Source organism: Delphinus delphis, chromosome 15, assembly GCF_949987515.2.
Source record: "Delphinus delphis chromosome 15, mDelDel1.2, whole genome shotgun sequence".
In the NCBI taxonomy this organism is placed as follows: domain Eukaryota; kingdom Metazoa; phylum Chordata; class Mammalia; order Artiodactyla; family Delphinidae; genus Delphinus; species Delphinus delphis.
Window position 1 is genome coordinate 8,393,018 of NC_082697.1, and position 71,865 is coordinate 8,464,882.

A 71,865-nucleotide genomic window follows, 5' to 3' on the forward strand; every position below is an offset into this window, starting at 1 on the left:
TCAAGAGGTTGGAGCAGGAACGTTTGAGCCCAAGATTGGACTATTGGAGAGAAGACCTTCCAACACCTTGTCAGAGGGCCTCCCCCCAGAGAGCCCAGAGTTTAAACCTCTCAGGGGGAATAGAAGCTGATTTCCTGAAAGACTGGAGAGATAGAACTAGGCAAAGGGAAACACAGGGCTGGATCCTCTGGGTCAGAGAGAAGGCCTTGTGGCTGGAGCTTAGAGCTCTAAGCAGAGGGCTTGCCAAGACTTGAGGCTGGAGACTTAGGCAGGGGCCAGATCTACAGGGTTGGCAGGCAGGCTCTGGAGTTTGTTCTTTTTCCTGAGGCAATAGGAAGCCATTAAGCAGGGTGGTGACACGATCTGATTTACACTGTAAAAGATCTCTTGGGCTATGGGTGAAGAACATAACTAAGGCAAACCTAGAAAGGAAGAAGCTTGGAGACACCTTGGTATATTTGGAGGAGTGAGAGATCGTGGTCCTGTGCAGTAGCCTTGTGTTAGAGATTTGAGATATATTAGGATAGAAATTATAGGCCCTGCTGATGGATTAAAGGTGTGTGTGTGTGTGTGTGTGTGTGTGTGTGTGTGTGTGTGTGTGGGAGAGAGAGAGAGAGAGAGAGAGAGAGAGAGAGAGAGAGAGACACGGGAGGTGGGGCTGGAGATGAAATATCATAGTTTGACTTCCAGGTTTTGGCTTACGTGGGTGGCTGGAAGATGGTTCCATTTATTGAGATGATGATGAAAATTGCATTTCAATAGATGTTAGTTACTTTCCTCTTCCCTCACCTCCCGCTCAGCCCACAGCTCCCCATTTGGAATATTAGATGAGTACAAAAGCTTTAAAGAGGTGCTCCAAAAGTTACATGACCCCTGTAATTTATTTTTCTTCTAGTTTTACTGCGATATATTCAACATATGCCATTGCGTAAGGTTAGGGCGTACGGCGTAATGGTTGACTTTTCACAATCACGAAATGATGACCATAATAAGTTTAGTGAACATCCATCATCTCATATAGACACACACACAAAAAAAGAATAACTTTTTCTCCTTGTGATGAGTACTCAGGATTTACTCTCTTAGCTTTCATATATAACATACAGCGGTGTTGATTATACTAATCATGTTGCATATTGCATCCCTAGTACTTTATATATATATATATTTTTTTAATTGAGGTATAGTTGATGTACAGTGTTATATAAGTTTCAGGTGTACAACATAGTGATTCAAAAAATTTAAAGGTCCATTTACAGTTACTATAAAATACTGGCTCTATTCCCTGTGTTTACAATATATCCTTGTAGCTTATTTATTTTATACATAGTAGTTTGTATCTCTTAATGCCCTCCCCTTTTCTTGCCCCTCCCCCTCTTCCCTTTGCCTACTGGTAACCACTAGTTTAGTTTGTTCTCTATATCTGAGTGTTTCTTTTTTGTTATATTCTCTAGTTTATTTGTGACCCGTGTAATTTTTAAAGGAAGTTTACAGTGACAGTTTGAGTGGAGTCAGCCTTGGAAAACCATCCAGGATATTAGAGAAGATGCATAGAAGTTGTGCTTGTAAAGTGGGGCGGGGTACTCAACAAATTTGCCAATGGGACAGACACAGCCATGATTGGTTAGTCAAGCTGGGATTGCATCTAAACCTCTATTTATACTGAGCCTTATTCTTGGCCCCTCCCTTTTTTGGTTTGCTTATAAAAACCAGCAATCACATCTCTTCCAGTATTGTTCCGAGTCAGGTGGACCGGCCAACTCAGGGAGAGAAAGCCTCCTGGTTCCAGACCCTGCCTCCACTTCTGCAAGGTAATTTCTGCTATTTATTTTTATCATGTATTATTATGATGTTTTGTAGGGCGTTTAAAATTGTGAGATGACTTGAATGGGATGAATAAACTTAACAGGAAAGAGAGAAGTTTGGTGTTCCCTGGAGTCGCTGGTGATCTCTACTTCATTTAGTGCATTCTGTCCTGTTAAAAGAGCTGCCCTTCTTCATTTCCTTCTCAAATGTCCCTTGTAGTTTGCAGAGCTGGCAGGTTTGCCTAACTTTTTCATTTTCTTTTCCTGCTAACTCCTCACTGCAGTTTTTCAGGTTTTCCTGCTCTGAACACTGAATTCTTTTAAGTCTGTGTTGGCTCCGTTTCAGCTCCAGGGATTTACATACAGTTTCCAAATCGTTTCTCTATAATAGTTCCACAGTAAAATAAATACTTGCGAAAATAAGATCATAACGGCATCCTCCTCTGCTAATGAAGGCTAACTCTCAAAAGATGATTCCAATGAATGTTAAATATAGCAAATTAGAAGGGTTTTTTGTTGTTAGATCTGAGAATGCGGTGGCAGGCAGGAGCTGGAGAGAAAATCAGAAGTTAACTAAAGCCAGAGGGCTCCTATCACTGGGATTAGATCAGAGATAATGGTGCGATTTTATAAGCATACACTGGGAAATAGATCTTAAGGGGGGCTGGTCTGTTTGGATAATTGTGAAAAATGAGGTGTAGGTGATGTGCGTCGCATTAAAAAGAGGTGAAGTGGGGTCTTTCGCTCTCTCCCCGAATAACGTGTGCCGAGCATCAGCTCACATTTGAAGGGACATTTCTGGTTCCATTGTTTGTGTCGCCTGCGTCTCTGCAGCACCTGACTCCTTTAGAGATAGTCTAGCTGGGGTGGGGGGGGCGGGGGGGCGAAACAGGATTATGTGTGGGCGGAGCTAAGTATATGGAGACCAACGTTCGATTTTCGATTTTCATTTCATACGATAATAATGAGTTCCTGGCTTTACTACAAAACCGAATGTTCCTGGCGTCCTCCTGTTGCTTTTGGAGTTTTCATTCTTAATTGTTTTAACTATACACGCTTTCCAAGTAAATCTTAAGTGTGAGTCTCCACCTTCTAAGGGGCCGGAATGTGTCCCACAGACGCCCTTACAGCGCATTCAGATCACTCTATGTCCATTTAAAAACACAGTATGTGTTTGCAACCCAGCACTCAGCCATTGGCAGAATTTTTCAACGACTTCCCAGTTTTGTTGGCACGTCTCCAGGAATAAGGTTCTTTGTAATTCTTTGCTCAAACGTAAGATCGCCTATAAAACGCTTAGCGGATAGATCAGTTAATAAAATTACTTTCAATTTGAAAATCTACAATATGGTTTTTTTGTTGTTGTTCTATTTTTTATTTTTTGCCGGGCCGGGGTGGGGGGGGGAGGGAGGAGAGAGAAACAGTAACTAACAAACCATATGATGCTATTATGCTCACAAAGTGGTAGTTTTGCGAGGGCATAGGGAAAAGTACCATTTTTTGCTCAGAAAATAATTCAGTAGCAACAAGGTCTGAGGGCCAGGAGCCTCATTGTTCTTAGTGAAACGATTATTTGTCAAAACATTTGATTGTTTCCCTATTCCTACTGAAAAGTTTGGACTTTTATTTTGCTCAATTTTGACACTAGGATTTTTAACTATCAGTGCTATTGTGTTTACAGCTTTCAAGGTTTCAGAGTTCAAAGGTTATCTATTAACATGTAGAGTGAGGCTACACTTATGTGAAGACTCAATTTGGTTTCACTTGTTCATAGTTTCTTTGTTTTGTAGCAGTGCCCGAAGTCATTTGTTTTGGTAAGTTAAATGAAGTTTCTTGTTTAGGAAGAGTGTGTCTATGGACTGTATTTTGGTATGTGACTATAAGACTAAAAAATATTTTAAAGAAAGATATTCATCTTCCCTGAGAAAAGGAACTCTAGTACTAGAAGTGATCAATATCAGTGTACTTGAGTGAGGGAAAAAAAAAAGAGTTCTGGCTTAAGAATCTACTTCTGGAACTGCTAATTAATTAAGTGTGAGTAATTGGTTCACTTCCTTTTTAAAAAAGACTAACCAGACCATATGTGGGGTTAGTAGTTATATATAAAATGACAGCAAAACATCACACTTGGCAAATTCTTCCCCTTTGCTGAGAAACTGTCTCTCAAGTTCCATTTCCTACTTATTAAGGATTGCACTGCTCACCAGCGGAGCATTTATGTAGGGCTTTTTTTGTCCTGATTTATTAAAAATATACTTCAAGGGCCTTTCTTGATATGTTTTAAGTTTTTCCATTTTGGACACACCAAAGGCCAATAAAAAAAACACAACAAAACAAACTTGGCTATTTTGTGGTGACTTAACATAGCACCCTTTACTTTTGCATTCGTTTGCATCTTGGGGCAGAGAACTTGGTGGATATGATTGTTGCTTCTTTGGTTCCTCCTTGGGGCTTACTTAAAATGGGGGAATATCACTGGCCTTCGGAATCATAACCTTTTCTTTTTTAGTGAGCAAATAAAAAGAATAGCTGCGAAACGCTTTCAATTAAGGGTAGGGGGAAGGCTAGTTTTTTTTTTTTCCCCTCCAGTTTTAAGCCTGGTTTCATCCACGTGGATTTCTATCAAAGCCAAGTGGATTCTTGGCATCTAGGCCAAGTTTAGAAACCTCAAGTTATAGCAGCGCAAGCTCAGCCCTTTCAGAAAAATAGGAACAACTAAAAGTAGCTTTACGGAGATACTAATTTAAAAAATATTTTAATCATCTTATCGACCTTTCTCATGCTTGAAGAAAATTTGAAAAAATGTTGTTTGTGCACAGTTGCCTTCTAACCTACCCAAATGGGGGTAAAGGCTTTTCGTTTGTTGGTAATGCAGGATGACCCAGGAGTTCGGATGACCAGCCCCTCCCCTCGCCTGGGCACACCTTGCATGGGAGGGGGAAGCGGCGAGGCAGAGGCCTGGAACTGCGCTTGCGCACTGCCCTCGTGGCCCCCTCCCCGCGTACCTGTCACTGGAACCGCCGGGGCGCGCGCGGGCCACGTGAAGCCGGATGGCGGGAGGCGGGGGGTGTGGGGGTGGTGGAAGGCGCGCGCGTGCGCGGGAGTGGCAGGGCGAGAACAGTGAGTGCGCGCGCTCGGCCGCTCGCTCGCGTCCGGGAGGCGGAGGTCCGTGGCGGTGGGCGGGGCAGGGGCGCGCCTGCGCAGATCACGTGGATGTGGGGGCGTGGCAGAGGGCGTGGCCGGGCGGCCGGTGAAGGCAGGAGGCGGGGCGTCTCCGAGCGGCCGGGCCGAGGGAGGGCGCAACAGCTGCTCCTTGAGCACTTTCTGACCGAACAGTCCCCCTGCGCCTGACGCGCCGCGCCCCGGCGGCTCTAGGGACCCCCCGCGCCTGCACTGTCCTCGCGCAGACGAGTAGGGGGCGCCCGCGCCTTTGACCCCCGTGAGCACCCCCGCCCCGCTCACCTTAGCCCCGCGCCTGAGGTGAGCCCGGCCCCCAAATCCTCCAGGCGGGGGTGGGGGTGGGGGACGCTCCTTTTGGGGGGGACTTCAAGGCGCGAAGCCCCGAGGCGCCCTGGGGGATGGCCTCGCCTCTCGCGCAGTGGCCCCAAGTCTCTTTTGGGGGGCCGGTGCGGGCGCGGAATCCGGGAGGTGTCCGCACAAAAGGCCGAGAGAAACTCCCCGTCGCCTCCCCTCCCTCTTGCCTTCCCCGCCCCCTCCCCTCCTCGCCTGCTCCCTCCTCATTCAAACCTCGGCTCGCTCGTGTGGTGTCAGTTCAGTCCCGGCCGCCGCAGAGCGAGGAAATGGCCGAGGAGCCGGAGCCGCAGGTAAAGGGGGCGCGACCCCCGCCCCCGCGGGGCCCCAGGGGGCTCCTCGTCTCGCCCCTCCGGCGTCCCCGGAGCCCGCCCTCGAGTTTCCCGTGCTCGTTATCTCGTCCCCTCCCCGGACGGTTCCCCCGCCCCGCCGGCCCCCCCCCCCCACACCGTTCCTACTCTCTATTTCGCTCCTCTAGGGCGCCCCCTCCCCTCCTGGCTTCTGAGCGATTCCACTGGCGAGAAGGTGTCGGGCGAGCCCCCGGTGTGCACAGACTGTGTTTGACCATCACACTTACTCTGGGAAACAGTCTAGATGGCTTGGGGGCGGAGAAGTGCCCCCTTCCCTGGGTCGGGAGCCAGGGGCCCGCCGGAGGGAGCTCGGGGGCTGCGTGGGGGGCTGTTTCTGAAAAGTTGGGTGGCTCCGCCGGGCAGGTCTCCCCGTTTGCCAACTCTGCCGTGGGGCGCGGGCGGAGGGGAGCGGGCCGGCGCGGGGTCCCCTGCTATGGCCCGAGAGGGGCCGGGGCAAGTTGGAAACAGCCAAAACAATGCGTCCTAACAGGCATCCCCCGCAAACAATGGCCGGGACCGTCCGCACGGGCCGGGCGGAGGGCGCGTCTACAGGGGCCAAGGGAGGGGCTTGGCGTCGCCGCGGACCCGGCCGCGCACCCCAGCCAGCCCTCCGGGCGCCCCCAAATCCGTCCCCGGGAGTCCCGGTCCTCTGCCCACCCCTGAGCAGGCGGTGCACCGGGCTGCGTTTCCTGGATGTGTGATGAGGGGTTTTTTTTCCCCCCTTTAATTTTAAAATATTTTTTTAACTTTTTTTTTAATAACCCTTAAATGCTTTAAGAATATATCACTCAATTCTAGTGGGAGACGCAAAGCCAGCTGGAAGCAGAACTAGGAACTCTAAAGGGCAGGAGGGATTGAAATGTTAGCCTAAAAGTGTTTCTTTTTTTTTTTTAAAAGGGAAGTTTCTGCCAGGAGGCGCTGAGTGGCGAGACCGCTCAGTTTCAGATGTAGAGCCCTCTTCACTCTTGATTTGGCCCCAAAATGCGAGCCGCACGGGATGGGAGGGAGAGGGGGAGGAGGGCGCTGCTGGGGGCCCTGGGAGGCTGGATTTGGGATGGCCCGGGCGGTGTTGCTCCGAGGGGGCCAGACCAGGCCTGTGGGGTGCGCAGGCCGCGGTACCTGCGCCCCGGGGATCGGAATAGAAGTTCAAGTCCCGGGTTGGAGCCCACATTTTAGGATTCAGGGTAGGGCCACCGAGGACGGGAAGCCGCATTCTTGGGCGGGTGGGTGGGGGTGGGGTGGGTGGGGGGAGGCAGTTTCCCCCCAGGGCTTATTAAAGAGAGCAGGAGAGGGCCACCAGTGGCCACTTCTGGGACCCCAAGCAGCTTGTTCACACTTGGAGCAGTGTAAACTTTTCTCTCATTTTGTTGCTTTTTCCAAGAAAAGGATAGTCACTTCAGAGTTTGAGGCTTTGCTGTGTTGTTCCCCTTTGAAATTCCTTGAGCCTCAATTTATCTTTCTGGATCAGCCTATAGGGCTTGGAGCGTTAAGCTTGAACATTCCTTCACGTGTATTAAAGACAGGCGGGTGCAGTGGTTCTTTGGTCGGTCTGGGGTCCTATGTTATTGACCGCCGTGCAAACGAGCAGGTTTCCTAGTTTTCTAGATCGTTTGGAATCATTAAGGTGTATGTTTTAAGAAGCCTAGGTCTGATTTAGTTCAGGTTGATTCAATTATGTCTTCATCGCTTTTGAGTTGGTTGAATGAGTTGACATGAGATTAAGCCCAACAAAAGAAAAGGCAGCTGCCAGCCAGGCCTGGCCACTAGGTAGGGGTCCTTAGGGGGCCTGTACCTTCTCTTTTGTATGTGTCAAGAAGTACATTTAAAATGTTTTCGACTGTACTTTTTCCCCCCTGGAATGGATGGACCGTCTTGATTGATAGCAAATAAGACTTAAAATAGTGAATTTTGTAATACTTTGAGAATGAGTAATAGATCTAGATTTTCTAAAAAGTCTTTAGCGCAGTAGTGACAAGTGTAGAGCAATAACCTAATTGCTTTTTGTCTGAAAAGTGTAACAGTCAAACCACTAGTTTGTGCTTGCTTAGTTAATGTGTGCTAAGAACTTTTAAGGTGTGTCCTTAATGGTAGATGACTTTTTCTGAGAAGTCCTGTTTATTTTAGATACTGTTTTGTTTAGTATTCTAAAGACTGTAGTAGTGCGTGTGCGTGTGCGTGTGTGTGTGTGTGTGTGTGTGTGTGTGTGTGTGTGTGTGTAATCCTGGTGTTTTAGTGGAAGTCGACCCCCACCCCACATTGCTGCCATTTTAAATCAGTTATATAAATCCTGAATTCCAGAGGTAGGGACTTATTTAAAAATTCAGTTGTCAATAGCTACAGGCCAAATTTATCATTTATTTGGCTTGTTTGGTAGAATAGGGTTAATAATCCGATTGTTTGGAATTTTAATTATTTGGCGAGACGAGGGAGGCTGCTCCTTTAGAATTGCACATTGATTTTGCATGCTGGAGGAGGGAGTAGGGGAAGATTATGACTTTTCTAGGTAAAGGACACAGACTTTTTTCTTTCGTGTCCAACTTCTTTCAGTCCTTTTATCTTCACAACACCGTCGAACACTGCTGTTTGACCTTTGCTGTGTGTTTTTAATAACTTGTGAGATCGAAGTTTAGTAGTTGTCTTGGTTTCATATTATTCCCTTTCACTTCTTAATCAAAAAAAGGAACTAATACACCACTCAGATAAAACTTGTAGAAAATGTTTTGCTCCTTTGTCCTGAAGAATCGATTTAGATAACAGCTTGGTTGTTTTTTTTTTTTTTTCCAAGTAGGGGAGGAAGAGGGAGGGGTGAAGGTTTTGACTTTCCCATTAAAGGTTTAAGGTGGAGGTCGGTCTGCGTTCTCTTAATAATCCTCCATTTTTGGCAGTGGAACTTCAGGGAGAAATAGCAGCCCCTGTTTTAATAAAAACCCCTTCCAGTGGTCCTTTTCAAGAGGAAATCTGGAAATAAGACTCAGTCATCAAGTCACTTACAAACTGATGAAATAATTAAGGAATATAATGGCCTGGCAAGGACAGAGTCCCTCTGTCTCCTCATTTCAGATAAATGCTAATCACTTCTCTCTCTTTTAACAACATTTATGATGAAATGGCCTGTTTTTGCCACAGCAGGGTTGCTTTGCCAACCCAGAGCACTCTTAATTCTGATACGCTTGATTAGAGCCTCAGGGGTCCCAAAAGATGTGCTGTTTTCCCACTTTGTAAAATTACATTCTTTTCTCACAGTTGTCGCAAACATGATATTGGTTGATAAGAACTTTTGAGTAGTTTTAATGATTCTTTACTGCTTACAGTCTACTACTTTAAAAAAAAGATAGACTTTTATCTCTCTTAAGACTATAAATGATTGGACCTTTTTTACATTTTACATGAAGCTTTGTTTCCATTTGCTCAAAAAAGAAAAGTCAATTCAGATCATTCCAGCTCACAGATGCCACTATGGCCTGTAAGCGTTTTCTAGCTTGCTGGGTATGACTTGTTTTAAATGGTTCATTTCTAATTTCAGTTTAATTGTGTAATAGTGTGTTTAATAGATGAATTGGAAAGGTGAAGTCAAAGAACTGAACAATGGCTATGTATTTTCAAGCTTCAGAATTACACAGTAAGAATGAAACACATGAGACAGTTGGATAAACTGAGTATTCATTCCTGTAGAATAAAATAAATGTAAGGAGATTTTAAGTTAAATGACTTTATTTGGAATATACTGAGTAGTTTTCAAATTGCTGAGGTGTGCTGCAGAATAAAAAAAAAACTGGAAGGTATTTACAGAACAGCCACTGAAGTGGAATTAGAGGAATCCAATCATATTAAATACTCTAAATAGTGAAGAGTTTAGTTACAGCATGTAAATGAAAGTCGTGACAGTGGAAGAGTCTTGATTTGTATGCCTCATCTTCAGATCTTTGGGGGAGGGGTGCTGACTAGTTTAAATGCACGTGGAAGAAAGAATGAGTTACACAAAGACAGCAGGAAATTTCTTAAATCTGCGGGAGGGAAGCTTGATCATCATAGCTGAATGGCCTCATTTGGGGCAGTATAAAACCTTCTGAAATGTTGGTGAAATGTTGACTTTTGGCAGTAAGGTGATCTGGATTATTTTTCTCCAACTGATACTATGGTTAGGCAAATTTGCAGTGGTATGTAGGGCAAAGGATTGGGAATTGAGACCATGAGGGCAGATAGAAATCTGACTTTGAGGAAGTGGGAGGACAGGGACCATCCTTTCCTAAAATCGGCAGCTATTGATAAGTAAGCTCAATTCTTGTATAAATCTATCTTCCCAGTAAATAGAGGGGCAGCCCCTGTCAGCCAGGTGCCACCACACGTTGCTCATTTACGCTTCGGGCTGGAATGCTCATTAGAACACTTTATATTTGAACATTTGTTGACGGACTCTTCTGAACATCCCCATAACTTCCTGCCCAGGGTAACAACATAACTGAGTTACTGGAAATTTGGGGCCAGTTTGGTAATTTTGTGATAAAGTTGAGAAATAAAATTACTAAACCCGAAAAGACAGCTTAATAAGTTGTATGAGAGAATTAGTTTAATTCTTTACCCTTTGTCCTCGAGCTTTACCAGAGTTGCTCTTGGCCTGTACGGCCCTCCACTTGCTATGGGAGAGCAATCGTGGAGTGAGCTGCTAGTTTTTTAACGGGTTCGTGTAATGTTTTGTGTGTTGGTGTTCATTAGTTTCTAGTGTGTCGGGGAACCTTCTGAATTTAAAATATAGTTCTATGGACTGGAAATTGAGAGTCCACATATGTATTGTTCCTGAGTCAGCATTAGGAAGAACACTTGTTTTTATATTTCCTACCTGTAACAAATCAGGATAACCTCAGAACAGTTCAGTTATACCAGAAGAAGTGTTTTTGTGTTTTTTAAATTAGTGGATAAGTTCTTTTCAGTTCAGTATATAAGTCTACTGAGCAGTGATTGTATTAATTGAAGGGAGACTTTTTTTTCTTATTTTTGAGAGCAAATAGGTGATTTGAAAGAGCCAGACATACAGCTTTAGTATTTACTCAACAGAGATGGGGAGGGGAATATTTAAATGTGGCTAAAGAAAGATCTCATGCCTTAAAAGGCATTGCCCTTGTTTACATATAATCTGAAGTTGGTTAAATTGGCTATAATTAAGAACATTCACCATTAGGCACTGTGGAAAAAGAGGTGTAGTTGTGTAGGGTAATGGGTGATATGATGGTTATAGTGATTTGTATATCTGTGTGTGTTATATACACACAGATATACATATACACACTTGTGTGTGTGTGTGTGTGTGTGTGTGTGCAGTGTTTTCTTTGTAGAGAGTTAAAGAATACAGGTAGTTTTTGTTTTTTTTTTTTTAGTTTGTTGAAATCTCTCTGAAGTTAGTCCTGTCCAAAATCTTTGCAAAATACTTAAGGTAGTACTGGTTAAGTGGTAATAATAGAAACTCACGATAGCAGTGTGCTTAATCTTGCTTAAGTAAAAATTAAAACAATTAATTTCCCTTATAATTCTTTTTTTCACGTCAAGATGGAATTTTTAAAAGCCAGTTTACAGGCCACAGTATCTGTTAATACTGATAATACTAAAACTAAAAATATGTGGTGTTTTAAGTTCATATTAAGATCGTTTATCAAGCTTAATTAATTTAGGAGGAATCAGGCAGAGTTCTTAATCATGACGCTGAAATATGCTAGTAGGAATATATTTTTATCCTACTTCGATCTCTAATCCCATGTAGCACCGAGCACCTACACAGAATTTCAAGAAAATGAGCCTTTATCCCATCGGATCTTCGCAAGCCTTGTCTTTGAACAATCATTTGCTTTCGAATAGATTATAATGTTGAATGTAAACTTCGAATATTTTAGTCTTTCTCTCTCGCTTAACTTTTAAACATCTTTCCACAGCTATGTTGGGGAAGTTGGGTTGGCCATCTGTTCAGTGGGTGTGACCTTGGTGATTTCCTTGCAATAGTGTTGAAGGATTTAAAGTTGTAGGTTTTGATTGCTACTGTAGATTACTTTGTAGAGTTCTCTTCACTTGTCAGATTAAGGAAAAAATAGTATGTGCAAAATAGAGAAGGGAAACCTATAGAAAAACCGGCAGTTTCCTAACCACATCTTGGAGATAATTTTGAAGTTTAAAGGATACAAATGAATTGGCCGGAGACTAGTAGTTTGTTTAGACTGAATGTTTTAGTGATCATTTATTTGGACGCTTAGGTAACTTGGGTGGTGGTAGGGGGAGTAGATTTGTAGGAATACTGCAAATTACTTGACTATAAATAGAATTTTTAAGTGTGTTTGACAGGTTTTGAGGGCCTTGAATACCTTATTGCTCCATAATATGGTAATAAATATTCCATGCCAAGACATGTCAGATAACCTGTTCAGCCGAGGTAGGGATGTTGGGTCTCTAAAGGCGACAGTTTGAGTACAGCTGTACATTAAGAACAGTATTTCCAAATTAACATTGTCAGCAAGGTGGCATTCACCTCTGATTTACTGTGCTTAAGCACAAATTATGGTGCTTTTCATTAAGCATTGTATACTGGGTAGTATCAATATTTGCTAATTTCAAGGTCGGTAGGTATTGGCAGAATTCGTAGTAAATTTACTCACAGATGAATATCTGCTTTAAAAAGAGATAAATGACCTAAAGAACACCAGACTTATATTTCAGGTGGTTGTAGCAGTTATGGCTTCTATTCTTTTCAAAGCTTATGTTGTGGTGAATTAGAAAAAAGTATCTACTTAAGTGATCACAATATAAATTAAACCCTAGTATTCGCTCAAAATATTAGGTTATACTGAATAACCTCTTGCCTTAGGTGCCTTAGGTGTGTCTGGCTGATGGTCAAGTGCTGTCATTAACCTGAGTAAAGGTTAAGAAAACTTGTTTTAGACGTTGAAAAACATTTTTGCTGAGCGCCTTTCAGTAAGCTGAGTGTGTTCAGAATGCTCACTTTTCTTCAAACTAAAAGCAGTTAGACTGTAGGTGTTGGTTTATAACGTCTTCCCTACCCCCTCCATCTCCAGTTCTTTGTCGAGACAGACAATTCACTTTATCAGCAGTGCCATTGGCGTACTGTTGGCGTCCGTGTGCTCCATACATGGAAACGCCGAAAGTGCTGGGGAGCCTGTGTGTGCACACTTCCCTCAGTTGGAATGGTGATATGTTGCTGTTACCAGTAATTAGGTTACGATGTCTGGTTTCCTTAAGTTCTGTTATTATTAAAGTCTTTATTATTACAGGCACTCTATAAAGATTTTTGTTGAGCAGACTGATTTTGAGTGTAGTTATTGATGTATAGTTTAAGGAAGTGTTTTGTCTGCATTTAGTTTTCTAAGTCGAGTTGAGGGTATTTGCTTAGAGAGATGTCCCTAGCAGGCCCTGCATTTTGGGTTTGGTAGGTCAATAAGGAGAGTGGTTATAAAGCCAAGTGATGCAGTTTTGCTTCTACTAGTTAACTTTATGGTATGATTATATATGATTCATTTTTTATTATACTCTTAACATTGCAGAAAATGGCAATTAGATGGCAGCCTCAGATAGCTGTGTAGAAGTCTTGATGAACGTTCAAGTTAATTTTAATATCAAGTCAGTTACGGTTGGTGACTGTGGCCAAAAATGCACGTACTCATTCTCTACCTGTACTGATTATGTGGTTTCTTGAGAGCCTCACCCTGTGCCAGGGACCCTTTCTAGGCACTGGGGGGCAGCAGTGAGCCAGGCCGACAGGGTCTCTGCCCCTGGGATCTTACTTTAAAGGGAGTGGCCCATAGTTTTCGTATCTTTTGGGAGAATAGTAAGGATTGCTTGTGACCCTAGTGCTGGGGACAGCTGGGCACAGTTAATGACCATCAGAATCTGTCCCAGAAACTTACCTGGAGGAAGAAGTCCTTGGGTTTTGCCTGGGAGGGTCTTCTTCCCCAGCTGACTGCACCCCAAGATTCCCTGGCCTGGGACATCCTTCCCTCCCTCCTGTTCACCCTCTTGGGCAAAACTGAAGCTCTTCTTTCTCCGAAGGTTTTTCCCACTACCCTCCTTTACCAATCCTTTAGGTCTTGTGTTGGAAGCTGATGATGACTTACTTAACCCAGATATTTAACATTTCAGAGATAGAGTTGAAACTAAATTGTCTTTCTAAGACAGGAATTTCCAGTATATGCTGTTACCCAATGTGGGAAATAATAGGGATGTACCCACATCATGTTTGATCCAGATACTGAGTTTAGGATTGGTGTCTTTTGGGGAAAGATCATTTATAGAAAAGTGGAGTTCCCCCAAACTTAAAAATGTCACAGACTAGTCAAATTTCTTATAAAAAAAAAAATTATGTTGAGGTCTGACCTGGGGGACTTTGATTTTGCCAAATTAGGACATTAAAAAAAAAAAAAGCCTGCAATTGCCACTCTTTTGTTTTATGAAAAGGGTATTTTGGCATCAAAAAGTAGAAAGGACCTCAAATAAAGGACAATCTTTATTCAGATTGGAATTAATTCACATAGCTTTGTGTAGAGCTCATTGAGCAGTTTTTCTCTTTCTCATTCAGCTGTTGGCCAGTGAAAACAGTGTTGTCGGGTTTGAGAACTGCTTTTCTAGAGTGTGTGCTGTTACTTTCTTCAGTTAAAATATTACCTGGGACACTAGCACTCAGTAAATATTTGTTGAATGAGTAAATGACTACACAGAAACCCGAATTATCAATCACAGATCCAAATATCATTTAACATCTTGATTAGCATAATCATTAAATATTCTTTTGAGTATGTCTATCCATAAATGTAGATCTAACCCCAGGACCACAGAGTTTTGGAACCTGGCAAGTGGTCCTGTAATTTAACCACCCTCATTAAGTAGACAGAGAAAGGTGAGGTATGTAGTGGTGCCAGCTTTAAGGTTGTGGCTTGGCCAGGACTGGAACTCAGGTCTCTGGAGTGTTCTGTTCTGTCCTACCCAGCAGCTGGTAGCCAGCCCATGTGTTTATCCTCCACTGTGATTGCAATAAAAGACTAAGAAATTAAGATAAAACACTTTAGTCCATTCTTTCTGTACCCTAAACTTTGATCTGCAGTCTTATTTAGAAAAGCTTAATGTTAAAGATCTAGTTTACTCAAAACTAAAGATAACAGGGAGTATGAGAATTTTCTTTCTCTGAGCGTAAAGAGTGGAAGAAATGTTTCCTCCTCCTCTGAGCCTACAGGCCCTTCCTTGCTCTTTGAGGAAGTGGAGAGAAGGAAAGTTGTGTGTGTTTTTTTAATATAACGTTGACTGTGGTGGGAATAGTTTGCATGTCTTTTTGTTTTCTTGGGTAGAATTAACTGACTTCAGTTAAAGGAGTTGGGACTATTTAAAAACAATTCCTGTGCTTGCTGTAAAGGTGGAGGGTGTTGGCTTTAGAGGTTAATTCTTCTGCAAGAGTGAAAATTAGCTTCTAGATCGGACCCTGTAGAGTTAAATCAACTCATGCATTTTTTACCTGGTCAGTGTATATGTGAAAGGTGGATTAGAAATGAGAGGATCTATTTTCTGATGAAACACTAAGCCACGTTGAACCAGCTATGTTGAGGATTTTATTTTAAATGTGTACATTCACAGAGTAGCTTTGTGTATATTTGTTGTTTGGACAAGGAAGCCCTACCCTGCCTGACGCTGTTAAAAGCAAACTGGGATTTGGGCAGTGGAATGAAGGCCAGAATATCCAGTGAACCAAAATACATCAATATCAAGGCTCTGCTTTGCCAGGAGGAGCAGCGGTTCTGAGGTGTGTTTCTTGAATGGGGATTTTAGGAAAGGGTCCCATTTTCTTGTGCTTATGTTGTTGACTTATGTATGGGTAATCTTTGAGTGTGCTTTTAGGCATTTGTGTTTCTTGTATGATTTGTCTGTAAGACAGTTTGAAACTCTGGCTTTTGAAATTTTACCTAAAGTGCTTTTATTGTTATTTTTTACAATTCTTATAGTCTCTATACTTATACAGGTTGTTTGTAAGGATACACATGTGCATTTTAATGGCAGTTAAAACATACTCAGCTGAAATTGACAATTTCTGTCCTGAAACTTTACATTTTAGATGTAAATCATTAAAGCACCAGGTTTTCAGTTTAACTGCATGAATTTCTGGCAGTTTGATAAGGGTACTGACTGGATAAAATGCTAATGATTTAATTAACGAGCACTTTAACAGGATGCGCTGTATTAGTTAAAAGTGAAGCAGCTGAATTAGGTGCCTTCTGTGCTTCGTGGGAAGGACCACTGTGAGTCATCGGCCAGCCTTCTCTTTTCTCTGACTGGAGCTATAGCCGTTTCTATTTTTTTTTCCTCTAGGTTTTGGAAATCCCTTGTCTCCAGGTTGCTGGAATTGACTTCTTGCTCAACTGAATCACTCACTTGATGAAGACAAAGAGAACTAATGCTTTGTGCTGACTCACCTCTGAATCCAAGCACTGGGGAGTCTGTCTGCCTGGTTTGTGGAAAGATCCAGTGATTGTTTTTATCACTAAGCTTCCTGAGACTTCTGAAGATAAGAAGTCAGAGGAATATACACTTTCTTTTGAATTTTCATAACATACTTGCTCTAGTTTTGAAGCCTCGGGCTGCTGGGCGTGTGAGTGACAAGTCTTTACAAGTGGCCTTATTCCAACTCCAGAGATTCCTCACCCAGATTCTAATTTTATATACAATCCTCAAGAGACAGGAAACATGCCAACTCAATCCCTCTTGATGTATATGGATGGACCAGAAGTTATTGGCAATTCTCTTGGCACCCAAATGGAGATCGATGATGCCATGACAATAAAAGGGACCGCTGCTGTTCCTTTCAGAGCCACACAGGAGAAAAACATAATCCAAATAGAAGGGTATATGCCCTTGGACTGCATGTTTTGCAGTCAGACCTTCACACATTCGGAAGACCTCAATAAACACGTCTTAATGCAACATCGGCCTATCCTCTGTGAGCCCGCCGTTCTGCGTGTTGAAGCAGAGTATCTGAGTCCTCTTGATAAAGTTCAGGTGAGAACAGAACCTCCAAAGGATAAGAATTGCAAGGAAAACGAAGAACTTTGCTGTGAAGTGTGTGGGCAGACGTTTCGAGCCGCCTTCGACGTTGAGATCCACATGAAGAAACACAAGGACTCTTTCACTTACGGGTGTAATGTGTGTGGCAGAAGATTCAAGGAGCCCTGGTTTCTGAAGAATCACATGCGAACGCACACAGGCAAATCGGGGGCCAAGAGCAGACCACAGCCAGGCCTGGAGAGCCCGGTGACCATCAACGAGGTGGTGCAGGAGCACGCGGCTGAGAGCGTCTCATCTCCTTACAAGATCTGCATGGTTTGTGGCTTTCTGTTTCCAAATAAAGAAAGTCTCATTGATCACAGGAAGATGCACACCAAAGACACTGCTTCCGGTACCCGCAGCTCACAGACAGACACGCAGCAGGAGGGAATGCCGTCTCCGGGGGAAGAGTTGCTGCAGTTCTTAAACCTAAGACCCAGGTCTCACCCTGAGGTTGCGAAGAAGCCGGCCAAATGGATACCTCAGCTGGACCCGTTCACCACCTACCAAGCCTGGCAGCTGGCCACCAAAGGGAAGGTCGCTGTGTGCCGAGAGGTGAAGGAGCAGCCGGGCCAGGAGGGGAGCACCGACAACGATGAGTCCTGTTCAGACAAAGAAGAGCTGGGGGAAATTTGGAACGTGAATAAAAGCCATCCCGAAGGTTCCGGAAAGTCCAAGACAAGTAAAAGCGGTTGTCCAGGTCTCTCACAAGATAAGGAGAAGCCCAGACACCCCGCCGGTGAAGTGCCTTCCGTGGACACAGACCCCAAGTTAGCCAGTAACAAAGAGAAGCCGACGCATTGCTCCGAGTGTGGCAAAGCCTTCAGAACCTACCACCAGCTGGTCCTGCACTCCCGGGTGCACAAGAAGGACCGTAGGGCCGATGCCGAGTCGCCGCCCATGTCAGTGGACGGCAGGCAGCCAAGCACCTGTTCTCCGGACCTGCCCCCGACCCTGGAGGAGAACGGAGCCATCGATCGAGAAGGTGGCTCTGAAGACGGGTCCGAGGATGGGCTTCCAGAAGGGCTCCACCTGGGTAAGCTGCTGGGTGGTGCACTGTCCCTCCTCTGCTCGGTGCCAGAGGACACTAGCCGGTTATCAGGGTGGGGAGGTGGGTTTGAGTGCCGGCTGTTTCTGGTGTCATCCCCCTGTTGTAAGTCCCTTAGCCTCTCGGGGCCTTCACTTTCTCATTTCTGTAACAGTAGGGTGGAGTTATAAGGCTTATCGAGGTTTCTTCCTGTTCTAAGAGTGATGTGATTTCATACTTTGCTAACAGGAGACACACATTATTTTATTTTTTTTAAACCAATCTTTTAAATTAATTAATTAATTTTTGGCTGCGTTGGATCTTCGTTGGGTCTTCGTTGCTGTGCGTGGGCTTTCTCTAGTTGGGCGAGCGGAGGCTACTCTTGGTTGCGGTGTGCGGGCTTCTCATCACAGTGGCTTCTCTTGTTGCGGAGCATGGGCTCTAGGCGCGCGGCTCAGTAGTTGTGGCTCGTGGGCTCTAGAGCGCAGGCTCAGTAGCTGTGGTTCGCGGGCTTAGCTGCTCCGCGGCATGTGGGATCTTCCTGAACCGGGGCTCGAACCCATGTCCCCTGCGTTGGCAGGCAGATTCTTAACCACTGCGCCACCAGGGAAGTCCCAGGACACACATGATTTTACCTTGTGCATCGGCGCTGCTTCGCTGGGGCAGTTTTGCCCCCAGTGGACATCTGGCACTGTCTGGAGACAGTTTTGGTCGTCAGCACTGTGTTGGTGTGTGTGCCGCTGACACCCAGTAAGTGGAGGCCTGGGATGCACTATACATCCTCCCAGGCACAGGGCAGGCCCCCCCCCCACCCGTACCAGTAGTGTCAGAGTTGAGAGATGCTGGCCTTCCCTTACAGTTTCCCAGCATTTCTGATCTTAATCTATAAAAACAAGTTATCCTTATATGCAGTGCACTTCCCTTTCTGTCAAGGGCCAGCTTTCACACGTTTATTCCAAACGGATATCTGTGGGCACAGATCAGTACTGGGAATGGTTGTCAATCAGAGAAAGAGTATTAGGCCATTTGGTGCTGCCTGGTCCCCTATCCTTTGTGTCTGGGGGCAAGTATTCATTCATAGCTCATTCACTGAAACAATTTGTAAAGTAAAGAGAATGTGAACACACCAAAGATGATGTAAAGATCTCACTTGCTCAGTCAAAATTCTAATGTACTGATGGCATTTATGGGAAACGGAAGCCATCGCTGAGGTCCTGTTGACCTATCTCTTGAGTCCCAGTGGGCGTCATCTAGGGCGGAGGATTCCACCTGTGGTTCAGATCGTGCCCGTCTTCACGTAAACCACAGCTTCTCTACCCATTTAATAATATTTTGTTTGAACAGAGGATTCTGCTGCTGGAGAACACTGAATAAACCCCTGCATAATCAACACAGGAATGATGAGATCATGAATTAGTCTTAGAGAAACGGTATCATTTACAGACTGGTCTTGGGTTTAAACATGCTGGCCTCTTGCATTGTAACTTGACAGTGTGTTGATGTCTCTAAGAACCCCGGGTGTGAGATCCAGGGTGAATGTGACCAGATAATACATCTTCTCTGAAGCTGGTGCCCAGTTCTTTTTCTGATCACAGGATGGGTGTGAGAGCAGCAGTTTTCATATCAAATATTTAGCATGTTTAGAGTTTCCTGGGAGACAGGAAACCTAGCACTTAGCATGCTTACAATCTTCATTTTTCAGAAATCTAGAAAACGCATTATGGTGTCTTAATGACATCATAAACATGACTTTAAACCAGCCCTCCAGTTTTCTAAGTGATTCCTCTTAGTGGCAGTGCTGTTTGTGGGCCTGCAGTAATGGGGAGGTAATTAGGCCTGTGAGATAGATGCCCCGGTGCCCTGAAAGAAATGAGCTAGCCGGTCACATTCTGCCAGTAGGTGGTGTGGGCAGAACTGGGTGGAAAACTTGGGCCCAGTCGGCAGGCAGATAGAATAGCTCATGATAGTTGGGAGCGCCAAGACTTGCGTTGAGTCTGGTTCTACCACTGCCTTGTTCTGTGACCCATTTCGTGTTGCTTAACCTTTCTTTGCCCTGATTTCCCTGTTTACAAAATTGGTTCATTGACCCTTGTCTTCCACCTCCCAAGGATGATTTCAACTGCCTATTTATAAAAAGTCCTTTAAAGGGCAGCACAAGCAAAATCACAGGTGGTGCTGAAGGACCAGGAACCAGGTAGATGTGGACATTTCCCAGGAACCAGGTAGATGTGGACATTTCATGCCCTTTGTGTTAGAATAAAGGCGTTTCATAACGTTTGGGATATGATGCAACATACCGTAAATCCTGACACATAGCTGGAAGTAGGAAATTGCAGTGAGGTGCAAGCCCAGCTACAGAGTTGGGTGTGATTGTCAGAAAGAGAGCTGGGCATTCTACGTTAGGGAATGGACTTTCATGAATTAATATTATGATGTGGTCTTCTAGTCTAGATTTATTTTATTGTTATGTCCTATATCAGCCTGGCTTTCTTTAGATTTAAGATCAAAAAGCAGAGTAAATAATTTATCTTTATTGTTTTCAACTTTAAGCTATAAATGGCTTTAATAATAGTTGTTCATGTAAATTATTTTTAAAAGTCTTCATGACACCTTTTTAGATCAAGGGTTGTCTCTGCTGTCTTAGAGTGTCCAGAGGTTTAGAGGTGGCTACATTGTCTTCAGGGAAGTTTAGGAAGTGACAGAAATTTTATAGTCCTGTCTTTTTTTTTTTTTGGCTGTGCCTCGTTCCCCGACTAGGGATTGAACCTGGGCCCTCGGCAGTGAAAATGTGGAGTCCTAACTACTGGACCGGCAGGGAATTCCCTATATAGTCCCGTCTTTATTGTACCTGGAGGCTCACCGTGGTTTAGTTATAAGTTGCTTTTTAAAATCAGTGAAATCTATAATCTAGACTGCGGAATGTGGAAGGAGCCAGGAAGAGGCCATTTAGTAGGGAATTACAGTTTTTCAAGGCAAAAGGACAAGTTATGCTAAATTTAAAGAGATGACCTGACTTATGTTGTAGTCATATTGTGATTTATGTAATATGACATAATTTAATAATATAAGAGGAGGTTCATCTAGAACTTACGCCCATATATGGCAAGCCGGTACTTTAACTGCAGCACGGCTGTCTGGGAGGGCTGCTGTGTCCTCCTCTCATTAGTGGCCCCCCCAGGACCTTCATTTACTCCCCTGTTCTGATCAGGCTGCAGAGAGTGAAGTTTAAAGTTCAACCCTGGGTCATTTGGGGACAGATTTTGAGTTGTCAGGTACATTTAGCCCGTGTGAGTGCTTGTGGGTAATACAACCTGCTTTCCAAAAACGTTGCTAAATTTTGACAAACTTTCCTAGGTGTTTGCCCAGGGCCAAGCTTTTTTATTTTCTGTAAAGATTAAGTTGTGCTCACTGCCCTCTAGTGGTAACTTGCTTAAGCTTAAGACAAAAAGCTTTTCCTCTGGTGGTTGGGAAAGTCGGTGATTTGTATTGGCTTGGTTTTCTAAATTACTTATTCTGAAGAATCTGGATATTCCAGCCTGTGTGCAGGTCCAGCTTGAGTTTGCCAGGTTCTGCGTGTCTCAGACTTGTTGGGAGAGCGGACAGCTGCCCGTTGGTTTCAGTCTATTAAATGTTCCTGTGATCGAGGTAGATGAAGAACTGAATCTTACAGTGAACTCTGCTGTGCTCAGAAAAAAAACTGATGCACACTTGCTTTAATACTGCAGGCAACCTCAAAGCAACATTTGGCATGTTTTTAGCCAATACCTAATATAAAAATTATTTTATACTTTCCAAAAATGTTTCTATCAAGAATCTTTAAGTCAGCTCACCCTGTTCACATACTTGAGCCATCTTCTTACATGAATTATTTTTGTTTCTGTTTTAAGATAAAAATGATGATGGAGGAAAAATAAAGCATCTTACATCCTCAAGAGAATGTAGTTATTGTGGGAAGTTTTTCCGTTCAAATTATTACCTCAATATTCATCTCAGAACACATACAGGTAAGGAACTTCTTAGATTTGTTTACAGCATGTATTAGTTGAGAGGATTATGATGTAGTTCTGTGTCTGATTTTTTTTGTTGTTGTTGTGTTGTTCAGATATTCTGCTAGATCCTTGGACTAGCTTAAGGATATATGTGTAGTCTGTTGATTGTTGTGAAGTTAATTTCTCCTTTATCCTAACTCTCATCTTATTAAAACCTCTTTAACATTTTTTAATGCCACAGCTCTTTCGCATTAATTTTTATGATTTAGAATGCAATGAATATATTTAACAATCATTTCTTTATTTTTAAGTTTATTTTAATTAATTAATTATTTTTGGGCCGTGCCACACGTCTTGTGGGATCTTAGTTCCCTGACCAGGGATTGAACATGTGCCCTTGGCGGTGAAAGCGCAGAGTCCTAACCACTGGACCGCCAGGGAATTCCCAATAATCTTTTCTTTAGGTTGTAGAAGCAGCTGTAACATAATGGTTTAGGAGGCTGTGTGGACTTGAATTTGCACATCTGCTCACCGGCGTACAACCTTAGGCAAATTACTTAACTCTTCTGCGCTCCCATTTTCTTAGCTGTAGAAGTGGGATAATATTCACTCCCATAGGGCTGTTATGAAGATTAAATGAGATAATTTTAAAGTGTGCTTTTTAATTTTTTAAATTAAAGACGTGTTCACATTTTCAAATATTTGGGGTAGAAAGGGCGATGAAGCAAACAACTCATGACAGATCCTGGATGTGAAGATTAATAGACAAGAAGGGAAAAGGAAAGGACCCCATTTTCTATGTCTTATTTGTTTCGATGCCTTTCATAAACTTCTGTAATAGAGTGACATTTCTTGTTTTAGGTGAAAAACCATACAAATGTGAATTTTGTGACTATGCTGCAGCCCAGAAGACCTCTCTGCGGTATCACCTGGAGAGACATCACAAGGACAAGCAGACCGATGCTGCTGCTGAAGTCAGGAACGAGGGGAAAAACCAGGAGACGGAAGATGCACTTCTAACCACTGACAGTGCGCAAACCAAAAATCAGAAAAGATGTTTTGATGGTGCCAAAGATGTTAAAGGCAGCTCACCTGCAAAGCAACTGAAGGGGATGGCCCCTGCCTTTCAGAACATTCTGGGCAGTCCTGTCCTCTTAGCAGTACACAAAGATACTCAGGATTTCAGTAAAAACGCAGCTGATGACAGTGCCGATAAACTGAGCAAAAATCCTGCCCCTGCTTATTTGGACGTGTTAAAAAAGAGACCAGCAGTTGAACCTCAGGCACACAACCTCACCTGCAGAACAGAAGTGGACGTGGCCCCTCACCCAGACGGCCGGGTGGCCCATCACGTCCAGGTCGGCCACAGAGAGAAGAAAGCGGAGGTCGATGCCAACTGTCAGGAGAAGCCCTTAAACTTATCCCTCGGGGCTTCCCACTGCTGCCCGGCAGCTTCTTTGGGTAAAAGTGTGACCACGAGTACCACCTGCCCGTTCTGCACCTTCAAGACATTTTATCCAGAGGTTCTAACGATGCACCAGAGACTGGAGCATAAGTACAACCCAGATAGCCACAGAAACTGTCGGAACAAGTCTCTGCTTCGAAGTCGACGGACCGGATGCCCCCCAGCTTTACTGGGGAAAGATGTGCCTCCCCTGTCGAATCCCTACAAGCCCAAGCCCAGGCCCGCCTTCCCAGCGCAGCCCAGACCCCTGCCGTCCGAGAAAGCGAAGCCCACCCCCCCGGGGCCCGGCAAAGCCCCTCTGACTTCAGGGATCGACTCCAGCACTTTAGCCCCCAGCAACCTGAAGTCCCACCGGCCGCCGCAGAGCCTCGGGGGGCTGGGGGCCGCGGCCCGGCAGCCGCCTTCCGAGATGTTCGCCAAAGCCAGCGCGACCCCGGCCGCGGATAAAGCCAAGCGGCTGGAGCCCAAGCCCAAGCCTCAGCCTCCTGCTGGGGCCCCGGCCCAGCCCGCCCCAGGCGGCGCCCTCAATGGCTGCAGTGACCACACCCCCAGGAATGACGGCCTCTGGGCGCCACCGGCCCGGGACTACTTCTGCGGCCGCGGCGCCGAGCCGGACGAGCCGCTCCCCAAGCGGCCAAGGGTCGGGGCCCCGGCCCGCGATGGGGACCAACCCGGCCCCCACTACCGGCGGCCCTTCGACCTCCCCAAGTTCCATGTGGTGCACGGCCTCACGTCGCTGCTGCCCCCCGAGTGCGCGTGCCCTCCGCCCACTGCGCTGCCTGCGCGGCCCCGCTTCTTGGCCACCGGCGAGGCGGATGCGGCTGTGCTGCCCGCGCAGAAGCCCTTCGCTGCGGCTGGAGCCCTGTTCCCCTGCGGCCCCGCGGGCCCCGCGGCCGGGTCGGCGCTGGAAGGTGGGTGTCCTGGAGATGGGGGCTTCCGGGAGGGCGAGACGTTCCGAGACCGGGCAGTGGTTCGGGGCCCCCAAACTCGGCCCTACAGGATGAAAGCTTATTCCCCAGTGTTTCATTTCGCTCTTTTAATTTAATTTTCTCCCTGGTTGGGAGGATGGTGAAAAGCACTTGAGGACCCAGGAGTCTGATGTCAGGTGTCATTTACGCCCGCTCACCTGACTTCGTCACGGTCCAGTTTTCTCCTTTGCACGTGTGTGTTGCGTCCAGCGCTCCAGCCCACCCTGGGAGGTGGGAACCCGGAGGTGGGGTACTTCTGTCCATGTCTCACCACCCCTACTAGACTGTGAACTCACTCAGGGCAGAAAATGAGTTTTATATAACTTTGGTATGCAGCCCTTGTCAGGTGCCCAGCACAGGGTGGTGCCAGGGGTGCTCAGTAAATACCCATGAGGACCCTTGATCCACCAGAGCAGAAGGCTAAGAACTGCTGGTTAAACAATCTTTTGAACAGCTTGATGTTCAGACTTACAGAACTGCACTGCCTTCTTTAGCCTTTGTTAAATAGTTAAGTGAATTGTAGAAAGCACAGTTTTTCCCTGTATTGTCCATTACGCTCATAGATACTTTGGTGTCTTTAACGCCCTTGCTAACTCATGACAGTTTCATAGAGGTGTCTGACACATACCTGTGCCTGCAAAAAAGTAGATCAGAGTGTCGTGGGGACCTGTCCCCCTTGGAAAACGTGATGAAACCACCATGCCTTCTTTTGTCGGATATAAACTCTGCAGGTTTGTCCGTCCCAAAGGGACAAATCCATTTTGAACCTCTCAGTTTGTATTTATTTCAAATTTAAAGATTCTGTGTGGTGACAATGCTCTATCAAGGATGGCTTGATGCCAGTTGATCTGGTAGGGACAGCAAATTAAACAATTGCTTTCATACAGTCCAGTGACTTTTATAAAAATTCTGATGAAGATATAATTTTTGCAGCCTTTTGATTAGAAGCGTCCCCTTTTTTCCCCCTCCTCGGCACTTAAAATGGACATGAGTCATAACTGTGTCTTTACTTGAAGAGAAAAGGCTCTGTGTTGCAAGTAAATCAGTCTTTTTTTCCCTCCTCCTCCACACAGTTTTGGTTCATGATACACAAAGCTTTAAAATCCTTATGCTGCTGTTTCCTTTTAGCTTTTTAATTTTTACTGATGACCACCTAGCACTTAGATAATTTTAGCTTTAGTGACTTAAAATTCTGTGCTAAGAAATGTCCTCGTGGCATTTAAAACCATTTCACCTTGTAAGTAACTTTATAACATGTATGCATCTTATGTGTTCTGGTCACCTTGTCAGTTAGGAATTTTGAAAATTGACTTCTAACATCCCACACATTTTACCTAACTGTTGAACTTAATTCTAAATGCCCTTTTATGCTTTTTTTTTTTTCAATCAGGAAAAAGGCCTGTGTCCTATCAACACTTATCTAGCAGCATGCTACAGAAGAGGAACTATGAGAATTTTATTGGGAACGCACATTATCGACCAAATGACAAAAAAACTTGATTCCCTATTTTGGGGATGAAAGGTGAGCACATATAATGCATTGGTTTTACTTAATTGAAAATAAACCATCTAGCTTATCCAGTATAATAATAAAAAGTAAAATTGCTTTGAATTTGACTTTTGAAGTGTCTTAAAACAGAGTCCTCCCGGTCTCTGCATATCAGCGGCGATGATAATGGTAAAAACAATAATAGCAACTGGAAGTTACTAAGCATTTGTTTCATGCCAGGTGTTGAGTGAAGTGTTTTATCGCCATCAGCTCATTTAATCCTTCTTACAGCATCAGGTCAGGGGTTAGCCAACTGCCTACCACCTGTTTTTGTCAATAAAGTTTTATTGGCACACAGCCACATCTATTCCTTTACGTATTGTCTGTGACTGCTTGGTGCCACAGCAGCAGAGGTGGGTAATTGGGATAGGGACTTCATGGCCTGCAAAGCTGAGAATATTAACTATCTGGCCCTTTACAGAACAAGTTTGCCGATCCCTGGGTTAGGAGGTCCTGTGCCCACTTTACAGATATGGAGACTGAGACTTGGATTATGTAACTTGCCCAGCGCCTTACTCTGCCTACTTTTGGTCGTAGGTCTGCACAGTCCAAGGCCTGTGCCCCAACCCTCCAGTTTAAGAGCTTGTTCAAAGCCTTTATAAATCCTTATCTGTTGGGGGAGGGGAGTGGGACAGAGCAAGTAGGTTTATTTCGACTTTTTGGTTCACATGGCAAATGTATCTAACGGTAGCTACCCCAAAGCCTCAGTGTTCTTGGAGTTGTACACGTGTTAGTTTAGTTACTTCCAAGTTTGGGCAGAGGGCATGATGTCTGTGTGAGAGTCACACTAGGATGCTTTTAAAAATAAATTGAATGGAAAGATTGGGGCTCATGGACCGATCTAGTTCCCTCCCAGATGACTCTTGTCCTGTCAAACCACCACCATATCCCCATGGAGCAGACTCTTGACTGAGTGCCTGCTAGATCTAGGTACAGAGATAAAGGCTCATGGACTAGGGCAGAGTTTCTTCTTCTGTTTTCACTGGGACACATGGGGCCCATCAGCCTCTGCAGCTCTACATCCTTCTCTCCCGCTCAGGTGATGCCAGTGGTGTGAGACTGGTGTCATCACAGGAATGAGATTAAATCCACTCTGCCTTAAAACCTGAAAACAGAAAATTTATAGGTTGTAAGCAATAGATTATTTGCACTGCATGTAACAGCAGATGGGCACCGTCCTGTTTATCCAGCTCCGGCCTCTTCCTGCAGCCTCTGGGCTACTCTGCTTGCATTTCTCTCTCCCCGGGAACATTCTTCCTGCACCCTCTTTGCCAAACAACCTCGTTCTGAGACTTCAGGACCAGCTCACATATCATCTCTGCAGAATGTTTGCCGGGAACTGGGGCTTCCCTGTTTGTGTTCCGTCTGAGCTGTGGTTCTTACCCATTTGTGCCCAATCTTACCTGTGCGTCGGGCTTCCACTCCGAGCTAAGCTGAGGAGGGGTCTCCTTCGTTCAGTGGCTGGCCCATCGCTGGGAATTTCAGCCATACAAGTCGATAGGTGTTGGCTGAACAAATATTGTTACACTCTGTGCCATGAATTTCCCTTTCATAGGGTATAAACTTCCAGAGTTTCTTATAGGTGGCAGTTGCCTTTGGCAACTGTCAGATATGAATTCTGGTTCTTGGTTAAATCATCTTCATTAAATCACTGTTAAGTATATATTAGCACCCCCTAAATAGTGCAGCTTTTATTTATTTAGACTCCTGAGACTTTGGTCACAAAATATAAGCTTAAATGGAACCCATTGCATTTCTAGATCCCTTTAGCTCTATTTATTTATTATACTTTTTTTTTCTTTTTTAAGACTTTTGTATACTGTATTTAGTTTTATCCTAATCATCTTTAAACCTTTCCCCCTCCCCCCCTTAGGTCTTGATGGATATAAATGTGTACTCTCCATGAAATTGAATTAGTTCATCTTTTGAAAAAGCAGATGGTGAAAGCTACTGAAATAAGCTGTGATTGTACTGTACATATATAAAGAACACTACGGTTTTGTAAAGTTGTTCTGTTAACTTTTGTACCAAATAGCAATAAAAACTATAGTTGGAACAGTTGGGTTGTACACAAATGGAGACCGGACATCTCTATTTTGCCCTGAATAATATTTTTTTTAGAATTGACCAAATAAGAAGTGGAGTTTTTTTGCATACTTGAGCGCTGCTGAAAAGAAATCATTTGGGCTGGGGGGTGGGATGGGGAGAAAGTATATAACGCTTGCACCTCAGGTAAAACTGTAAATATATGTTGTAAACCTGCTTGTTTAAAACTGTGTGTATTCTTTTCTCTAATGTTGCTCATCACTTGGAGCATGTTTCTGCTACTTGTCCTCTTTCATTTAAAATGTATGTTTTTTAAAAAATTTCTCAATGATTTGTATTATGTTAAATCCTCCGCAGTCTGTTGTCTTAACAGAATTGTTAACAGAAGCATTGACCCCCTATGAATATGTGCTGCATGTACGGAGATCAGCCATTCTGAATTTGGTGCCCTTTTACTGCAAATTTCGGTATGTCATCTGAGAAAGACCCAGATCCACAGTCCTTTTCTGAGGGAATGGCATGGTTTGTGGGATTTTTAAGTGTGTGTATCTACAGGGAAACATTTCCTCTGTAGGCCAGCCACACATTCAATAAGCGTACCAAATCGTATGTGGAGTTACTTAAATTTGTTTTCTATCAGATTAATCATTTTTGTTGGACAATTCCTGGGTTTTTCTGGCATTTGCCTAAATTCATATATAAAAATATAAACACTAAATTGTACATGTGAATTATATATATATTGGAAACAATTTTAAAAGAAATGAAAGTTTTGGGGTAATTTTAGGTTTGCATTTGGAAGTCTTGGTGTGTCTGGCATTTGGGTTAACTGTGGACACACTCAGGTTAATTACAGACACGTGGATTTTGCAGGAGTGCGTGCTGGCTGAGTTTTCTGGTACTCAGGGGAGAGGTAATCTGTTTTGAGACCTCAGTTGTCTTCCCATTTTTGGTTGTTTTGAAGCAGCAGCGTTTTTCTCAGTGTACATGCAATTTGGGTTTTAATGAGAGGCTAGTCACCAGCTGGCTTACTAGATGTTTTAAACTTCTATTCTCTTAATCCGCTGTCCCATGGCTGAGTGTATTCTGCAGTACCTGGGTTTAGCGACCACAAAATTCTTCATTAACAAAACTGTTTCAAAAGTAAATTTGCACTGTTAATTTTTCTTGCCCTGCCCTTCTCCATTAGAGCAAGGGTAATGTCCTCAAAGAATCCTGATGTGTTTTTGTTTGTTTTCATTATGCAACATGACACCTACTCGATAGAAAAGTCTTAACTCCCAGGTGAAAAGGGAGACCTGGTTTGAGATCAGTCTGCTGGCATCGTGATGAAGTGCTTTGTATCAGGAAAGTGTACACTATTTACCTTTCTTCCTGTTCACAAGCTGAGCCATATGTACATAATCTAGATTTTTGTTTTCATAGTTTTGCACTTTTATAGCCTACTTTTGAAGATTAACACATTTGCAAGATGATTGACCTGATCCTTACCTAATCCAATGAGTGTTACAGAAAGCTTGCTGTGATGATAAATATAAATCCTAAAAGGGGATACATGATAATAGAGGGCTGAAATTTAAATCTGTATTTAAAAAAAAAAAAATCACCAAATCTATTTGAAAACAAGTCAGTTCGTGTTATGCTGAAATTTTTGGGGGCTTTCAGATTTCTCCTTCTTAACCACATTTCTGAGTGCATAAAAATATCAGTTTTTTTTCTTTCCACAGCCCTTGTACTCCAAAATGTGTTTTTTTTTTTTTTTTTTTTGTCCATCAGTATTAACTATTGGGATACTACTGGTTTTGTGTTTTTTTTTTTCCTTTGAGACAACAGTACATATAATAGAGGTACAATCTGTTGGATTTTTGTTTATGTATTTATTTCATTCCAGTTTGATTTATTTTAATTGTTGATACTTAAGTTGTCAAACCATAGACATTACTTGTTTTATTTATGATATATTTCAGCTTAAAGTTATGTTATTATATGTGGATGTAAATATAGATTTGGTGTTTTGCAGTCTTGGGCTTTGGTCTTTATTGTGTCCCTGCTTTCTGATTTTGTTTTAACTTTTTATAAATGTAATTTTAGACATACACCATAATAGATGAATATAATGAGTCCCCATGTGCTCGTCAGCAACACTTTGCCAGTCTCTTTGTGATTCCCCACCCCTTTCCTGAGTATTTTAAAGCAAATCTTAGACATAATTTAATTTCATTCCTCAGACACTTCTAAGTATCTCTGACAGATAAGGGCTTTTCCTGATCACACCTAACTAAGCGGAAAACGATTTCTCATAACTGACCTCCATGTCTGTCTGCATTCCCTGGTTGTCTCAGAAACGTCTTCTGACAACTGGTAAGTTGCAGTTAGGATCCAAACAAGATCCACTTACTTGGTTTAGTTGATAGGTTTCTTAACCCGATTTTAATCTTAACCTTCTACCCCCGACACACACACACAGACACACACAGACACACACACACACAGACACACACACACACAGACACACACACACACACACACACACACACACACACACACACACACACACACACACACACACACACACACACACACACACACACACACCCCATGACATTTTATTTATTGAAGAAACTGGGTCATTTGTCCTGTAGAAGTTCTCACTTTCTTGTTTGGGTTTATTGCATATTTGTGGTTTCATCTAACCTGTGTCTCCAGCCTCTATATGTAGTCCTATAAACGGGTAAATAAAAGTCTAGAGGTTTAAAGTAGATCTCAATTTTGGGGAGGCGGGGGCTTCTTCATCCCATCGCACTTCAACTGCATCACCTCTGGACACGTACAATGTGTGACTGTTAACTACTTTCATGTATTCAACCCTTTTTTTCTGTACGGTTTCTCAAATAGCTAAAGTCCAAAATTTTTGCATGGATAGGCTGACCATATCTTAGCCCGGCTCAGGCAAGTGCTGATAAAGAAAGAAGGCAAGAGCCCTCCGTGGCTGTGTAATGTTAAGAGGGTGAGAGAGCTGAACTTCCAGAGGCTGCACTCGACCCCCTCCTTGGACAGACGAGGAGCCCGAGGTCCCCAGAAGGCCACATGTGATCCCAAGGCCAGACAGCTTTGCTGGGCATTATGAGGGAGGCGTCTCTTCTGTTACACTCGGCTCTCTTTCCAAGGGTCAGAGAGAAGTGCAGAATCTCAGGTTCATTTTCAGACTTGGTTAGACCTAAGTCTGCCCTTCCTTCCTCAGAACTTGGCCATTTGTGGTGCCTGGGTGACATCTCTGTGCCAGTGTCTGGGACTTGGGCACCTGATGTTAATCCAATTGTACAGCCTTTCAATGAGATTCTGCTTCCTAGTGTGAATGGGACATACTCATGTGACAAAAGATTTCCAACCTGTGAGTTCATGGAAAGTTATACCAAAGAAGAAAAAAAAAAATCACATTTTTTTCCTGCCCTTTACCCTTATTTGTCACAGTGAAATTGCATCCTCACTTTTGCACACACATCAAACTCGCTAACGTCTATGGCTCCTATGGACTGTAGCCATAGAATCAGAATCACCTGGCATGTCTCCCAGTCCGACCTCCCCTGGAGCAGGGTTGAGAAACCTGAATGCCTACCAAGCACACCAGGTGATTCTTATTTACTCCAAAGAGTGAGACGTTACCTAAGGTTCCTGGATATTCTATTTGGGCAGCTGTAATCTCATCATAATGATGGTTAAAGTGTCCCTGGGCTTCGAGCCTCACCAGCATCATCGTCAGTGGACTGATTGCCATCCTCAGTGCCCCAGGGACTTTCACTTTAACCCGCAGCAGCCCCAGCAGGGATTTTAGGAATGGGTGGATCTTTCCCTTCCATGCCTCTTGACATGGCAGGACCCGGCAGGACCCAGGGTTCAGGGCTCTGTCCGCATTGGTCCAGCCTCAGGACTGTCCACGCCCTGGCCCTGCCCCTGAGCCCAGATGTGTCGCTCACAGCTGCCTCTTGCACATCTGCACCCGGGTCCCCAGCTGGCATCTGAGCTCAACGCTCCTGGAATGATGTCAGCCCATGACAGCCCGCCTTCCTCCCTCTGTGGAATGGACCAAACCCTTTTCAGTCACCCTGGACTCCTCTTTCTCATTTCCCATCCAATCTAAGAGCAAACTTGTTCCCTCTATTCCTTCAAAACACATCTGGACACATGGCCGTTTCCCGTCACCTCCATTGCCATCACCCTAGACCAAGATACGAGCTTCACCTTGATGACTTCACGTTTTTAGTCTCCCCTCTTCCCTCTTTAACCTCTTCTTCCATCTAATCACGTGGCTGCCAGAACTATCTTTCACAATAGAGGTCATTTTACTCCATCCTCGCTCAAACCCTGCAATGATCTTACATGACTCGCAGTATAAAACCCAATCCTGGCCATGGCTTTGCTCACCAGGCCTGACCCCTGGTTTCCCCCATCCCCTCCTCTCATTGATTACGGCAACCACAGGGGACTTGGTTGTCCTTCTGGAACATCTTAGGCACCTTCCTCTTTCAGCAGTGATGCCCTTGCTGTTTCATGCCTGGTACCTCCTTTATACCTGGTACCTTGGATAATCCACGTTCAAGTGCTCATGCGTCACCAGCCCCCAAGTCTCTCCAGCCCTCTCCGTCTCTGGATCTGGCATTATTTTTCTTCCTAGCACTCAGCACCACCTGCCATTATAATGTGCATTTGTTTGGTCTTCCCCCAGTTGCAGGTGAACTCCCTGAGGGCAGAAATTTGTTATCAATGTATCCCCAGGCCTATGCAGAGCTTGGCACTCTTAATATTTGTTGGCAGAACGGATGGATGGATGGAAAGATGGATAATATATGTGGTTTATTCTAGCCCAGTAATTCATTAAAGACGGAGAGGTGTTTGCCTAGAATTATGTCAGAATAACCTCATACCTTTGAAATTAATTACTGAGTTCCTTGACATAAGCATTTCCATGGCAACAAATGTAATTCACGCTCACCACTGCTTAGTTTATTTTTGCTTATACATCAGTATACAAAGTGAGAGGAGTTTTACCGAGAGGATGATTGTGGGTGGGACTGGTATTTTAGAGGAATAAACGCTAGGATTAATAAATAGCTAGGATTGAGAGAGCTTTGGTCTGGAGTACTTGAATGATTGCTTTTTTACTGGGTGTGCGTGTTTGTGAGGGTGTGAAGGATGTGAAGATGGCCTTGAGGGCAGAATTTGATAATCAGGTTGCAGGAGAGCAGAGATAGTGCCTGGAAAAGTGTATTATTCACGTCTGAGAAGTTTAGCCATTCACAAATCACCGATATATATGCAGAAAAAGTTTTCCTAGGTCTATGCCAATCCAAGCATCATTTGTTGTAGGAAAGGTTGACAGAATTTGGCCATTCTGAAGACTTTTGGCTTCAGAATCCCTTTACACCCTTAAAAATTCTTCAGGGTCCTCAAAAGTTTTTTATGTGGGTTATTTATTGCCTATTGATATTTACCATATTCTGGTTAAAACGGAATTAAAACTTTAATTCATGAGGAAAAACAAACCCACTACATGTTAATATAAATAACATATCTTTTCATGGTAGATAACAAAATTTCCAAGGCAAAAACATTTTATGAGAAGAATAGCATGGTTTCACTTTTTTGTCACTGTCACTAGTGTCTTACTGCCCTGCATTTAGTCTTTGGGGACATCCCACACCATGTGGCCTCTGGAAAACTCCACTCGAGAGTGTGAAAATCAAATAATTTCCTGGTATTAGATCTTTTGACCCTTGGACCCCCTGAGGGGTCTTTTGGACCCGTAGGAGGTCCCTGGACCACACTGTTAGGACTTTTGGAATAATACAGTTGACTGAGGGCTTTACAGAAGACAGAGGTATTGCTTGATGCCTCCTGTATACTCCATTAAAAAACCCTGATTTTGCACAAAAGAGCAAATACTGCGTGATTCCACTTAGAATAGTCCAGTCCACAGAGACAGAAACTAGAATGGTGGCTGCCAGGAGCGAGGGGTAGGGGAGAAAGATGAAGAGTTTAACGGGGACAGAGTTTCAGTTTGGGAAGATGAAAATGTTCTGGAGATGGAGGGTGGTTATAGAAGCACAACAATGTAAATGTGCTTGATGCCACTGAGTTTTACACTTGAAAACGGTTAAAATGGTAAATTCTGTGTTATGTGTATTTTACCACAGTACAAAAAACCCATTAATTTAAAACTACAAGCACAATATGTCTTTATGAAGAAGGAAGCTTCGTGTAAACCTATAACGTAGAAAGTGAAGCTTCCTCCTCTAAAATAACCACTTTAATAGTTCAGAATCCATGTCTTCTGATTTTTCGTTGAGCATTTACTTAATAGAAAAGCATGAAGGGGCTTTACATGCATTATCTTAAGGCGGAGAATTTATTCTCACCATTTGACAGATGAGGAAGCCGAGGCCCAGAGAATTTAAGTAACCTGTCCATGGCTGGTAAAGGGGTTGAGCTAGGTCTGTACTTTTAACATAGAGATGGGTAGCTGGCTATGGTTTCTACGTGAGTTTTTGTAAAGTGTGAATATTTCTGTGAATTAAGCTAAAGCAGTTACTGGGGTTTGATTACATTTGGGACCAAACCAGTCTCTAGTCATGAGGAAGGCGATGAGCACAATTCACTTTTGCCAAATTGCATTTGAGAGGTGCGTTCTTAAAGACAGTCAATAATCGAACACTTTGAATAATTCAAGACTATTTTCCCCGTGGAACTGACCAAGACCCCAGATATTTTAACCCTGGAAAGTGCTAAATAAACTACACCACCAGGTGGCGCTGTTGTGAACAAGCTTCGTTTAGTCGTCCAACCAGCTTTGCTATTCAACTATTTGGGACAAAATTTCCCAAGACAGAGCAATAGTGATTTGTGTTATTGCAAATGCTGCAGGGACTATGAGACTCTATTAATGTGATTTTATTGAAATATTTAACATTTTTGTAGTTCAACATCCCACGAGCTAACCTTTATGTTCATTACTCAGTGACTGTAACTCTGCAGTAGAATGACACCACTTCTATTTTGATGTTTATTTCAGGGAATGCCCCAAACCCAGTTTAATTAAAAAAAAAAAAAAAAAAAAGGAAGAAAGAAACTGGTCACCATCGTCTTCTCCTCTTTGCCTCAGATGTTGGCTTCAGAGAGAGCCAGGGGCAGGATGGAGATGCCTCTGCCTTCTAGTTTACAGGGAGGATGTGGGGCAGGAAGGTACAGGTTCAAATTAGTGATCCTGGAGAGTGGGGGGAGGGTGTGGTGAAGTCCCAACATTAAAGGAAATCTAGTCCTGGAGGAAGGAGCCTCTCGGCTCCAGGGGGAGCGGATTGACCTTTGCCCTCTTGCCCTCTCCTCTTTCTCTACGAACCCATCCTGCTTTCCTGTCTCCCTGCTTCTCTTCCCTCCCCCCTCTCCCCCCTTCTAAGGTGACTCCATCAAGAACTTCCGGAAGTAGATCTGGCTTTACTGTGGCTCGTGCAAAGGTCCTGGGTTACTCAAGAACAGTGAAAAGGCGCAGGTGGCCGGCTGGCCAGGTGGCTGAGGAGACAGGAGATGGGGACCTGCTGGCTGTTGGAAGGATTTGACTTTTGCTCTGAGCGTGATGGGGAACTACTGAGGGCTTTGAGCAGAGGATTAACATGATTGGACTTAGTCACAGCCGTATTCCAGCTCCATGCCGGGGCATGGTCATTGAATCACTGAGGCTACCTCCAAGTGGGGTTGAACTTTCACACAGTAGAGACCCTGTGGGGCTGCCCATCCCACCATGTTGAACTTGATTCCCATTCCTGGAAGGCCCCACCTGTTGGTGCATCTGAACCCCATGAGGAAGGTCGGGAGGGCTTCCTGGAAGTGTCACCTAATCTGAGACTTGCACATGGACCTGAGAGGGTTTGCGCCTGCTGTTCCCTTCCAACTTCCCTCTGGAGGTTGAAGGCAGAAAGACCCACTTCAGGGATCATCAGTAGGTGGGATCCACTTGAGTAAGAGAATTTTCTGCCAGGGCAGGGTTTGAAGAGGCTGCAGAGGTGCTGGTTAGCCGGTTAAGGAGTTTCCATTATCATGTGGCCAACAGATGCAGGGTGCAAAGCTGCAGGACGACAAGATCCATGGTTTTATCGACCAGAAGCAGTAAGGCAATGTCAAAAATCAACAGCAAGACTTGAACTTTTGGTTGAACTTGTATTAACTCTCCCTCATTATTATCGGTTAGTTTTGAAGGTGAGCAGGCAAGTGTAGCAAATTGGAAAATGGAATCCTCTAATGCCTCTTTTTATTGCCTTTTGCTGATCCTTAATATAAAGCAAATAATCGTAAATCACAGCCAGCTCAATGGCTTCCTTTCATCTACAATACAAACGACGCCTGGGGTTGAGAAGTTTACAGATTTTCAGAAGTAGCATCCGCCTGACTGGATCCCAGCTGACACAGCGAGGTCTTACTTTATGCAAATTTGAAATTGTGAGTTAGATACATGTTAGCGTTCCATGGTACGCTCCAAATTTGCAATAGTGTGAATGCTGCAAAATTAGAAATTCTCTGAGAATCTTCATTCAGGCAGTGTGGACTGAAGGTTGGGGACACATCATTGCCACATGGTGGCGCCCGTCATCAGGTAAACAGAAACGTGGGTGCTCCTTTGTTGAGATGTGAATTATGTGGCTTCAAATGATGCATTTTCTTCCCTTGAAAAACAAGCAGCTGCTGTGTAGTTCCAAGCTGGATTTGTCTTTGAAACCAAAGGGCATGTGACATAAGAAAACATTAAAAAATTCAACCGAAATGTAGCTGATAGCGTTTCCTTATGTCATAGCCCGTTCCATACTGTTGAAATGGCCATTTATGTAAAAATAAACAACATCACACATGCAAATGGTTAAAACAGACAAATAGTGTTTATAGTGAAAAACGAGGGTCTTGCACTACCTCCCTACTCCCTCAGTGCCGCTCTTCTGATGCAAGACCGTTTTTCCAAGCTTCTCCTGGCATTACCAGCGTTATGGCTACTAGCTCTTGTCTCTCGAATCCTCTCCATTCCACTGTGCCAGGATTTTTAGCTTGCCCGTTGCAGTGTTTCTCAGTGGGGGCACTGTTGGCATTTTGGGGGGGACAAAGTTGTGTTGCGTGGGACTGACCATTTATTGTAAGACGGAACGTTAGCATTCCTGCCCACACCCCTACCCAAGGTGGAGGATCTACCTGTTACGTGAGAAAAATATTTCCAAGTGTCCTTGGGGTGGACAGCACCTCCTTCAGTTGAGAACAGCTACTCTGCTGCGGACCTTCTGCCTCCCCTCTTGTGAAATGATGATAATGATGGTGTCTGCCCCGTCTCATCACATCTCTGCTTCCACTTCTCAATTTATTTTATTTGTACTTTTTCTGTTCCATGTTCAAGACTGGTGACACTTGATCTGGGTTCTGGAACCATAAGAACCATAAGAACGTTGTCCATACTTATCGAGTTTGATTCTAAAAGCTGAAAAATCAGTAGTTATAACTATGCAAGTGTCTCTATGCCTTTACCTATTCTGGATATTTCATACAAATGGACTCATACAATATGGACCTTTCTGTGCCTGGCTTTTTCACTCAGCATCATGTTTTGAAGGTTTACCCATGTGACAGCAGGAATCAGTGCTTTGTTCCTTTTCACGGCTGAATAATATTCCATTGTATGGATACGGCACATTTGTTTATCTTCCATTTGTTGATAGGCGTTTGGGTTGTTTCTGCCTTTTGGCTGTTGGGAATAGTGCTGCTAGGAACTTGCACGTACACGTTTCTCTTTGAATAGCTGTTTTCAGTTCTTTTGAGTATATACCTAGGAGTGGAATTGTTTAGTCATATGGGTTATTGTATCACATACACTTTTTTTTTTTTTTATTTTTCAATAGGAAAACCCATTCTTAGTGTGTTACTTTCCCCCAGACCTTTAGTCTAAACGATAGTAATTGCACTTTACGATTGAGTCTTGAGTGCCTGGAACAGTGATAAACAGGAGTTGCTAAAGAAATATATTTTATTTTAAATATTACTAAATATATATTTAATGAGTAAATGAATGAATAATAGTGACTGAGGCAACCCTTCATGGCAAAACCCACCAAGACTTCTGTTGTGCTAGTCAGTGAATTGGTACCCTATTAATTACAACATTTGAAAAATTGTTATATAATATGGGCATAAAATTCTCTATGAGAACTGATTATAGTGAGTGTTTATTGACTCCTTATTCATGCCAAGGAGCATAGGCTGTATTTTGTTTTTAGTTTCTGGTTTTTCTATCTCAGTCTCACAAGTTATGTGTGGCGCCTGCTGGTCCATTTTATTGATTAGAAAACTGAGCCTGCAGCCATCAAAAGAAACGAGATTGAGTTATTTGTAGTGAGGTGGATGGACCTAGAGTCTGTCATACAGAGTGAAGTAAGTCAGAAAGAGAAAAACAAATACCGTATGCTAACGCATATATATGGAATCTAAAAAAAAGGTCATGAAGAACCTAGAGGCAAGACGGGAATAAAGACGCAGACCTACTAGAGAATGGACTCGAGGATACGGGGAGGGGGAAGGGTAAACTGGGACAAAGTGAGAGAGTGGCATGGACATATATACACTACCACATGTAAAATAGCTAGTGGGAAGCAGCCTCATAGCACAGGGAGATCAGCTCGGTGCTTTGTGTCCACCTAGAGGGGTGGGATAGGCAGGGTGGGAGGGAGACGCAAGGGGGAGGAGATATGGGGATATATGTATAGGTATAGCTGATTCACTTAGTTATAAAGCAGAAACTAACACACCATTGTAAAGCAATTATACTCCAATAAAGATGTTAAAAAAAAAAAAAGAAAACTGAGCCTGGGAGGGGGTGTCCACTTAGCAGTGGAGCCTAAATTCACACCCTCATCTTAGAGCAGTCTCTACTTAATTGGACTACTTTCTCTGGAACACTCAGAACCTAGACACGAGGACAGGTAGAGAGGGAACTTGAGTTTTATTAGGGAAAGCCCATTAGAGCCACTTCCTTAAACGGTGGCCCCCGGAAAGGTTTTTTCCCAGGCAATGGTAATGCAGCCTCTGTCCACACGGGGGCAGTATTTGCTCAGAATAGCAATCGTAAGGGAACAAAGGCCGCAGTCACCAACAGTGGGCTGGCTGCTGGGTTTCTAGGCCAACTTTAGGAAATTAATCAACGACTGTAGATCGCTGGGTCAACAAATATAAAACAGACCAGGCATCAGCTCCGAAAACCACAGCGAGGATTCTCACCTCTTCCATGGGAGGGAAAGGGCTCACAGCACACGCTCCCACATGTCTGCCTGACGATTGCATCAGAGCTGCCCAAGCATGGTACCTGGCTTACCCCCTCCCTGTGCTGGTTGTCACAGACAGATGAGGACCCAAAGAAAGGGCACCGCTTCCCCGAGGAAGAACTTTCTAACTCGAGGGCAGCCAAGTGCATGACAAACATCTCAAAAGCAGCTGAAAACGACTGTCCAAGAAGACCTTCCATTGGGTTGGGGAGGCCAGGGTGCTCAGAGTTTTGGAATTTCATTAACCAATAACACTGAAAAACTGGTGTCATCATAGGGGTGGATATCAAGTTTTGATCTTGCCAGTTAAGGGGATAAAAAAGTACAGTTGGCTTTTACTATTGCCATGATTTCATAAAAGACAGGGCAAGACAGTTGGAAAAATATGATGAAGACTAAAGGGTAATCCTTTAAATTGGATAAAAAAGAAAATTTCATGAAAAACAAATCCGTGAAAACTTCATTAAGACTCGAGGAGACATTCTTCTAAAGGTGTTCATTCTTTTGGCTTGAGAGAAACTTGTTAAGGAAATCAAGATTCGAAGGGCAAGTAACTCGTCTGAATTTCCCTAAATGCATTGCTTGTTTCTACCAGACTGGAGGAGAGTTCACCTTTCCTGAGCATTTGCAACGGGCTGTGCATTTTCTTTCTTTCCTTTCTTTCTTTCTTTCTTTCTTTTCAAATTGAAGTATAGTTGATATGATATTACTTTTAGGTATACAACATGGTAATTCCATATTTTTGTTTTTTATGTACTGACATTTAATTCTCGTGACTCCCCTTTGAGACAGGAACTTGATATCATTCCCGTTTTACAGGGAAGGAAACTAGACCTTGAGGCGTTTATGTGACCGGCAGACAGCTGGTGAGGCGGAGGTGCTGAGATTTGAACCCAGAATATGGAGCGAGCATCCCCTCCCCACCACTGCACCTAACCACTGGGCCACAGAGCTTTGCTGTTCCCTTGTTGCTCCAGGTTGCTCTGGAAAGAAAAGACGTGGGTTTCCTGATAAATTAAAAAACAACCACCACCCCAGTAGACCCTCAAAAAGGAAAATCACCCGTACTTTTCCAGTTTCGAGGCAGCTAATGTGTGACCATGATTCTTTTCATTATTTAAAAAAAAATTGTTATGTTTTGAGGTTGAACTTTATAAACGAATTTGCATCCTCCCTGGCTCACTTAAAAGTATAAAATAAAGCATTTTCCCCAGTTATCAATATCCTCCATACCATAATTTCTGAAGGTTGTAACATCTCCCATTGATGAATGAAATGTGTATTTTGACGCTACTGCCCTGTGCTTAGTGTCCTGGCCTGTTTGGGCTGCTGTAACAAAGCACCACAAACTGGGTGGCTTATAAACAACAGAACTTTATTTCCCACGGTTCTGGAGGCTGGAGGCCTGCGGTCGGGGGTCAGCGTGGCAGGGTGAGGGCCCTCTCCTGGGTGGCAGACTTCTCGCTGTGTCCTCACATGGTGGAAGGGGCTAGGGTCTCCTTGATAAGGCACCCTCCCACTCTGGAAGTCTTCACCCACACGACAAATCACCTCCCAAAGGCCCCATCTTCTAAAATCATCACACTGGGCATGAGGATTTCCACATATGAATTTTGGAAGAACAAACATACGGACCACAGCACTTACATTAAGTTGATCCAAGTGTTCATTGTTTATAAAAAAGATTGCATTGGATATCTTCGTGCATTTAGCTTTTTTCACATTTCCGATTTCCTTCTGGCTAGATTTTTTGGAAGCAGAATTATTGGGTCAAAGGCTAGACTATTTATTAATTGTTTCCCCCAGTTTTATTGAGAAACAATTGACAGACATCACTGTATAAGTTGAAGGGCTACAGCATGATGGTTTGATTTGTACATATTGTGAAATGATTACACAACAGGTTCAGCTAACATCCGTCTTCTCATCTAGATGCAATAAAGTTTCAAGAGAACACAATGCTCTCATTTGTTTACATGTTGTCTGTGGTTTTTGTGTTACAATAACAGAGCTTGAGTAGTGGCAACATGGACGGTTATAGCTGGCAAAGCCTAAAACATTTACTATCTGGACCTTCACAGAAATAGTTTGATCTAGCATCTCTTTAATTAATTAATTAATTTTTCTTGATGTACAGTTGATTTATTATATTAGCTTCAGGTGTACAATATAGTGATTCAATATTTTTATAGATTATACTCCATTTGTAGTTATAAAATACTAGCTATATTTCCTGTGCTGTATAATATATCCTTGTAGCTTATTTATGTTATACATAGTAGTTTGCATCTCTTAATCCCCTCCCCCTACTTTGCCCCTTCCCTTCCCTTCCCTTCCCCTTCCCTCTCCCCACCGGTAACCTGTATCTGTGAGTCTGTTTCTGTTTCGTATTATTCGTTCGTTTGTTTTATTTTTTAGATTCCACAGGTAAGTGATAACATACATACAGTATTTTCACTGGACTTATTTCACTAAGCATGATACCCTCCAGGTCCATCCACGTTGTTGCAGATGGCCAAATCTCATTCTTTTTTTAAAAATTTATTTATTTATTTATTTTTGGCTGTGTTGGGTCTTCGTTTCTGTGCGAGGGCTTTCTCTAGTTGCGGCGAGTGGGGGCCACTCTTCATCGCGGTGCGCGGGCCTCTCACTGTCGTGGCCTCTCTTGTTGCGGAGCACAGGCTCCAGATGCACAGGCTCAGTAGTTGTGGCTCATGGGCCCAGTTGCTCCGCGGCATGTGGGATCTTCCCAGACCAGGGCTCGAACCCGTGTCCCCTGCATTGGCAGGCAGATTCTCAACCACTGCGCCACCAGGGAAGCCCCTCATTCTTTTTTTATGGCCGAGTGGTGTTCCATTGTATACATATATCACGTCTTTATCCATTCATCTGTTGATGGACACTTAAGTTGCTTCCCAATCTTGGCAATTGTAAATAATGCTTCTGGGAACATTGAGGTGGGTGTAGCTTTCCAAATTAGTGTTTTTGTTTGCTTTGGATATGATGTCTAGCATCTCTTTAGACTGCCTGTGAGTTCCCCTAAAGACATAATTCTCCTAGAAACTTTTTGAATATTACAGTAACAAAGCAGACTCTGAGTTAAATAATTATTTCCATAAAATATGTCCAAATTTCTGTTTTAACTCCTTTGTGAAATGAGGCAGAGTATAAATTTTTAAATGTCATAATAAAAGGCCATATGATTTAATCTAATATACATAGAAATATCATCTATAAATTTTCTTATGAGGGAAGAGAACGTATCTCTTTCTATTTAGTCATTTCTGGAGTCTGTTTAATCAGAAACATCTTTTTAAAATTATATTTCATTTTTCAGGAAAAAAATCTGAATGTAAAGAGGAGGCTTATTTCTCAAGGTCCCAGCATCCTAAAAGGGATTGTCTAGGTCCGTTTGGGCTGCTATAACAAAAACACCATAGACTGGAGGGCATAGATGACAAATATTTATTTCTCACAGTCCTGGATGCTGGAAGCCCCACAGTTATAAATACCTTAGTGACAATAAGGAAGCTGAAAGCCAAGAGGCCTGGGGTCCAGTCCCAACTCCATTGCAACTTGCTGGGTGACTTCGGGTGGGCCACACAACCTCTCTGGTCACCCCTGGGGAGATGGAGGGATTGTATTAGAGCAGAGGTGACAAACTCCAAGGCCATTAAGGCCAGTAGGTGGCTCAGATGTGAGGGGACATGTGTACCTGTGAATTGGGGAGGGCGGCCTGGGGACCTGGACCCATTTAAAGGGAGCAGCGGCTACTTAGCTCTGGCTGACCGGTGCCAGGTGGGAATGCAAGTCCAATGTCACCAAATCTTCAGATTTTTAAAAAGAAGCCAGAACCCAGGGTATTTACGTGACATCTCCCTTTATAAAAAATACTGGTTCAAAATATAAAAGACACATGTAGGACAGATGAAACACATTTGCAAGCTTCCAACTTGTGTGTTCTGGTCTGTGCAGCTCAGATAATGATGATGATGGTGGTGATGGTGGTGGTGACAGACACACACAGCACACAGACACACACCAGCGACGCGCAGAGCTCCCTGTGCCCGTGGCCTTGCTTCCACTCTTCCTTTCAGGCCCGGAGCCCCAGCCCCATGCCGCCGAGAGGGCACTGGCGGGGCCTGTTTGCCAAGTGCAGGGTGAGGCCACGCTTTTCTGCTGAAGAAGGTGCTTCAGGAATTGATGAGTGACTAGTTAATGCTGGCTCAGAGCCGGCTAATCACGGGGCAACAACAGTCATCATACTTAGAGACAGACTAGAAGCCTGAGGTCCCAGCCCGGCTGTCCTCCTCTGCCCCAGAGACCTGACTCTCTCCTTGACACTTCCTGGGCCTTGGGAATGGGATGGAGCAAAGGAATCACCCAGAAGGAGGAAGGTTGCCTGGAAAGCTGGTCTGGGCCTTCCGCGGAGCCGAGAACCTGGGTGTCCGAGGGTCCTGACATGTGAGTGGGGACCTGGAGGGGCATCACAGTCTTGCCAGATTTTCCAACTTTTCCAGAGACTCCAAAACTCCAGGGTTTTTTTTTTGGTGGTAAAAAATACATAACGTAAAATGTACCGTTTTACCCATTTTTAGGGCGCGCTTCTGTGACATTAAGTCCATTCACATCATCGTGCAGCCATCGCCGCCCTCCATCTCCAGAGCTTTTCACATTCCCACGCTGAAGCCCCACGCCCGCTAACGCTAACTCCCTGTCTCCCCGTCTCCAGCCCCTGGCAACCCAGCCCCCCATCTACTTTCTGTCCCTGTGAGTTTGAGCAGGTGCTTTTGTTGTTGTTGTTGTTTTTGGCCACACCGTGTGGCCTGTGGGATGTTAGTTCCCCGACCAGGGATTGAACCCAGGCCCTGGGCAGTGAGAGCTTGGAGTCCTGACTATCGGACAGCCAGGGAATTCCCAAGCAGGAGTTTTTTCAAGAATGAAATCTCCTCCTTTGAAAAAGTGGACTCGTTTACCACAGGCCGCTGAAAGGTATCCGTGGATTTCCAACGTACTTCACCGAACCGAACTCTCAATTTTCCCAGCAAATCTTTCTCCATCGTTGACCTCTCTCTCTCTCCCTCTCACCCCAAACCTCACGTGCTTCCATGAGATTGTGTGGAAGGGACGCAGCCAGCAGCCAGCCCCATCAGGTCAACATTCCGCCTACGTCTCTCACCTGCTGGCCAGCCCTTCAGTCCTAAACATGCAAAACACCTTCACCTGGACCTGAGTCGGCACCATCGTAATCCTCGAGGGTCTCCCTGCTTCCTGCGGGGCCCTGCAGCCTGTTCTTTCCCCAACAGTTTTGGTGGCTTTGGAACCAGGCAGCCTGGGTTCACATTTGGACTCTGTTACTCCTTATTCATGAGATTTTGTGATTTTTTCATGCCTGTGTGTCTTAGTCTCCTCAGCTGATGGATGGAAATAATAATGGGACCCAGACCCATCTTAGAGGATTAAACGGGTTCATCCGTCTAAAGCCAATTAATGCTAAGTAGTAGCATTGTAGTTATGATTTTGAAATTTATTGTCACTATTTGCATGTCTATCTATTTCACACTGAAATGGTCCCTTGAGAATAGGGACCCAATCTAACCGATCTTTGTTTCCCCAGAGTCTGTCCCATGCTTTGTACTTATTTAGTAAGTGCTCAGTTAATGATTGGGAAAGGAAACAGGAGGGAAGGCAGGAAAGAGGGAAGGGAGGAAATTATTTCAGTGGAAGGTCAGGACACACTTTAAGATATCAGGTCTGAAGGGAAGACCCCTCCCAGGGTCCCTGGATAGCTGGGGTCCCCACTTTCATTCCAGATCATAGGAATGCATCCCCTTCCTGTTATTGCCAAGTAACAAATACCCCAAAACTTAGTGGCTTAAAGCCACAAACAGTATATTATGTCTCCTGATTTTGTGGCTCAGGAATGTGGGCAGGGCTCACCTGGGCAGTTTTCCTGTTCCTCATGGTGTTGAATGTGATCCCTTGAAGGCTGGTGGATGGGCTGGTCTGGAAGTGAAAGTGGCTTCCATCTGTGTCTGGTGTCCTGGCAAAGATGGCTGCAAGGCTGGGCCCTGCTGGCATTGTCTGTTCCACGTGGCCTCTGCAGCATGATCTCAGGGAGTCAGAGTCCTTACACGGAGGCTGGACTCCCCCAGAGCGAGTGTCCCAAGGGCAGAGCTTCTTATGAGTAGCCTCGGAGGTTCCAAGGCACCGCTTCTGGTGCATCCTACTGGTCAAGCAAATCACTGAGGCCGCTCAGATTCCAGGCGGGGTAGAATCAGATCCCACCTCTCCAGGGAGGGGCAGCAAAGGCCTTGTGGCACGTTCATCCACCATAATCTTTCCCTCCATCGCAGGTCCGTTAAACCAGGGGTCACTAGGTCTCATGGACATTTTTTTCAGCGAAACCCCTGAATGAGGTTTTGTACAGATGTGCAAAATGTGCATTTTTTTTTTTTCCAGCGAGATGAGCTGTCAGGAAGATTATGAATCACTGCATGGTGGGCTTCCTTTTTACTGAGCCTTATCTAATCCCAGTGCTCTGCAAAAATTTCCCAAGAAAACATGCATAGTCTTGTAAACTATTCAAATAATGCAGAAAGACCTAGCCACTTTTGAATTCTCTGCTCTCCCCCATCCACTCCTCTCCTCAGAGATAATCCCTGCCAGCAGTTGGACGTGTATCTTTCATGATGCTTTCCCATGCATTACATAGACGAGTAAGGTTTTTAAAAATGCAGATAGCCTCGTTCTCCTCTATTGTCTCTGTAATTTGCTTATTTTTCACTTTTAACATTACGTAGAGGAGATTGTTCATGTCAGTACCCTAGACTTATTCCGTGTTTACATCCAGCCTCGTTGAAGCTGGCCGGTGGTTGCATTCATAACACGTGAGCCCTTCTTCCACGAAGGGATCTGGAGGTTGTTGCCAGCTTGCACCATGCTGCTGTAAACAGCTTCACTTTGTCCACTAGGTGTTTCTCTTGGGCAGGTACCAAGAGGTGGAGTTGCCGGGTTATTGCGTATGTGCATATCCCATTTGAATTTTTGTTGCTGAATTCACTTCCAACATAGAGGCACAGATTTACATGCGCACCAGCAGGGTCTGACAATACCACACTTTCCATACTCTTGCCAAAGTTGAATCTTCTCAGTCTTCTCAATTCTTTCCAGTCTGAGAGCTGAGCATCTGACCATTTTATGGAGCATTGCTATCCAGCTGACAATGAAAAACATGGCGTTTGGGGTCAGGGAGAACTGAGGTCCTGGGTCGGCCACTTGCCTCTAATGATGCTATTAAATCATGTGACCTCAATGAGGTCCGTTGCCTTCTTTTTGAGTGGGCACCATAATGTCACCTCCTGTTAAAGCTGCAGTGATGGGCCCATGAAACTGTATGGAAGGTGCTATTAGCAATGTCTGGAACATGTCAAGTTCTCAGTTATTGGCAACAATTTGTATTATTATTATTATTATTCCAAGAGCGTTTCCAGTTTAGCAGTTGTAGAGGGGAAGATGCTCTGGAGGACATCAGCCTTGACGATCAAAGCTGCTCCTCCGTCCTGCAGACCCTTTAGTGTAGAGGCTCAAAGAGCTCAAGTTAAGTCTCACCCTTCAGTGGGATGGTCTGAAGAGGAACCATAGCCATAATAACCCACTTCACTGTGTCTGCCACGCTGCCTGTGCTCCAATGAATCCTACCAGCCCCACGAAGAAGGTGCTGTGATTTGACAACCCATTTGACAGATGAGAAACCAAGGAACAGAGAACGCTCCTGAGATCACATCGTTTGGCAGAGCTGGGATCTGAACCTGTCAATTAGGCCGAGGGCCCAAGGGCTTCACCACGAGCCTGTAGAGTTTTCTAGATTGAACTTGATACAGCAGGTGTTGATGCTTTGACAATGACGTGGACCACTGGTTCCCTAAAGAGACACTGATGCTCTACTTTTCCATGAGACTGGGCAGCTGTTGGGTCTACAGGTGAGGAAACTGCGTGAAAAACAGAAGCTCCCAGGGTTTGGCCTCACCCCATCCGCCTGTGGTGTCCCCTTCATGTGGAACCAGGACCGCAGGAGGGGAGGGGGAGGGGAGGGGAGAGAGTGAAATCACAACCTATTCTGGCGTGGTCACTGGCTCGGGGCACCTTCTCAGGTGCTGTCCTGGCCGGCTGTTCCCTGCAGGTGTGATTTTAAGGGAGTCATTTCCTTTCTCCTGGCCTCAGTTTCCTTTTCTGTTAGTTGAAGATAAAACTATTTTATCGGGTGATGAATGTACGTGGAACGTAGGGCCTGGCACCCAGTAGGTGCTCTCTCCATGAGCTTTGGATGGAATTCACTCTACCCCTGAATCCAGGAAGGGGCCTGGGACTCAGGGCTTGGCGATTGGAACCTTGTATCTCTCTGGCCACAGTCACTTGTTCGGGGACAAGCATGTGACATAATGGGAACAATGGCCAGGGGGAATGCCATGCCCTGAACAGCTGGGGGTAATCTCAGTTTTCCCCGGGTCACCCGGGCCACGTAGGAGAGGAATGAACCCTGCAACAAAGTCAGAGTTCGGCTGGTGAAGAAGAAAGGGCGATGGATTCTGGGCTGATAACCAACTGTGCCCAGCATAGCGCTTTTCTCATGTTCAGAGCGTAGGAGGAGCAGAGAGATGAGGAAACTCGCCCAAGAACAACCAGCTAATTCCAGATCCCACGCTCGCAATCATAACCGGTCATTTGCATTTGTGCTTGGACCAGTTTGAGTTGGGTTTTTCTTTCATTTTCAACAGAGAGTAATCTCCATGAGGGCATGAACTACGGAAGGACTATTCTCCAATTTATCCTCGTGACCCAGCCTGGGGTTGGCACAGAGTCTGACAAAACAAATATTTGATGAGTGAATGACAGAGTGAAACAAGAATGCCATGGGGGTCCTGGATCTTGAGGTCCTTGTGGAATTCCAGAGCCGCTTTTCAGACTCTGATTTGCACAAAATTCACCTGAGATCTTGTGAAAAGGCAGATTGAAATTCAGCAGCTCCAGGCTGTGGCCTGAGATTCTGGATTTCTAACTCGTTTTACAGGACCACACTTTGAAAAACAGAGTCTGGATGGCTCTGGTCTCCATGTAAGTCACCAGCCACGTGTGGCCATCGAGCATATGAAATGTGGCTCATCTGAACTGAGATGTGCTATAAGTATAAAATACACACCAGATTTTAAAGGTTTATGTTTAAAAAATCTGAAAAACACATTTGATAATTTATATATTTATTACAGGCTGAAATGACAATATTGTATCATTTTTTATATTATTGTTTTAATAATATAGTTATATATATTATATTATTAAATTATAATACTCTAATGACTGTATTATTAAAACTCATTTCACCTGGTTCTTCTTGTTGTTTGAAATGGGGCTACTAGAAATTTTAAAGTACGTGTGTGGCTCACATGTTTCTCTTGGACGATGCTGGTCTCAAATGCAGGATCCCACATTTGAGGAAACATGTCTTCAATTGCTGAGGTTTTTTTCCCGACTGGACCGCAGGCCAACAAGGTCGAACAATGCAGAAAAATCAAGGAGGAGGAAGAAGACTGAGAAGAATTATGGGTACTGGGGTTTTCTAGAAAGAGCCATGTGTCAGTGGTGTCAGGAAAGGAATAGCATCACCGGTTGGGTGAGAGAGTGGATGAGGCTGGCGAGCCTGTGGAGATAAAGACTTTCTGTTAAGCAATTTGATGAGATTTTTGTTCCAGTCTGAAAAAAAACTCTGGCAAAAATTAAAATTTTTTTTTAGCAAGAATTGGTAGGGATGGGAGCAAAGGGGATTTTCATGGGCACACTCCAAGACTGAACGATTTCACTCCTAGGCAGATACCTAGAAAAACACATGTGTGGACAAGTCGTCAACTGCAAAGATGTCTGTTTTGCCACACATTGGAAACAGACGCAAGGTTCAACATTTGGAGACCGAATAAATCAATTGTGTTCTGCTTCTAGAATGGGAAGCCATGTTACCGCAGAAAGGAAGGAGCTGAAGCTACCCTAACCAGCATGGGTACATTTCAAACACTAACGTGGAGTGAGAAAAGCAAGTTGCAGGATAAATGCAGAATGATACCATTGGTATGAAGTTTAAAAAACATGCAGAATATTGTCTATCATACAGGGATAAAAATGTAAAAGATATAAAGATATGCATGGGAAGGCAAACATCAAATTCAGGATCGTGGTTATCTTAGGGGAGAAGGAGGGAAATATGATCAGAGAGGTGAGAGGTTCACAGGGGTCTATTGTAAAAAAAAAATGGATGTAATTATTTATTCATTAAAGAAAAACAGCTACTTAAAGACGCAGTCCATAATGAGCATGTAAGACACAGCCACTGTAATTTTACTCTTAAATTTTCTTCTGTTGCTCTGTCTACTGTTTATTTTTTAATAACTTGTTTTCCTTTTTGTATGTTTATCACAGACATACTTTAAAGACTCCAATCAATGTACATGGTTTGTTAACTATATAAATTTTTGTTCTTTTTCTTTAACTGGGTGGGAACAGAGGTGTTTGCTCTATTACTCTCCAGCACATTTTTATAAACCTGAAACGTCATTAAAAAGTACCCATTCATAAAATCATTACAAAAAAATGAATCAACCATTATATTCAAATGAATCAAAGAATAGCTTTGTGTCTACAAATTTAGTGATCTTAAACTTTTCTAAAACTGGGACTCATCCCTCTCGCATCTCACTAGCTTCTTTGTTTTCTCGGAGTCATGACTTTTCTTCCCGTTTCCCACCCATTGGATTCGAGTACCGTCGTGAATTTTCCTAAACTCTGCTGGGTGTGGTGGTGGAGGCAGTTTGAAAATTATGATCAATATGACAATGGTGGCTTGGGTGGCAGCTGGAGAACTCCTGCCTTTGATATCTGGGTAAAAACACCTTGACATCCTCCTTCTCTAAGCTTGTGCTCTTCTGAAGCTTTCCCACAGATGTCTGCTGCTTCCTGTGGGGATTTAGGGAATGTGGGGTAGTCCCTCCCTCTCTCGGGGTCACGTTGCTGAGTGTGATGCCTATTTCTCCTCCCTGCCTCCCTAAAACTCTGTCTCTCCTTTGTTTAAAACTATAAAAGTCCACTCAGATCAATTATTTCATAGGTATCAAGGACACTCTTGACCAATTTCTTTGGACAAACAGAGAAGGGTTCACATCCCAATGTGCAAATATCTTTTAAAGGGATCCGTTGGCATTGCTCTACTTAAAATGTCTATATGGGTGTCTGTTGGTTTTGTCTAGCTTCCTTCCTCTTTATCCTGGTGCTGCAATTGGTATTTTCTTTGGGAAACCAGCTTACCTCACTTTTGGGTTTTTGGGTGGACCAAGGCTCCCTGGGGATAAGACTAGCTAGGGATTTTATAAAGAAGAAGAGGGTGGGGGCTTCCCTGGTGGCTCTGTGGTTGAGAGTCCGCCTGCTGATGCAGGGGATGCGGGTTCGTGCCCCGGTCCGGGAAGATCCCACGTGCCGCGGAGCGGCTGGGCCCGTGAGCCATGGCCGCTGAGCCTGCCAGTCCTGAGCCTGTGCTCCGCAACGGGAGAGGCCACAACAGTGAGAGACCCGCGTACCGCAAAAAAAAAAAAAAAAAAGAAAGAGTGTGACTGCAACAGGTTTGCATACGGCCATCAAGGTCAAATACCTAGTGAATGCATGATTTGGAATTTGAACTCAAATCTAACACCAAAGCTTGTGCTCATAACTGCTATGGTATAAGGATATAATAATAATGATAACGAACATTTATCAACTCCCAGGCTGTATCTCTATTCCAGACCTCTCCACTGAGCTTCAGATTTGTATAACCAGCTGCATGTACAATATCTCCACTTGAATGTCTAACAGGCATTTGTGATGGTTTGAAAAAAATATTCATGAATTCTTTCATACAACGTCCTTAAGGAGTGAAGCTTAAGTTCTCTCTCCTTGAGTGTGAGTTGAATTGATGACTTTCTTCTAACATAATATTATGGGAATGACAGCGTATGATTTCTGAGGCTAAGTCATAAAAGGCATCTTTTAAAAGGTGACTTCTGCCTTGCTCTCTTGAATCACTTATTCTGGGGGCAGCCAGCTGCCATCATGGGAAAACACTCAACAAGTCCTATGGAGAGACCCCTGTGGTGAGGAAGTGCAGCTTCCCACCAACAGTCAATAAGAAACTGAAGCCTCCTGCCAACAGCCATGCTGAGTGTACCATCTTGAAATCAGCTCCTCCAGCCCTAGTCAAGCCTTCAGATGAGTGCAGCCCGGGCTGATAATTTGACCCCCGCCTCATGACAGATCCTGAGCCAGAACCACCAGCTAAGCTACTCCCAAATTCCTGACTCACAGAAACTGTGAGATAATAAATATTTGTTGTTTTAAGATGATAACTTTTGGGACAATGTATTATGTGGCAATAGATAATCAATACAGCATCTCAAACATGACACGTGAAAAACTGAACTCGTAATCTTCATCCTGCAAACACAATGTTCCCTCTGTCTTCTCTATTCAGAAAATGGCAATGTCATGATCCTTGTTACTAAGGCTAAAACGTTGAAGATATCCTCAAAACCTGTCTTCATGTCACATCCCAAATCTAATGGAAGAGAAAATCCCCATTGTTCTAACTTTAAACTGTATCCCAAATCCAATCATGTCTTCTCATATCCTCAGTTACCATCCTGGTCCACCACCATCACCTCTCGCCGGATTCGAGTACCATCGTGAATTTTTTTGCATCATGATGCAATTGCCATCCACCTAAATTTTCTTTATCCCTCACACTCCTAGAGTCAGTTCTATATACAATAGCCAGAAGGATCCTTTAAAATGATAAGCTGGACTATCAATTACTCTGCTCCAAAACCCTCACGATGACTCTTCCTCCATGTCTGTGAATGGCTCCCTCCTTTCACTTTCTTTAGGTCTTTCCCAAAGAAGCACCTTCTTACTTAATGAGGACTTTTCTGGCTCCTGAGCAGTTTCTGTAGTGTATATATTCACATGTCTATTTACTTTCTCTCTCTCTTCTAAAATGACAGCTCTTTAAAGAAAGGGACTTTGTTGTCTAGTTTGTTGACTCTTGTGTCCCCAGCATCTAGAATGATTCTTGCACACAGTAGGTGCCCTAAAATATTTATTGAATAAACACACCGTTGTTTTCCTAAGAGCTATTGTCTTTGGTGTATATCAGAACTCCCTGGGAAGCCAGTGAAAAAAGAGAGTACCCATTTGGGTGCCCAGGGCATCCAACACAATCCTAGGTACTCAGCGTCTGATGAAAACCAGGTGATTGTAAGATGCATCCCTGGAAATGTCTATTGCATTTGTCTCCAAATCTTTCAGCAAAATTTGTTATTTCTGCTTTAACAGAGGCAAGGAAAATAGTAAAATATATTGAAATTGGTTTGTATTAAAAAAAACTCCTGTGTAGTTAGGGCAGTAAATTATAGACATAGGATTCAATATAAGCCATTAATTGAATATTTTAGTGTGAGTAGAGTTGTACTGAGTCTTCCTTTGGGGATTAGAGTTTATTTCCCAAGCTTTTGTTCACTACATCATGAGTCTTTTTAATAAAATGATCTCATTGCCTGACAGCCAGACAAGGCTTTCAGTGATGCAAGAGGATTTTATCGGGTGTGGTTAACTCAGAAAATGGTTCTCTGAAGACATTTTATGACCAAATATTTACTAATGTCCCTTAGCAGGCCTGGTTAATTTCAGAATACCTAAGAAAGCCAATAAATGTGAACAAACTAGGATGTACACACACATACTCACACACACACACACACTCACACACACACATCCACTGTTGCCACTCTGCTTCAAGTAGATAAAAGCCAAGAAATGTAACTGAAATAGGAAACTTGATGTTATCATGACCTTGTTCTTAAAAGTTGTTGGGCAGATGAAAGTGATTAGGATTGGTGGGCAAGTCACATAGAGATTCAAATCAATCCATCCATTCATCCATCCGTCCATCCATCCATTTGAGCAGGTGGGCATGTGCTTTACAATAGTTGGGTTCAAGGTTTAGAATTCATTATTTTTCTACATTAGGAAAATTCGTTCTCCTCTTTATCCATTAGAATTTGATGGATGCAAGAAACAAACTCGACTCTTCAGTTTTGAAATGGTACAGGGTAGCCGACAAACTACCTGCTGAAGGACTGGGCTTGGGGAGGGCAGGACACAGGGCAGCTCTGGGGTTCCAGGGACTAGGGGTGAATTGAGTCTCTCCTGGAGGAGAAAGAAAGTGATAGGCCTGCACACCTGCCCACGCCTCGGCACAGTCTGGGAGAGCGTGGTAGGCCGCCTCTGAGACAGCCCCACTGATCCCCACCTCCTGGTATTCATGCCCTTGTGTGACCCCCTCCCCTTGAATTTGGCTGGATCTAATGGCTTGCTTCTAATGGATAGAATGAAGCAAAAATGAGGGGATATCACATTGATGATTAGATTACAAAAGAGTCTGACTTCTGTCTCACTGCACGGTCTTGCTTACTGTGATGAAGCAGCTGCCATGTGTGGGCCACATAAAGAGAATCCCACATGGCAGTGAACTGACTGAGGCCTCTGGCCAACAGCCAGTGAAGAACTGAGGTCTTCAGTCCCACAGCCCACGAGGAACTAATCCTGCCCACAGCCACTGATTTTACCTGGAAGTGGATCCTGCCCCAGTTGAACCTTGAGATAAGACCACAGCCCTGGCTGGTACCTTGATCGTAGCCTGTGAGAGATCCTAAACCAGAGGGACCCAGCTAAGCCACACCTGGATTCCTGGCTCACAGAAACTGTGAGGTCATACATGCCTGTGGTTTTCAGTTGCTAAATTTGGGGACAATTTGTTATGTGGTGTATTAGTTTGCTAGGGCAGCCATCGCAAAGTACCATGAACTGGGTCATTTAGAACCATAGAAATTAATTTTCTCATGGGGCTGGAGACCAGAAGTCCAAAATCAAAATGTCAGCAGGTCCACACTCCCCCTGGAAGCCCTAGGGAAGCACCTGTTCTTCCCCTCCTCCTGGCTTCTGGTCGCCTCAGGCCTCCCTTGGCTTATGGATGACCATCTTCTTTCTGTGTCTCTTCACATAATCTTCCCTTTGTGCTTGTCTGTCTCTGTGTCCAAATTCCCCTTTTATATGAGGGTACCAGTCATATTGCATTAGGGTCCACTTAATGACCTCATCTTAACTTGATTACATCGGAGAGACACTATTTCCAAGTAAGATCACATTTACAAGGACTGGGGGTTAGAACTTCCTTTTTTTTTTTTTTGCGGTACGCGGGCCTCTCACTGTTGTGGCCTCTCCCATTGCGGAGCACAGGCTCCGGACGCGCAGGTTCAGCGGCCATGGCTCACGGGCCCAGCCGCTCCGCGGCATGTGGGATCTTCCCAGACCGGGGCATGAACCCATGTCGCCTGCATCATCAGGCGGACTCTCAACCACTGCGCCACCAGGGAAGCCCTCATATTTTTTTTTTGGTGGGGACACAATCCAACCAAACAACCAGCAATTAAATAACTAACATAGAGAGTTGTTTCCTAAAAAGGAACGTGGGCAGTATTATTAGAAGAAAGAGAAAAACAGATGCTACACTATAAAAAAGACCCCTATATATTAGAAGTTCCCATCCAGTAACACTGAGGCATCTAATACAGTTGTCACCAGGCACATGTGGCCCTTGGGCACTTGAGATGTGACTGGTCCCACCTGAGATGTGCTGTGAGTACAAAATATACACCAGAATTTGAAGACTTAGAATAAAAAATATATTTATCAATAAGCTTTTCTATTGATTTTATGTTAAAATAATATTTTGGATATACTGTGTTAAATGAAATATATTATTAAATTTAATTCCACCTGTTTCTTTTATTTTTTTAGAATGTGACTACTAGAAAATGTAACGTTAAGCATATACGGCTTGCATGATATATCTGTTGGGTGTTGTTTCCCTAGAGGTTGGGATACTTCTATTCTGTCCTATTTAAGGGGAATTCCTTCCGCGCTTAGAGTTAAACAAAGCTTCCAAGCTCTACAAAACTGGGGAAATGGGTCTCTCGTCTTGATTGCATTGTGATTAAAAGTGAGATATTCTCAAGGTAGCTTTACTCCTTCAAATCCAACTGGCTCACCATCCCGAGATTGAGCACAGGGGTCCTTTCCTAAAGTCACCAAGACATGATGCCTTTCCTCCTGCTGTAGGGAGCCCCAGGTTTCCACGCTGGCACCCTGACTAGATGATCAGCCCCTCTGGGAGTGATGGGGAAATGTTGCATCACTGCATCTCCTCCACCTGCCCTCCAGTGCTTGGTCCTTAGGGCTGGACCACTGAGGCCTCGTCTCCTTCCCCCCCAACCCCTCACGCATCTCCCTTGGAGCTCCTCTTTCCTGGGACCATCCAAATCCTTGTAGCATCTTCTATTTGGAAACAAAGGCCTACTCGTTCCCCCCGGGAAAAGAAACACAGAGGTCCAGGCTGCTTTCAGAGCATGGGGGCGATGGAAATATCTTCCCCTATTTCTATATCTCAGGCTGAACAAGACGAATTAATATTTCAATAAATAATCCTTCCACAAATCCATTTGCTCAACAGGTATATTTATTGCTGTATTTCAAAGCTCTTTTCCTTGAATTATTTTCATTTATTCAACAAATGTAGGGAGTGGTTACTCTGCTAGGCCCTACGGGGATTAATTGGTGAACGGGCACACACCACCCTCTTCTTGTGGAATTTACAGTTGAGTGGAGGAGACAGTGTGGAGCAGACATCCAAACAAAAATTATCAGCTTCTGGATCAGTGCTACTGGGGACAGTAGACGTGTTCTCAGAAGGTCCTCCAGTAGAAGCTCACCGTGTGTGTGTGTGTGTGTGTGTGTGTGTGTGTGTGTGTGTAGGTGAATCAAGGAAGGCTCATATAAGCTGAGAACTGAACAATGGATGAAGCTGGAGGTAAGGAGGGTAGAGATGAGTAATGTCTTCTCTGAGCTCTTAGACTGAACTGGTTTGTTCATCCATCCAACCACCCGTCCATCCAACAAATACTTTCTGAGCATCTACTGTGTGGCAGGCACTGTCCCTTACTGCATGGAGACAATCAGCCTGTAAACCATGGTTCTCAACCTCAGCACTTCTGACACGTGAGGCTGGGTCGTCCTCTGCTGGGGGCTGTCCTGTGCACTGCGGGAAGTTTAGCAGCCTCCCTGACCTCCACCCATCAGATGCCAGTAACAACACTTCCCAGCCCTGACAATCAAAAATATCTCTGGACATTACCCAGTGTTTTCTGGGGTTAAGGGAAGAATTGTCATTGATATAAACAGATACCTCTATTATATCACATCAGGTGGCAATGTGTCCTGTGAAGAAACATGTAAAGTGGGTTAAGGGGATAGAGAGGGAAAGCATCACTGACAAGTTATCACTTAAGCAGAGATGTAAATCATATGTACGAATGAGCCATGCCCTGGAAAAGAGTGTTCTGGGCAGAGGGAACAGTCAGTGCAAAGGTCCTGTGGTGGGGTGACTTGGGCATGAGGGAGGAAGGGCAGGGATCCCGAATGGTTAGACAGGGGAGGAGGGGTGTGGTGGGAGATGAGGTAGCAGCTGAGGGATGGCTCAGGCAGCCCATGGTAAGGTCTTAGGGTTTTCCTCTGAGTGAGATGGGGGCCACAGGAGGGTTTTGTTTTGTTTTGTTTGTTTCCCTCCTTTTTATTTTTTTCTCTTTTAACTAACTGGGGTGGATTTTGTTCTTTTTTTTTTTTTGGCCGCACCCCAGGGCATGTGGGATCTTAGTTCCCCAAGCAGGGATTGAACCTGTGCCCCCTGCAGTGGAAGTGTGGAGCCCTAACCACTGGTCCGCCAGGGAAGTCTCCACAGGATGGTTTTGAGCAGAGGTCTCTGTGATCTGATTCTTTGTTTTGAAGGGATTACACAGGCTGCTTTGTCATGAAAGACTCCAAGGTGGTGAGGGGGGAGTGAGGCAACCAGTCATGAGTCAGAATGAGAGACGGAAGTGGCGGTAATGATGGAGGAAACCAGACTCACAGACATAGAAAACAAGCTATGGTTACCAAAGGGGGCGGGGGAGGAATGTGGAGTTTGGGATTAGCAGACACACAACACTATATATAAAACAGGTAAAGAGCAAGGTCCTACTGTATAGCACAGGGAACTATATTCAATATCGTATAATTAACCACAATGGAAAAGAATACGAAAAAGAATATGTATATCTGAATCACTTTGCCATACAGCAGAAACTAACACAACATTGTAAATCAACTATATTTCCAAAAAACAAAATGATGGAGGAAAGCTGAGGGGTTTCCAGAAAGCTTATAACCGCCCCTCCTCTCTGCTCAGCGTACTCTGCATACCTTGGTCTTAGGACTTAAAACGTGATCATAAATTATTTTATTGAAATGGTCTATCTATCTGGAGAAAAGCTCCTCGAAGGCAGATATCAAACCTCGAACTATCTTTATGCCTCCGAAAGTTGTCACAGGCTCTAGGATCTTCCAGGTGCTGAAGGGGGCCCCTAAGGGCCCCTTGCATTTGAACCTGGGTCTTAGGAGGCCCTGCGTAGGACCCGGGCGGTGATCATCGTGGTTAAGTGCTTGGACGACACAGTCGGACACAGGTTTCAACGCCGATGCAGCAACCTGTGAGTGTCGTGACTGCGCGCAGCCCTGTCCCCCACCCTGAGGTGCAGATTTCTCATCTGTAAAATGGGGAAGACGATCCCAGTCACATGGGGTGGTTGTGAAGATTAAATGAGGAGGTGTGATAAAGTGGTTGGCAGGGGGTCAGAATGGTCCTCAGGACAGTGGCCTCACCTGGGAGCTGGGAGGACATGCTTATTCTCAGGCCCCCATCCCCAAACTTCTGAGCCTGGGGCAGGCCAGTGTTTTGTCAAGCTCTGCAGGTGGTCAGATGCACGCTTGGGTTCGAAAACCCCTGGTTTGCGAGAGCTCCAGTCTCCTCTGCATCAGAGGCCTCTCTCCCCCATGCCATCAGCTTCACTGGACGGCCAGCCTCAAGCCATCCCATTCTTCTGCAGCCCTGGAGCAACCCCGCTTCCACGACCCACCTTCAGAACCCTCTCCCCGTGCCCCCACCCCAGCTCAGCAGGCACACAGAGTTCAACCAAGTTGACAGGTGGATTCTCCTGAGAAGAGCTGCTGGGTCCTCTCGTCGAGGCGTGATTGACAGCCCCCTAATCAGTGGGAAGGGAATGGCACTCCTCTAGAATGATGTTTGCTCTGTAAATATTTGACATTATCTACCCTGCAAACCCGAAAGAGAACTTCATTTCTCTTTCTTTTCCGGGGAATACAGCAAGTCACAGAACACGCTTAAGTATAATTAGTTTGACAAGGCAGTTTCCGATTGGGACTGGGGACCTAGGATGCGGGAACAAGTGTAGGTGTCTTTGTCTCTCTGCTGTTCAAGGTGGATGAGGGTCGCTCACTTGGGGCGTGGGAACCCCAGCTCCCTTAGCTTATGAACCTGCAGACTGTCATCTGGGTGTGTCGTGAATTCTTAGCCCGCAGGTCTGGGCCAGGGCCTGAGGCTCTGCGTTTCTACATTTCTAACAAGCTCCCAGGTGATGCTGCAGTGGCCGGTTTGAGGACCACACTTTGAGTGGCGGGATTCGCAGGACCTTCCTGCTGCTACCTCTAACTTAGTGTCCAGAGACGGCTTTCAGAAGTCATTTAGGACATGGCTTCTGGTATTAGACATGGGCTTGAATTCTTGCTGTACAAATCACGAGCTGTGTGACTTTGGGCAAGTTAACTCACCTCTCTGAGCTGGCACCATGGGCTGAATGAGAACACTTACGTTTTAGGGCAGTGTGACTCGACCTTTTAAAGAAGTTGCCTCTTTGAGCAACTTTTTTAGACTCCCCTGCATCAGTTGCCTCCCTCTCCATGAAACTTTAATGCCACAGACACAGTGCATCTGTTTTTGTACTTTGTGGAGGATCACAAAGCGTTGTAGCAGCTAAGATTTTCCCCCAGTTGGAAGTGATGTTACCCTGTTGAGAATGCTTCTTTTAGGGCAATGGTAAAGTCTAAGAGAGGTCATTTCTGTCAAGAACCCGATACAGGGTAAGTGCTCAAAAATGGTTAAGTATTAGTGTGTATTATATAAACTATATTAAACATAATATAGTATTATTAATACAATATACTGTTGACCCTTGAACAACACAGGTGTGAACTGCATGGGTCCACTTATACACAGTTTTCTTTCAACAGTGAGTACTGTAGTACGGCACAGTCTGTGGTTGGTTGAAGCCACAAACGCAGAACCTCGGATATGGAGGGCCAGCGCCCCAAAGTCCCGGGTTATTCAGGGGTCAACTGTATACTATATATTGTTATGTTATATTATGTTATGTTATATTACATTACATTATATTATCTTTTCCTTCAGTCTAATACCTACAGATTAGGTAGGAATGAAAGACAAAGACAGAAGAAGGCAAAGGAACAGAAGCAAGCTGAGGTGGCCGCAAGCTGTGACACAGCAGCCCCGGATCTGAGGTCAGGCCTGGGTCTCACCTCACACGGCGCGTGATCTCGGAGGTGTCGTTTCACCCTCTGGGTCCCTGTGTCTTCATCTCTACCCTGGACACGACACTCTTCTCCTCTCTCGAACGCTGTCAAGAGTCAACGCGAGAACAGAGGGAGGGGGCTTCCCTGGTGGCGCAGTAGTTGAGAGTCCGCCTGCCGATGCAGGGGACACGGGTTCGTGCCCCGGTCTGGGAAGATCCCACATGCCGCGGAGCGGCTGGGCCCTGTGAGCCGTGGCTGCTGAGCCTGCGCGTCCGGAGCCTGTGCTCCGCGACGGGGGAGGCCACAACAGTGAGAGGCCCGCGTACCGCAAAAAAAAAAGAACAGAGGGAGGACCATCCCGGCCTTGGTGGGCTGTGCGGATCCACTGGCCTGGGGCCTGGGACTGGGGGTGCAGCAGAGCAGGGCGGCCAGGCAGGTGGCATCAGTCACCACGAGGGCAAAAGGGCCGCTCAGGGGTGACCACAGGGCAGGGGGCTTGTCCCAGCCTGAGGGTCAGAGGAGAAGGCAGGTCACGGCCTGTGCAAAGGCCGACACGGGGGTTGAGAGGACCCCATTTGGCTGGAGGGTGCGATGTGCCGGAGGATGTGCCGATGTGGGTGTCCTGGGCCGGGGGGAGCTGGACCAGGCAGGGTCTCAGGTGGCTGAGGCCGGGGTCTGTCTCCAGGGCACAGGAAGCCAGGAGAAGGAATCAATCAAAGGCTGAGGGCGGGCAGGGATGGCTGAGGGTGCAACTTGCTTTTACATTTGAGAACATCCCGTGTTTTCCCAAACTCTTTCCATTTCCCTTGGGAAGGGAGGAGCTTAGTTCTGGAGTCTGGAAAACAAAACCAAGAGGGGACTGGATAACCTAGGAGGATAATGAGACACCCGTTCATATTTCAAAGACCTTTGCTGTCACATTTGCTTTTATGGTGAACTGTCTCCTCTGTTACTCATCCTGCATCCCTCCAAGGCCTCCCTGCTGGCCCTGGGAAGCCCAGGGATGCTTACTGCTCGTACCCAGAACTTAGGCCCAGTGACTGTTAGGTGGTGACTAAACCATCATCTTTAAAGGACCTGCTGTCTGCCAAGCCCCGTGGTAGGAGCTTACACGAGCGTGGCTTTCCCATATCACAGCTTAGGTCTGAATTCCAGGTCCATCGTGTCAAGAGGGAGGCAATATGGGGCAGCTTGGGTCTTCTCAACTCTAAAACAGGGTATGGGTAGTGTGGGGTTGTTGTGAGGACAGGGACATTTCTTAGCTTCAGGTCTGGCTACTAGGTAAGCATCAGTACCTAGCACATGTTGAGGTATTAACTAGGACTCGTTCACACATTGGTTGGTTCTTCTAACAAATATTGTCTCGAGCGTGTGTGATGTGAGAGGCATGATGGACTGTCCTGGAACTTGGGGGCACAATGGTGAATCCAACGGGCTCTGGTCCCTACCCTCATGGAGTCTACGATCAAGTGACAGTGTAACAGGGGCCGGCGAATGTTTTTGATAAAAGGCCAGATAGTACATGTTTTTGGTTTTGGGGGGGGCAAGAGCAAAATCAAGTTATAACCACGTCACTATGACTTGAAGGGCACGGCAGCAGTGCGGAATGAAGAGGGCCTCACAGACGTCTCTGTCCTAGCTACTGAACTTGGCTGTTTCAGTGTGAAAGCAGCCACACAGTAAGTACACAAATGGTTGTGGCTGTGTTTCAATAAAACTTTATTTAAAAAAAAACAAAACAGGTGATGGGATTTCCCTGGTGGCGCAGTGGTTGAGAATCTGCCTGCCAATGCAGGGGACACGGGTTCGAGCCCTGGTCCGGGAAGATCCCACATGCCACGGAGCAACTAAGCCCGTGCGCCACAACTACTGAGCCTATGCTCTAGAGCCCACGAGCCACAACTAATGAGCCCGTGTGCCACAACTACTGAGTCTGCACTCTAGAGCAAGTGCACCACAACTACTGAGCCCGTGTGCCACAACTACTGAAGCCCGAGTGCCTAGAGCCCATGCTGTGCAACAAGAGAAGCCACCACAATGAGAAGCCTACGCACCGCAACGAAGAGTAGCCCCTGCTCGCTGCAACTAGATAAAGCCCACGTGCAGCAACGAAGATCCAACACAGCCAAAAAAAAAAAAAAAACACAACAGGTGAGGGCTGGATTTGCTCTGTGGGCTGCAATCTGCTGACCCCTTGGCAGAGAATATCAAGAACATAGATGTTGGAGCCAGTCTGCCTAGCTGAATCTCAGCTCTCCCACGTCCTAGCTGGTCGATCGTGAGCAACTTACTTATCCTCTCTGTTCTCAGTTTCTTCATCTGTAAAATGGGGGTGACAATTGTACTTACCTCTGAGGTTTGTTTATCAGGATTACATAAAATAACGTATGTAAAGTGCTTAGTACAGCATTTGAAACGTGGTGCCTCCCATTACAAATGCTAGCTATTAATTTTTATATAAGTGAGGAAGGTAGGCATTAATCAATTACGATCATGTAATGAGTAAAATTACAACTGTTGTAAGTGTTGCTTGACCAGGTCCTGGGGGACTTTGGCTAATTGGGGTCAGTTGCTGAGCTGTGCCCTGAGAAATTTCCCCTACTCACCTGGGTAGAACACTTACTGTGGATACGTCATTTAAATGATTTTTATTTATTTATTTATTTACGGCTGTGTTGGGTCTTCGTTTCTGTGCGAGGGCTTTCTCTAGTTGCGGCGAGCGGGGGCCACTCTTCATCGCGGTGTACGGGCCTCTCACTGTTGCGGCCTCTCTTGTTGCGGAGCACAAGCTCCAGACGCGCAGGCTCAGTAGTTGTGGCTCACGGGCCTAGTTGCTCCGCGGCATGTGGGATCTTCCCAGACCAGGGCTCGAACCCGTGTCCCCTGCATTGGCAAGCAGATTCTCAACCACTGCGCCACCAGGGAAACCCTAAATGATTTTTTTAAATCACTGTTTTGGTTTCTTTTACACATTGTGGTCATGCTACATTAAGATGTTTCTTTAAAAATTAAAAAAAAAATAGCTCAGTCCATGTAAGTGAGATCATGCAGTATTTCTCTTTCTGTGTTTGGTTTATTTCACTTAGCATGATTTTCTCTAGGTCCATCCAAGTTGTTGCAAATGGCAAGATTTTCTTCTTTTTTAAGGCTGAATAATATTCCATTGTACACGTGTACCACATTTTCTTTATCCACTCATCTGTTGATGGACATTTGGATTGTTTCCATATCTTGGCCATTAGAAATGATGCAGCAGTGAACATGGGAGGGCAGATGGCTTTTTGAGAGATTGATACCATTTCTTTTGGATATATACCCAGAAGTGGGATTGCTGGATAGGAAGGCAGTTCTATTTTTAATTTTTTTTTTTGCGGTACGTGGGCCTCTCACTGTTGTGGCCTCTCCCGTTGCGGAGCACAGGCTCTGGACGCGCAGGCTCAGCGGCCATGGCTCACGGGCCTAGCTGCTCTGCGGCACGTGGGATCTTCCCGGACCGGGGCACGAACCTGCGTCCCCTGCATCGGCAGGCGGACTCTCAACCACTGCGCCACCAGGGAAGCCCCTATTTTTAATTTTTTGATGAACCTCCATACTGTTTTCTATAATGGCTGTACCCATTTACATTCCTACCAAAGGTGTACAAAGATTTCCTTTTCTCCACGTCATCACCAACACGTATTTTCTGATAACATTCTAACAGGTATGAGGTGATATCCATCCTCTGTGCTCTGCATATTCATCTCAACCCCTAGCAAACACTGATCTTTTTGTTGTTTCCATTGTTTTGCCTGTTTTAGAATGCCATATAGTTTTTTTTTTTTTTTTTTTTGGGTCTTTGCTGCTGCGCCTGGGCTTTCTCTAGTTGCAGCAAGCAGGGGCTACTCTTTGTTGCTGTGTGTGGGCTTCTCATTGCGGTGTCTTCCCTTGTTGTGGAGCACAGTCTCTAGGCACATGGGCTTCAGTAGTTGTGGCACACAGGCTCAGTAGTTGTGGCTCGCGGGCTCTAGAGCGCAGGCTCAGTAGTTGTGGCGCATGGGCTTAGTTGCTCTGCGGCATGTGGGATCTTCCAAGACAAGAGCTCGAACTTGTGTCCCCTGCATTGACAGGTGGATTCTTAACAACTGCGCCACCATGGAAGTCCATAGAATGCCATATAGTTAGAATTTGGATTTTGTCAAAAGCTTTTCCTGCCTCTGTTGGTATGATTCTCTTCTTTCTTAGATCTGAGTTTCTGACTTATTTTCTTCTAAAGAACTTCTTTTAACATTTCTTACAAGGCAGGTCTACTGGTAACAAATTTCCTCAATTTTTGCTTGTCTGAGGAAGTCTTTATTTCTCCTTCACCTCTGAAGGATAATTTCTCATGCTAGGGAATTCTAATTGTTTTTTTATTCTCTCAAGACTTTAAGTACTTCACTCTACTTCTTTCTTGCTTGCATGGTTTCCTGAGGGGAAGTTGGATGTAATTTTTACCTTTGTTCCTCTATAGGTAAAGCGTTAGGTAAGGTGTTTTTTTTCCTTTGTCTTCTTTCAGTATTTTTTCTTTATCTTTGATTTTCTGTGGTCTGAAGATGATATGCCTAGTTTTCTTTTTTGCATTTATCCTCTTTCTCAGACTTCCTGGATACGTGGTTTGGTGTCTGACAATAATTTGGGGGAAATTCTCCGTCATTATTGTTTCTAATATGTCCTCTGTTCCTTTCTCTTTCTTCTCTGGTATTCCCTTTACATGTATGTTACACATTTTGCAGTTGCCCTGCAGTCCTTGAATGTTCTATTCTGTTTTGGTTGGTTTTTTTTTTTCAGTCTTTGTTCTCTTTGCTTTTCAGTTTTTGAGGATTTTATTATATACCCTCTGGCTCAGAGATGATTTCCTCAGCCATATCCAGTCTACCGAAATGCCCATCACTCTTCATTTCTGTTACAGGGCTTTTTTTTTTCTTTTCTTTTCTTTTTAAAATCTCTAGCATTTCTTTCTGGTTCTTCCTTAGGATTTTCCTCTCTCTGTTGACATTGCCCATGTGTTCCTACATGCTGTCTACTTCATCCATTGGAGTCCTTAGCAATTAACCCGTTTTTTGTTTTAAAATCATAGTTGTTTTAAATTCCATGTCTGGTTCTGATCTTTTCAAATTATATTTTTTGCCCTTTGGTATGCCTTAATAGCTAAATATGATGTACCGGGTAAAACGAACTGCTGTAAATAGGGCTTTAGCAATGTAGTGGGAAGGAGTGGCAGGAGGGGAAGCCTTCTGTCATCTTACGATTATGTCTCAGTATCTTAGTAAGCCTGTGCCTTAGACTGTGAACTTCACAAGAGTTTCTTGGTTTTTTCTCCCCCCTTAGGTGAGATAGGAGGCTGGAACAGGCTGGATGGAGTTGGGTGTTTCCCTTCCCCAGATCAGTTAAGCTCTGGTTAACTAGTTTTTTCCGAAAGCCAGGACTTGTTAAGAACAGAATGCTCCGGTGTATTTCAAAAGGGTTCCCTTTTCCCTCCCCCTGGGGAAGCCAAGGAGATTTTTCTCTGATACTTACTGCGGGAACCTGGCTGTGCTCCTGGAGGTGATGCCCCTGAGTTTCCTCCCCCTTAAGCCTCTATCTCCGTGTTTGCCTGTCTGTCTCTCTAATCTTGGGGCACAGTGTTGCCCTCTGTCCTCCCCTGTCTTCTGGATCCCAGAGTTGTTGATTTTTCAGTCTGCTCAAGCTTCTTGCTCACCGTTAGGACAGGCTGGTGACTTCCAAGCTTACCCGCTAAAGCAGCCTGTCGCTGTTTTACACACATTTTCGTGACTGTGTAGTTTTCCACCCAATAGGTGTAGCATCATTTATTTAATCAGTCTCCTATTTTAGAACAACTTTGGTTCTTTCCAACTTTTCACAATTACAACAATGTATGATTGGATATTCTTTTCTTTTTTTTAACATCTTTATTGGAGTATAATTGCTTTACAATGGTGTGTTAGCTTCTGCTGTACAACAAAGTGAATCGGCTATACGTATACATATATCCCCATATCCCCTCCCTCTTCCATCTCCCCCCCACCCTCCCTATCCCACTCCTCTAGGTGGACACAAAGCACCGAGCTGATCTCCCTGTGCTATGCGGCTGCTTCCCACTAGCTATCTATTTGACATTTGGTAATGTATATATGTCCATGCCGCTCTCTCTTCGTCCCAGCTTACCCTTCTCCCTCCCCATGTGATTGGACATTCTTATCAAATACATCTCAGTGCACATCTTCAATTATTTTCCAAGGAAAACTCTTCAGAAGAGTAATTAATCAAAGAGCATGCACATTTTAGAGAAACTGATAAATACCGCTTAATCATTTTCTAGAAAGTTCCTATCCTTTTTTTCTTACAGCAGCAATGTGTGTAGGTGTCTCTTCCCTGACCCTGCTCCAATAATGGAAACATTATGTTTTATTTTTGTCAATTTGATAAGAGAAAATGATTTCTCCCTGTTTTAATATATGTCTCTTTGGTTATTGCTCTCACTTGTTACTGTCTTAAATCCTCACTAAGCATTTGTATTTCTTTATATGCTTGCTGTCAGTTCATGAGTTCTGCCAAAATTTTCTATTTGGATATTTATCTATTTTTCTTAGAGATATATAAACATTACATCATTAATTATGCTAGTCACCATTAACCATACATTAATGTAATTTTCCCCCAATTTGTGACCTTTCATCATACTTATGGTGTTTTTTTTTTTTTCTTTTTGACTCCTGGAATTTTAGTTTCTATGATTTCTTCCATAGTATTTACACCTGGAGATAACTGCCCTGCCTGATATCAGGTAACAGTTGACTTACATTTTCCTCTAGTTGTTTTATGTTTTCATTTCTAGATTTAATTCTTTCATTCATCTGAAATATAATTTAATATATAGCATATTTAACTTACTTTTTTTCCTGAAAAATTTACCCATCATCTGAGCACTAATTTTATTGGTTATTAATGTACTTTTTCTCTACAAATTTAAAATTCTACTTTTATAATATGTTAAATTCTTTAAACAATTAACATATTCCTGGGCATTATTTTGTTTAACATTAGATTGTTTGCTCATTCTTGTGCCAGTTCAGCATTTAAAAATAATCTTAACTTTATAGCATATTTTCATACCTAATAGGGACATTCCTTTTATATATATTATATATATACATATATACTCTATTATTTTTATTTATTCTTTAATTTTGAAAAGGCAATACATACACTTGGTAAAAAAGTTTAATATGACTGTGGTGTTTTTAAATGTTCAATTTGTTGAATACAGATTCAGATTGCAATGTGCAAGATGGGTAACAAATTGGATAGTTTTGGGGCTTGTTGATGGACTTTGGTTTGTCCAGCCTGACCTTCTTATGTTTGGAGCTGTGTCTTGACCTCCTCGGGGCTTGTCTCTGTCTGGCTTCGGTACTTGGACTTCTAAACTTCCACCCTGAGTCCACTGGCTTTAGAGCAAACACACTGTCTTGGGCTCTTAGCTCCGCCTTCTGCTGGGGGCGGGTCTCACGCTCCCGACTTCTTCCTCTCCAGATTCTTCCCTGAGACCCGCACTCATTAACCCAGGTGAAGCTCACCGAGGCCCCTGGCTCACAAGTGTATTCCTAGATCTAGTCGATAGTGGTCATTGATCACGTGAAATCCTTAAGAAATGCAGTGGGAGCTGGATGGAAGAGGGGGCTCTTGGAAGATGCAGGCAGTGGGTGGGCAGGGGTGAGGTCAGGAGCCTACCTCTCCCAACCTTTGGGCACGTTGGAAGCGCTGGGGAGATCAACCTCCCCGACCCCCAACCCAACACCCCTCAGCAGCTGTCCACTAATAACTAAGCAGAGGTGGTATATAAACATCCCAGCTCCCTACTCAGTAGCAAAATAACTGAAGCATGTTCTGCCCTGTCTCCCAGAGTCCCCAGGGGGATTGGGTCCCATTGCCCACGGTGGTCACTCTTCTTAAAGCCCCTTTATTGGCATCCTTCCCTCTCCCATTCCCTTCCCCATTCTCTAGACCTGTTTCCACAGGAAATCGATCTAAGACAAATGGAAACCTGAGTGCTGGAGGATCTTGAGCAGGGGTCAGAAAACTATGGTCCATGGGCCAAACCTGGGCTGTTGCTTGTTTTTGTAAATAAAGTTTTATTGGAACACAGTCTTGACCATTTTTGTTCACTATTGTCTATGGCTGCTTTTCACTACAAAGGCAGAGTGGAGTTGTTGGGTCAGAGACCAGACGGCCCATAAAGTTGAACATATTTACTATCTGACCTTGCAGAGAAGAGGTGTGCCTATCTTTGGTCTCGAGGAGCAAAATGGCATGATCTGATTTACTTTATTAAACTTCACTCCCGCTGCTGTGTAGAGAATGGATTCCAGGTGGGAGCACTTCAGGACCGGTTAGAAGGTCACCACAGATGTCTAGGAAAGATAGAAAGTGAACAGATTTGAGTTGTATTTTGAAGTTAGAAGCAACAGAGCTTAATGGATGGGATTGGAGGAAAGGGAGTGATTAAGGCTGTGTTCTTGTGTACTTCTGGTTCTTCTAAAGCTCCTTTGAGAAGTTAACTTTATCTTTTTTTTTTTTGGCCGTGTCACGCGGCTTGTGGGGTCTTAGTTTCCCGATGAGGGATCGAACCTGGGCCCTGGCAGTGAAAGCACAGAGTCCTAACCACTGCACCGCCAGGGAATTCCCAGAAATTAACTTTATCTTCAATATTACTTCCTTCAGGAATCCTTCCTTCAGGGTGGCTGAGGGCCCCTCTGTGCTCCCACATTCCTTTTACTCTTCCTCTCATAATGTTCTGTTCTTCCTTTAATCTTGCCTTAGCTCACAGAGATAACACACGTAAAGCCCATATTTTTAACACAATTTGAGTCTGGACCCTGTTCTCATCACCGTCATCACACTGACTCATCAGGGTAACCCTCAGACCTCCCCTAGAGTAGCTGCTCAACAAACAGTAACCAAGTGAATGGAGACCAAGAACTCTCTGATTTGGTCCAAATGGCTTCACTGCCTTCACTGCCTCGGCTTTCCTTACTCATCTTGCTTTCTCTAGCCTGGCCCCTCGTGTTTTATGGCTTAGACATGGGGCCATGGTGACGAAGAGGAGCTAACAGGTGCCACCGTAGCATCATTTAATGAGCACAGGTCTCCTGCAGCCGTGTGACACGGCAGCCGAGTGCTGGCTGTGCACGGACAGCAAATCATGGCTGATGGGGCATCGGCATCTGCTTGGGGAGCTTGTGTGTGAAACATGGTCTCCTTCTCCCGAGACATTAAAGGAAATGGAGGGGAGTAGGTAGGGAAACTGAGTGTTAAGCAGGGCCATTGCTCTGAGGTGGAGGAGGCCGGACCTCTCAGTCACGTCTGCCATCTGCGATGCATCCTTGAATTTGTGAGACAGCCGCCCACTGTCTCTGCTGAGATTCCACTGTAAATGACTCAGGCACATGCTGACCAGATCTGAGAACGTCATGCAAAGGCGGCCCAGAAACCAAGCAAGGGTGTGGCATTCGTTAAAAAAAAAATCTGCTGGAGACGAGGGGGGAATGCTAGAAGTGGGTCAGTGGATCTGAGCAGCAGAGAAGCCCACCAATAATTGCCTCGCTTGGCCTCCCTGGGGGTCAGTGATGTTCCCCACACCCTCCTTCCCCTCTCCCTTGCCTCTCTGCTCTCTTGCCATCTTTAAAAAACACACATAGGCAGAAATCAATCCATCAAATGTCATTACAGATTTATTAAGCCTGATGTAGAAAGACATTTAACAGTAGCATCTGCAGAAAGCATAAAAAGAGCACTTCTATTCAGTCTTGTGCTTCGAAAATCGAAATATATTTTTATCATATAAATAATTCTTTTCATGTTTTAAGTGCATCTGTGTTTCTTTCTTCTTCTTCTTCTCTCCTTTAATTTTCATTTTTCAATTGGCCAAAGCGGAAGTCGGTGTTGACGGAAATGAAGCCATTTGCAAAGCTAACGGTGTTGAGGGGCCAGTCTATGCTATACTGTATCAGCTGGGTTTCCGAAAGGTGGTTCAATGTCTGCAGCATTAAAATGAGGGACAGCTTCCAGCAAAATCATAATTGAACACACCCACGTCTTTAATGTCGGCAGTTGGGTTACCTGATGCAAATTACGATAAGGTTTCAGATGGGAACAGTCTATTTCCAATAACTGCTGAGTGGGGGAAAAAAAAGACTTTTTTTTGGTCACAAAGGAAAGAGTTATCATGTTTAAGGATGTAAATAATACACTTACAGAAACCTTTTTGATGGAAATGAGGGGCTCTGTATAACCTTGGCGAGGGTATTATTATTTTTTCATAATAGCTAAAAGAAGTAGTATCTATTATTTAGGGCTTTAATTACAGTTCTCAAAGTGGAATGATTTTTCCTTAAAAAAAAATTCTTTAGAGGTAAAAAATAATGGCTTCTATGATATAATTTAAGGGTTTTCTTCACCTCCACCATCAGAATTTATTTCTAGTGGTAAAATTGTATTAAAAAAAAACCCTCTCCTTCTAGAGATAATTTCAATGCTGCAGCGTCTCACGCACGTACACCTCCAGTGTGCCCGAACAAAGCCGTTTTTCATTCAGCCAGGGGCTGCTCCAAATGTTTATTTTGACCCGATTTAAGTTATGTGGGATATCAAGACCAGATTATTTAGAATTAGGAGGGAGGACAGGAGGATGGCATTGGGGCACAAAAGCAGAAGCACCTTTTCTGGAAATCCCTGCGTTTTTTTTTCGAGCTGGAAAGCCATCATTTCCAGTGGGATTATTTGTCTTTGGGCAGTGACGATGCAGCCGAGCCTTTGGAAATTTGCAGGTAGTGGCTGCACTGAGCACTAGCATTCAGGATGGTCAGGGGCAAAGGAAAGTGTGGCCACAGCCAAGGGAAGAATTTTCCAGATCCAGAGATGTGGGCATGGATGCCTCTCTGTGATGAATCTGTTTGGCCACAGGGTGGTATAATTTTCCTAGCAGAAAAGTTTTTTTTTTTTTTTTTTTCATTGCAAGGACAATTTATACTCATCAAAAACAAGTGAAACATGGTTTTGATTAAAACAGCCTGTTGGCTCAATAATTTCTGTAATTTTAAAAACATCCTTAATGCAGAAGAAGAGCATGCCAATCTCAGGAATGGCCTAGGGCCCCATTACAACAGCAACCGAATAAATAAGGAAAAGAATCGCGAGGTCATAAAAACAAAATTAAGCTAATGTTTCAAATTTTGACACTTATGAATTCTTCCTCGAAGAAGACATTAAAAAAAAATGTTCAGGCACTATTAGATAAAATACAAAGAGGATAATTCTACATGGATGAGTTTGCAGTTTTCCCAAGGGGTAAAGCATGCCTTTAAAAGAAAACTCTGAATTAGGATGTTGGTTCCTCCCTAGATCCAGCAATTGGATAGGACTCATGCAGACAGACAAACTTGGTTCTTATAATTTCTTTGTAAACTTAGATCTAATTCTTTCATAAGCTATTGAAAGAGAATGATCAGGAAAGAAATTACAAGCTTTTTTTTTTTTTTTCTATACAAAAGAATCCCCATTGTGGGCCAGTTTGGTAGGAAACAGAAACAAGCAAATATAACAAAATCTGTGTTCATACATGGCGATATAGTTTGTATATACAAATATGTACAGTATAAAAATGTACGGAGGGCTGCCGTTCCCAGCCATCCAAGCTGCATTGTACGCAAGGAAAACAGCCTGGGTTTTCTTCCTAGTATACAGGCGAACATAGTATATATAGCATGCAGGTTATAGAAAATCAGTGCGCTTGCATGGAAACATTCTACAGGTATGCTTGCAGTCATTTTTCTTTGAAAATGGCTGGTCTGCTTTCCGAATATAAAAATGTGTTTGCCTTTTCTTGCTGGCAAATAAGCACTTTCCTTTGGAGCAAGGATGAATGGAATTCTCCTAACTCACTATGCCCTACTTCCCCCACTGCCATTTCTAAAAGAAAAAAACAAAGTCTAGAATTAACACGAAGGGGACAAATATATAACAGAAACATGGTCGCTGCCAATTTCTTAAAAACCTACAAGTGCTCTGCAGAGTAAGAACTGGTTGACCAGTAAGAAGGC

The 71,865-nt window shown here is 44.3% G+C and overlaps 1 protein-coding gene across 2 annotated transcripts; it reads left to right on the forward strand.

The window, feature by feature from the left end:
* The first annotated feature begins 5,117 nt into the window (after nt 1–5,117).
* On the forward strand, nt 5,118–29,825 carry ZNF217 (zinc finger protein 217). Of its 2 annotated transcripts, none has more exons than XM_060033391.1 (6): nt 5,118–5,285; nt 16,031–17,798; nt 21,677–21,793; nt 22,640–24,154; nt 25,602–25,733; nt 27,634–29,825. In XM_060033391.1, exons 2-5 carry the CDS (start codon nt 16,406–16,408, stop codon nt 25,709–25,711), a joined length of 3,135 nt encoding a protein of 1,044 aa, XP_059889374.1. In that variant the 5' UTR covers nt 5,118–5,285; nt 16,031–16,405; the 3' UTR covers nt 25,712–25,733; nt 27,634–29,825. The 2 variants fall into 2 exon arrangements, with proteins under 2 accessions (XP_059889374.1, XP_059889373.1); XM_060033390.2 differs by lacking the exon at nt 5,118–5,285 and adding an exon at nt 5,594–5,629.
* The last annotated feature ends 42,040 nt before the right edge of the window (nt 29,826–71,865 follow it).

Excerpts from the sequence above, each read along its gene's own strand:
- ZNF217 (XM_060033391.1), top strand. The coding sequence starts at position 16,406 with ATGCCAACTCAATCCCTCTTGATGTATATGGATGGACCAGAAGTTATT. Across the intron at positions 17,799-21,676 it reads TCCAGAAGGGCTCCACCTGG|ATAAAAATGATGATGGAGGA; the intron begins GTAAGCTGCTGG and ends TTCTGTTTTAAG. Across the intron at positions 24,155-25,601 it reads GGCCGGGTCGGCGCTGGAAG|GAAAAAGGCCTGTGTCCTAT; the intron begins GTGGGTGTCCTG and ends TTTTTCAATCAG.